Source organism: Labrus bergylta, chromosome 12 (assembly GCF_963930695.1).
Source record: "Labrus bergylta chromosome 12, fLabBer1.1, whole genome shotgun sequence".
In the NCBI taxonomy this organism is placed as follows: domain Eukaryota; kingdom Metazoa; phylum Chordata; class Actinopteri; order Labriformes; family Labridae; genus Labrus; species Labrus bergylta.
Genome location: NC_089206.1, coordinates 22430780 through 22491727, shown reverse-complemented (window position 1 = coordinate 22491727; position 60948 = coordinate 22430780). Strand labels below are relative to the sequence as shown.

The 60948-nt window shown below is 41.7% G+C and overlaps 2 protein-coding genes across 6 annotated transcripts; one reads left to right on the top strand and one right to left on the bottom strand.

Moving 5' to 3' along the window:
* The first annotated feature begins 548 nt into the window (after positions 1-548).
* Positions 549-18575, top strand: LOC109981503 (carbohydrate sulfotransferase 11). Of its 2 annotated transcripts, none has more exons than XM_020630318.3 (4): positions 549-1053; positions 12149-12225; positions 13469-13630; positions 14695-18575. In XM_020630318.3, exons 1-4 carry the CDS (start codon positions 960-962, stop codon positions 15376-15378), a joined length of 1017 nt encoding a protein of 338 aa, XP_020485974.1. In that variant the 5' UTR covers positions 549-959; the 3' UTR covers positions 15379-18575. The 2 variants fall into 2 exon arrangements, with proteins under 2 accessions (XP_020485974.1, XP_020485973.1); XM_020630317.3 differs by having other exon boundaries at positions 13466-13630.
* Positions 18576-23012: 4437 nt separating this feature from the next.
* Positions 23013-44715, bottom strand: LOC109981559 (solute carrier family 41 member 3). Of its 4 annotated transcripts, none has more exons than XM_065961098.1 (11): positions 44534-44715; positions 41991-42322; positions 32052-32159; positions 31465-31536; positions 31201-31345; positions 30525-30671; positions 29382-29526; positions 28856-28935; positions 26104-26238; positions 24500-24648; positions 23013-23316 (listed from the first exon to the last, which is right to left on the bottom strand). In XM_065961098.1, the coding sequence occupies exons 2-11, from the start codon at positions 42300-42302 to the stop codon at positions 23143-23145; spliced, it is 1467 nt and encodes a 488-aa protein (XP_065817170.1). In that variant the 5' UTR covers positions 42303-42322; positions 44534-44715; the 3' UTR covers positions 23013-23142. The 4 variants fall into 4 exon arrangements, with proteins under 4 accessions (XP_065817170.1, XP_020486051.1, XP_029132527.1 ...); XM_020630395.3 differs by lacking the exon at positions 44534-44715 and adding an exon at positions 43740-43870; XM_029276694.2 differs by lacking the exon at positions 44534-44715 and adding an exon at positions 43597-43620.
* Positions 44716-60948: the final 16233 nt, after the last annotated feature.

Sequence of the window (60948 nt, the reverse complement as noted above, 5' to 3'; positions counted from 1 at the left end):
AATTCTAAGGACTTAAAATAGGACGTGGGTTAAGACATTTGTACTCATCCTCCACAGCAGTTAAAAATACCAATAAGTGGATTGTTTTATGTATTATTATTTTTTCTACAAGTTTATTTTTCTGGTTCAAAATCTTCAAATATTTGTAATTAATGTATTTCATAAATCGTTTTACTGAAAGCACAATTATGCTGTCACTTGTTGCATGTGCAAGGACACGTTGTACCCCATTCTGTTGAAATCTGTGTCAATGACTATAATGCTGCGTTTAAATGTTCCTCGGAATTCCGATTAACACAGAAGGATAGTAATCGATAAGGCACATATTGTAGTGGGTGTGTGTTAGCGCTTAATCACTAGCCCGAATGTTGAAAAGAGACTCTTCATAGCAGCGAATCCATCACATGTAAGGTAAAAACGGATTTCCAGAGTGAACAGTTAATATGTCCGACTGTACATGAAGGCATCATACCAGCTTCAATGTGGGAGAGGGGTTTGCTGTGACGTCATGGCACGACGCCCCGCCCATATTTGGCGGAGAAGTTTGTGTAGTTTCAACAAACTCCGCAGCAGCAGTGCTTGAGGCAACAACCTGAGATAAGGAGAGGGGAAGAGGATAATAACTTGTCTCTTACGGCTTGCCATATCAGCGCTACGTCAATTAATTTAATTTAATTTATCATTAATGTTGATTTAACGTCTTAAAACGGTCAGAAACCGGGCGTTTCTCGATTAACGTCCCGCAGGCGTTTACGTTAACGGATAATTAAGGAGAAGTTTATTTACTTCATCCCCTGATGGGCTTTTTCTTTTTGTTTCCCCGTTAGTTTCTCGAAATTAATCAATAGCCCCCCCCCCTCCCCCGTATTCTTCCAAAAGTCTTGCATCGTCCGCCGGGTGGTCTCGTATATGAACCGTGTCGAGGCAGCGACGAGGGGTCGGGGGCTCCGGGCTTCAGGATGAGGATGCCCAGAGGAGGACGCCTGTTCCTGGCGACGTGCCTCGGCTCACTCTTCGTCCTGGTGCTTTACTTCCAGAGCATCACCAAGCCAGGTAAATAACACTGCTCCTACTTCACCTACACACCGAATCACACCTACCATGTTACTACCTAATTTAGATAAGACAATAAGGTAACCATGGAGACAGTAAAACGACGGAGCTTGAAGTTTACATACGGATATTTAACAACATTAAGTGTCCCCATGTTATGTTATGTTATGCTCCCTTGTCTTTAAAGACACTTTTGAGTTCTTTTTAAAAAAAATACATCTCACTGTTCTTGTACAGTGTATGATCACATGTCAGAAAACTTTTGATAACTGTAAAGTGAAAGTGGCACATTGCTATTGTGGTTATCAAAGTTAAGTTACTGTGGAAACAAGGCAATGTAACGCAGCTGCATATTTAACAGAAGTAAAAACATGTGGAAAGATAGTGTTGTGGAGCTTTCAGACATTTAGAATAGAAACAATACATCTTAATTGTCCTCTAAAGGTGGTAATTTGCATAAAGGCTCTTCAGATACTTATGGCAGTATAAAAACATTCAGTCAATAAGAGACAAACAGAGCAGCTGAACGTTTAATGTCATGGGTTAGATCTCGCTGTCATTTTGTCAGGTGAAGAATGCACATTGCATTTGGGATGAATGACTTCTTAAATACATTTTGAGGTGCCAGAGGGACTCGTGTACGCCTCCCTGAGCTCAGAGGCTAAAAGTGGCAGAAGAGAGGATGGGAATTGTCTGTTAGGATCCTCCTCGCGCTCTCCCTTGTCCCAGCAGTAAATACTTGAGGCGGAGGTTTTTGTGGTGTGCCCACTGTTTTGTCTGCTATTGAGACAACCTTAGAGAGTTTATTCTTAAATCTACAGTACAAGTGACCTCATTCCCGGCAGAAAGTTGAAAAGTCGTCATACTCCACAATAGATGTGTACACTAGTTTTAAAACTTGCTGTCTGACACCAAGGCCACTGAGTCCTCTAAGGAGATGAAGTCGCTGTGAGCATTTCTTTAAAACACTCTCTGTATTTACAGAGAAGCTAAGTTTGACATAAGGCTGTGTGGTATTGCCAGGGTTGTACATCGTTGATACAGAAACATTTTGATATAATTTCCAACATTGTCACACTGGTTTTTGGTCAGAACACACGTGTTAAATAGAGGGCACTAAAGCGACCTGAGGAAATGTGAATGAAACGAAGTATGAATAGGCTCACTGTGACCAGGGCAGTGTTTTGATAGCCCCCCTCTCTCAGAGACCCCCTGCATTCCTCTGCTCAAACCCTCCTCCGCTCCTCTTCTTACCTCTCCACTCCAGTCCATGCTCTTTGTTTCCTGGGCTGGGCTCATTCTGGACAGTCTGACACACAGATTTTCCCCCTGAGGGGATTGCTGACTCCCAGAGGAGCGAGAGCTCAGTGAGAAACACAGAGGTGGAAATGATTGATACGAGCTCACCATTATACATGCTGAAGCAAAATGGCACATGAGGGAAGAGGTGAGAGGAGAGAAGCGTTCAGTTAAAAAGAGGTGTTTCTGTGTTGAAAGTTGTGGAGGGGGAGAGAAGAGGAGCAATTGCCCAGTTTTTGATGAAGTTCTAGGGCATTGATCAATCAATCCATCAGTCTGTATTTTTGATAAAATGGAGAAGTAGTGCTATGAACTATAATGAGAGAAGCTCTTTCACCATGTGCAGCCCACGCTGGGTGAGGTTTAACTGCTTTGGTGAGACACATGTCAAGGCACATACTGGAGTACTCACATGCATCATAGTATCTCAAAGATAGTGATTTAGAAAAACTAAAACCTTAAAAAGCATAATTCCACCCATAATTCCACCTGAATTGTCTCCAGCACACACCCAGTTTAAAACCTCAGCAATAAATCAAATTTTATACACCACCGTAAACATAATATTTGCTCACTGTCGATTGAGGACACACAGACCACATCTTAGCCAAAACCTACAAGCCGCTTACTTCAGCACCCCCATTGACCCCCTCCACTAACTAGGTGTCTATACCCACACTTTCGACCTGTTCATGCTTGTCGACTTTACAGCCCCACGAGTAGACACGCAGGCCACATAAAAAGCCTCTTGGAACAACATTAGACAGGACTAATTCACAGGGTCTCTACAAAGCACAGGGTGCCCTTAATTACTGTGTATCTAGTCAGAGACAGTGTGGAAGCAAACACCACCTTTCTTGCTTAGTTTTGTATCAACCCAGGCAATTAAACTGCTTTTAAATTCTGTCTTATACTCCGGTGATCAGGAGGGAGGGAAGTCTGTCTGCCAGTCCCTAAAGAGCAATGGAGACAGTTTTGTATAATGAAAATTCTTTATTGATTGTTTTTACAGGTTAGAATCAAACTGTATGTTGGATTTGCATCGGAGGAGACCTCTGTGGGTAATTCAGCTCTCAATGAAAACCTCAGAAACCAGGTACACTGAAGGGTCATTTAGAGACTTGGTTTGTGATGCTCACAGTCTGAAACTTTAGCGTCCCTCCAATTACACTGACAGAGCTCAGGAACAGAAATGCAAAGATTCAATGGACTAAAAGCAACTCTGGCTCTTCTCATTTGATGATCTAGATTGAGACTCTTTAGGCAAATTGCAAGTCAAGCATAACACAAGCATATTTTATTAAGTCTGCTGTATCCTGGACTACGTTACTCCTCTTCTCCCAGTTTCTGATCGTTTTTTTTTGCTTTTCATTACCATGCCAAACCCCTCGCTCCTGAAGATCAGATCCGGCTGCACAGACAGATGGATGCTACAAAAATGAATTATGTCTGCGCTTCAATAATGAACATGTGATTTTTAAAATACCCTCATGTTTCCAGTGCACTTGTCTGACTGAACCACATCTCCCAATTAAGCCTTCTGTTGAATTACCGGACAGGAAGCACAGTGCATATTATGGTGCTGCCATTGTCTGCCTTCCTGTGCCAACACCCTGGGTCTGGCACTCTGGAAAGAAATATGAGTTTACTGTGTCCTGTTATAAACTCATTAATTAAGTCATGCCCTATTTGTTTTTCGTTCACTATTTAAATATTATTGAGGTATTTGATGTGGTTACATTTAGATGTGACACCAGATTTGGAGTTTTCTGTTTTTTGGCAACAAGATGCAGCACTTCCTCTAGTTGTGTTCAAATTAAATCAGTGTGTTCATGCTGCCCTCATGAGCCCATGAATAAATGTCAAAGCTTAAGGCTGAACCAAATAGGCGGAAGCTTTTTGTCTATTGTGAACATGTTCTCAGATGGCATTAATCGCATGTTCAAAACCTTACAGTTTTACTGAACCAATCAGCATCAGGTTTAACTGCCAAGCACATTTTGACATTTAAGGAATCTGCCTTTGTTTATTGTTGTGTTACAATAAACAAGGGAGTAGCAGTGTATGTAGAATTGGTCAAAGCGCAACGGGTCTGTCTGAGAAAATAGCTGGGTAAGTCCCATGTAACATTATGTAATATGATTATTATGCAATGTATTTGTATTAGATGAATATGTGTTTCCTTGTGAAGGCCCACAGTCTGCAGGGACTATCTCTCTCCTAAGCTGAATTATTCATCAAAACTTGACGGGTGATTCCAGACACAGCTGCCACTGCAGTTACAGTATCTGCAAAGGCAGGAGCACTTTGATTGTAGATCAGTAACAATCATTCAATTAGGTCATTAAGTCTTTCAAGAAAAGGCAAATGTAAGTGTTTAACTTTTTTAACTAATTTACTGTTCTATAAAAAAAAATAAAGATCATTGATGAGGTAAAAAATGCATTGATGTTTGCAGTTCTGTTGAATGGAAACATTAACAGGCAAGACAAAAACAACCTCTCTGACTGCCTGTCCCTGTATAAGATATTTAACTTTCCAGGTTTTTATTTAGCTCTTTACAAGAAACCTCTTTTGGTAATAAAACATCAACAGCACCTGGTTTCAGTCCCTACTTTCCATCTGATCAACCCCCTCAGTCTTTTCTTAAACAAGTGTCATTTTTGACATACTGAGCACATTTCATGACGTTATATTTCCAGTCAGCCTCTCTTATTAGATACATCATAATTTATACAGAAATAGTCATGAACACCCCGTTTCTCTTTCCTCTCAGACTCTCCTTCATGTGGTTGCATTGACTCAGCAGTGCTCTACCACAGTATCATTTAGAGCATTGTTTCACTGCTAGATCAGCATGGAAGGATGGAGGGCAGCTTACTTGACAAACGTGCAGCTAACTTGTCAGCATTATCAAAAGATAATGGAAAGCCACACTTGTGCTAATCTGAGAAGTTTTAACGTCGGCTGTTTGACACACAAAACCATTTCCTCTCATCACCCTGAAACATCATAAATGTGCCTTTCTCTTTGCATCACTTTATGATGATGAGATAAAATGTTTCTCCTCATGTTTTCATCATGGTGTGGATATCGGTTTGAGCTGACATATTAAATTGTCTGACCCAAATCAGGACTTGGACCTGGTCTAGTCCTGGTAGAATCACTAAACCATGAACATAGTGTATTTTTCGGTTCATGGTGCCGTCTGCTCTTCATTCGGCCTCTCCAACTTTCCCACCTAATTTGCTGGACGGTTATACATGGTTTCACATGTGAGAGGGTGGGAAAACTCTTCACTCTCTTTCCCAGCTATGAAAGACAAAAGTGAATTGTCTGAACAAGCTGAAATGCCCATTGGGCAACCTGAATAACACATTTTGAAGCTGAGCTTCTCCTTTTTGTCTGAGTCACTGTTTGTACTCTCAAGCATTTTATCTCAACTGCTGTCACGCAAACTGATCAGATCTCAGCTGAATGAAAAAAACAAAGGTGGATTCCATCACACAACTCCAAACAGAGCCAACATCAAGACTCCCCTGTGTCCTGCCCACACACAGAGTCAGTGCACAATCATCAGTGTCATATTTATAGCTCTGTGTCATTGAGAGCCATGGCCGGAGGTTTGTTCATGCATCCATCTGCATATCCACCCCTTTCCTGTTACTACCATATCTCATAAACACTGAAAGCAATTCCTCTTGTCTACCCGTTTGTTCTGTTTTTGTGAGAAGGTACTACTGAAAATCACAGGCTCTGCAGAAAAGAGAGAGAGATGAACTGTGGGGCTTTGTCCCACTTGTAAATGATTGTGGTGTATCCTCTTATTTTCACATATATTCAACATACAAATACTCCCTGTACTGACCTGTCATCCTGTGCCTATCACTGAGAATGTTACCTGAAACTGAGTAATTGGTAAGGCATACAGCGCCGAGGCAGTATTAATCAACTATTGGTGCAAACTCAGATGCACAGCACACATTCAAACCCACAAAGTGGAATCCAGTAATTGAACGTACCATACGACGGTCTTTATGCACATGCATGCAAGCTGCAGCTTTTTAATCTGACTTTGACATGAGTGCAGCTGCTGTGAGGCAAACAAACAACATTGTGCTGCTCACCACATGCTACACCTGCTGGCTATTTGTTCTGCTTTAAACTGCGGGGTGTATCAAAGTCGATTTGTTGGAATCCTAATGCTGCTCTGTCGTGTAAATCGTTAAGCTCTTCTAGCTTTCCTCTTTTTAAAACCACTAACAATAAGGACTGTTTTGTGAAGAGGAAGGATGTGGAATTAAATGGAAATTCAGGAGCTGGATGTTTGTATCAAAACCAGTAATGGAGGATTTTGTGGTTTCAGTGCTTCATGGTCAGGTCAGACCAAACCTCTGATCTTACTGGTTCTATTATAAACCAGTAGCCTCGGGTTACCTGTGATCTATCTTTATCTTCTTCTGTCTTTTATGGCTTCTCTGTTGTGTTGAAAATAAAGGAATGTGTTGGTTTGAAATCAGTAAACAACGATGAGAGCGACTCTGTACAGAGAAAGGAATTCAATTTTATGAATGCAAGAAACATGACATGCATTGGATGAAATGGAGCTTGATTGAACCATTTAGAGGGATGTAGAGATGGACTGAAGCAGCCTTCATGACGTGTCTGCATTACGTCTTCTCCAGTGCAGCAAAGAAAGTATTTTTGCACGTTTTAGGCTACGTACTGATTTTTGATGAGAGAGGATGTAGGTTGAAAATGAAGGATTTGTACTTACATAAATAACTCAGTCTGAACACCTTGAGGATTTGTGTCTATGCTTGTATTATTTCTTGCTTTGTACATTTCTTATTGCACCTTGTAAGCTGGTATTTACAGGTATTTTTCAAACTTTCTGGCCCTGAATCTAATGCTTGTGTTGTTCAAAGACTGAGGAAATCTTTGATATCATCACAAGTATTGACATAAGTTTGTTTTTATTTTCAGCTGATTGAAAGGAATTAATGTAACTAACCCAACCCTAACCCTGGTCCTGACAGTATTTATACAGTGTTGAAAAATAACTTGAAGTTGCTAGGGCCTCACTAATAGTTAGGCCCCCTCTCTCGACCCTCTAGTGTAACCCTTAGTGCACTCGTAGTTCATCAAACTGAAACCTTTAAGGCCAAACAGAGTTAAAGGTGGCTGCAGGTATATTTCAGGCCAACCTGGACTTTCTTAATTGAGAAATAAGTAGGCTGATGTGTGATGGGGGTGGGGGTGGGGGTCGGGGGGGGGGGGGTGTTAAAAGGAAATGCTTTCCTGTCTACAAAGGAGATCACTGATCGTAAAGTCACCTCATCTTGTTACTCTATTACCAACATCTGCTAACATTCAGACAGTCCCAGACTTTTGAATCAAGCTTTACTCCAAACAAACACTGAAAGTCTTTCACTCATGATAACTTCCTTATCTCTTCCTGCCTTCAGTTGTTTTCCTTTGTGACTTTCAATTTGCTATTTCAGTCACTTTCGGTTGTACTGTGAAACACACATTTTACATACCTCCATCAAAGAAAACTACGTCGTAGTTTTCTTTCAGCTCGTGGAAACTTCCATTACGTGGCTGCATGAAGGCAGGACGTTATTTCAAGTGCAATTATGTGTAATTTAACCTCTTTAAGTAAATATCTGCATCATTGATGCCATGCTGTTCTGCTTTTGATCATGTCACAGGGGGAGAGATATAGAGATATAAAAAAAGGGAAGCAGCAGAGGAGGGCACAGATTTAGTTAACCAAGAAGAGATCCAATATTAGGACAACAAGGATGGTTTGATGCAGGACGCCCACACACACTAAGAAGAAAAGCAATTAAGTTTACAGCTTGACTTACTTTGGCTCTAAACGTTTGTCAACTTAATGGTGAGATAGTGCTGTCTGTTTATAATAACCAGTCCAGTTTACAGTCCTAATGGGATCTTGTTTGACGGGGAAAACAGCATAAGTAAGCTGTCAATTTAAAAACAAGACGTGGGCCTGTTTTTAGTGTGTGTAGCCGTCTGCTCGTATTCAACTGTCAATATTGTGTCACTTCCTGGGTCTGAGAGGAAGTGGTGGTTTTTCTGGTACGTGTGACAGATAAAGTGACGCACAACACGATGTGGTTTATGAAGATCAGGATGTACACATGAACACAGAGAAAACATTGGCCATGTTAGTGCAGGGGGAATCTTTAATAAAAGATAGCACTGTGTGTGGATGAGGTGCCAGAGAGCGTTAAAGTAGACTGTTATTATGGAGCGACTGAACTTCATGTCTGATACACATACTAACTTAAAACTCAAAAAGAACACCATCCACCTCTTGACAAGCTTACTCTTTAACACCCCGATGTATCACTTTGAAAGATAGAGAGCTTTATAAGTAGAGATATTGATGTCATGTCTGGAAATACTCTTACTTCCTCAAAGAAAAACACCATCCACTTAACATCAAGCTAACATGTTCACACTCATGTGAATCACACTTTGAGAGGTCGTCTCTAAATGACACCCACTTTTTATCACACATGTTTTTGCAACTTTTACAGTCTAGTTTTTAACAGGCAATTTTGACTTGGGGTGTGTGTGACTTGTGTTTGTCCAGCACTGTGAATTACAAAATATTGTTAGAATTATTTTAATAGTTAAGTTAAAAGCTCACAATATACGACCCGCACGACCTGAGAGCTCCACACTGTACGAGTTAAAGCGGGTTAGAGCGGTCACAACCGTCAACAGATAGACATGTATTCCAGTCGTCTCATATTCACGGCTCAAATACACACACCTGCAAAATCGTCAGTCTCGGCCGCTCTCTTACAGACACACACACACTTGCCATCACCAGTAAACACAAGCTTACGAACAATGAAATCATAACAGATATTCCCTCGAGGTCTGCAGATTCTTCCTGTCGTTTCTTTCATGATCAGAAGGGGGAGACACCTTAAACAGGCATGCCTACTGTTGCCATGGTGATGTCAGATGCTCTCTGAAAGTTTGTGCAGGCACAATCAGAAAAGAAAGTCTCAATGTCAGGGAATCAGCTCGTGGCTCTGCTCTCACTGTACGACTGTATTCTGTCGTACCACCACAATTTCAAACATGCCAGACAATCTTCCGAGCAGTCGGGAGCAGCTGATTGGCTGTGACTGGCCCTCATGCCTCTGTGTACAATGCATGACTAATGACATGTGATACGGCTAGAATTCGACCCGACTTAAACAACCAAAGATTGTCTTGAAATCGTAGAGTCCACCCAGCTTTAAGTTTAGGAAACAGCTCTATATTTGACATTTCCTCTCATCCTTTCCCTTTGGTGAATCAGGAAGGGTAATACTCTTAATGGTTGTGTTTATTCTTTGAAAAACAAAAGATACATCCATTGATATAAGTACAGCATCCACAAATGTCTCTGACTGACTTTTTAGCTTCTTGGGGAAGAATCCTGAGTCTGTAGAAGACTTCTGCTTAAGAAGTGGACTGCAGTGATGTTGACTGAGAGATCAGACACCTGGTGGATTATTTTCACTTCTAAAAGAAGTGAAAGTGTCTCTGCTGTGTTTTGTGATCTCTGTAAAACCTCAAGCCATCCTCTCTCGTCAGCATTTCATCCTAGATGGAATTAAATTTATAAATGTTATCTTCTATAAACATGTCATTTATCTGTCCCTGCATGTTAGCCCTGTTTGATGTTGATTTGATATGGAATCCAGTAACGTTCTCCATGAAATCTCACATGTCTATCTGTGTGTTATCAGATGATGTGGCATGCATCCATCAGAGGAACTCAAGGATTTTGATGTTTCATGTGATTCAGACGGGAGAGGCTGCATCACATGCTCGGAGGCTCACTGTCTATCTCAGATCATCTTGTGTTCCATTTTTGGCACCGTCAACAACAGTTCTCTAATTGTTCTCCTTTTTGTTTTCTGCTTTCTCATAATGGGAGGAAGCCGTTTTGATTTACAGTTTGATTCAGATGAAGAGTTTGCAAACTGTAGTTCTACTTTTAATGACAGTGGACAAGCTGACACAGAGATTTACTGAATCTGGGTGCCATTTGAAAACAGTAAAAGTTTGGTTTATTTGCTGAATGTAAACTCAGCAGGAGGAAGAGAATCAGTGGAAGAGAAAAAGGGCTCCTGTCTCCTTCTGGATTTCATACTCGCACAGCATAACCCTTCCACTTTCTTGCTGCTGCTTAGTAATATACTTTCCATATGAAGGCATGTCATTTTCTCATCATTCCATAGGCCCCCTTTCAAGTAGATTCCCTTCTGCTGATATACATAAAGCACATTCCTCTAAGCCCTCCACCTTCATCTCATTCCAGCGTATGTCAAATGTAAAGCATACTGCAACATGTGATATCAAAGTTAGATGAAATGTCTTCAATCAGGATGAAATATACTTTTTGTCAGACGCTGGTTGCTCTAACCGTGCAGTTTTTATATTTGATCATTAGACTTGTTGCAATATTTCTATCTAAAATATCCTTAAAATACAAATAACCACAATTCAAAGCTTTTTGATCAACTCAGACACAGTTCTTTTATAGTCTCAATTTCTCTTCTTCCGTTACTTCACCTCATAATTTCTTCACAAACAGTATTTAGAACAGTTAATGACCAAATGGAAATCACAGATCTGTTGTTAATATGACCCCAGCATAGCTTTTTTTCTCCTGTACAGAACATAGAAGGAACACTTTTTACATTGCGGGAGACATTATGACTCATTTGAACCGTTGTGCAATTAACTTCACAACATCCACAAGACATTATTTAACCTACACACAAGTTTGACAAAGACATGTTTCCCTATGGTTCATTTCTTTCTTCAACTAAGCTGTAACCACGGTGACCTAGAAAGGAGCGAAGTACATTTTGGATGTTTGAAAGTTTTGCTCAACTTAAGTCATCTTTTTTTTTTTTTTGAAAGCTGACTTTTGCAGTGCAAAGGGTTGTTTATCCACATGTGCAAAACAAAACACTTTTCTTACTCAGTTCCATTAGCGGCAGACCTTAACACTTACTGCCATCAGGCCTGGAGGGGGGTCTGAGGGGGGGGGGGGTTGTGGGAGGGGGATGGAGGGAGAAGACAGATGTGTTTATAGAGGACGGAGGACAGATTCTATGCTGAAAGATATTTGAACTTGTTCAAACCAGCAGAGCCTCCAGCACGTCCATCATGACACATGCTCAGCATTGTTCTAACCAGCGATCAGTGCATATTTATCACCGTTTAGTTATGCAACGGTAGAAAACTTACACTGGCTGTGCTCCAGATCTGTTTTGTTTTACACTCTGTTTTCCTGTAAATTTGCGGTGTAAGATAAGATAAGAGAAGGAACAAGAAGATCCGCAGTAGAGGTGTTCTTATGTAAGAGTCACAGAGTTTGAAAGGAACACACTGTTCCTATGGAATCTGTACGCTTAATGAAAGAAAGGAGGATTTTTCCTAAGTGGGATCACGTCATGACAAAGGCTGAAGCTGAGGAGGCTTTGGAAAGTTGGCTCTGACTGACCCGTCCCCCCATAACTCTGCATAGACGTCTTTATAGTGTAATTTAAACCTCTCTGCAACTACAGGACACATTGTAAAAAGAAGGTCTCTGGTTAGTGACCTACATACTCGCTTCTGCAAAGATGAAACGCAAGTGGTCTGTCTTTAATCAGTGGTGACAAAGTCAGAGTCCGTTTGTTTTCATATAAGACACAACATGAAACAGATCTACTGACACTCATGAATTTGTAATTTGTCTTAACTGTAGAACCTGGTGTGAAGACCGGCAGCAGACCAGGGAAGATCAGGAGAAGTCCACTGCAGGCCCTCTACAATGGAGACCAGGTGAGAGCACATGCACACAAACACACCCACATGTTATCTTTATGTTGATCTCTTAAGAGGATTCTCAATTTTGTAATCAAGGAATGATTAATTAGAGAATATTTTCCCACAATCCCTGCATGCTAGATTTGAGCTCTGACGGTGAACCAACTCTAACGATGTCACTGTTGGTTAAAACATATTTCTGCAGATATTGATCTGTAGATGGATTGGATTGAAGAAAATGTGTACTAATATTTATGTCCATCCTGAAGACAGATTTGGATAACAAACCCAAAATGTAATTTGCCCAATACCATGAATTATTTCCAAATACCTCCCAATTGGTATCATTATGGTAGTAAGTGCTAATAAGGTGGTGTTAGCACACATGTACAATAAACAAAGTTTCCAAACATCATACCCATAATTCATTTGGGACATTGGGGTGTTGCCACTCTCATTGTAATCATGTTGACACTCACATTTAGTTTACTTCACAACATGATATTAGTTTGTGGTTTGTGTGGTCGGTCTGATGATGAGCTCTGATGAAGAGTTACTAACATGTGAAGGAGAGTGCCTGCTGTAGTACTCGTTCCAAATTCTGGTTAAACAGAATTGCATGACAGTCTGACCAGATGAGATTTGGAGAAGTGAGAATTTTGGATTTATGCAACACAGCCAGACATGAAGCAATGATCGACTTTAACTAGAAGCAGATTGATGAACCCAGAACAGATAACAAACATCAAACAAAGAAATGGCCGCATTCAAGAGGAGGCTAGATAATGGACTTCCATAAGACTTCATAAAACAGATTTTATGTCCTTTAGATTAAATCTGATGATGTTGTCAGGGTTAATTTATCCATCAGACTAAGACTCACTCTGACTGATATTTGTACTAAAACAATGTATAAGAACAAAATTTGAAAAGTCAGGTTAATTTAAGCAACAACGACAAGCAAAAAGTCAAAACTAACAGAAACCCTGAAAAGGACGAGGTAGTGTGAAGTGTTAATGTTATAAAACTAAAGAGAATGATCACCTATATCTGCAGATCATCGTTACTTTACTTTAAAAAAAAAAGTTTCAGTTCTTGTAATAAGCATGTTGATCACTTCTGTGCAGAGATCACATGATTTCACCTCTGCACACAACTCTGGACAACAACATTAAAAGGTTTTCCTGCTTCTCTCTCTCTCTCCCCTCTTATCAACCACCCCGACCCTGCATCGTCCTGGTCACATCTCTCCAAGCAGCTGGACCTGTTGGCAGCTCAGAGGTCCCTGCAGGGCCGCAGGGAGCTTCTGGAGCAGGCGTGTCTGAGCCACACCAGGAAGCGACAGGTGCTATCGTCTGAGGATCTCAAACACCTCATTGTGGATGATCAGCACAGTCTTATTTACTGCTACGTACCAAAGGTTGGTTTCTGTAATATCAAGTGATTAGTCAAATATCAGACCTGAGCTTTTTAAAGCTGCACCTTTAAAGGTGAAGAATGGAAAGAGGGAGGGCAGAGGGAAACCCTTAAGGCAAACACACCCTGAACAATAAAGTAGAAAGGTGCATTTGGACCTTTGTTTTTTTTTTTTTTTAAATTGACCTGAGGTTAATTATTGTTGTCTTGCTGCTGTGATGCTTCTAATCCGGCCTGCATTACGTCTGAACACACGGACATGATGCACATATTTTCAGCTTAAGTGTGACTAACACTTTTAGAGGATGTCATTTTCCCCTCGGACTTCAGAGTCATTTTAAACGTATGATCTGATCTTAAGGACTGTGTCATTTATGTGCATCGGCATCAGATCTAACATCGGTCATCTTGTGAAACATCTGGTTTCAGTTAAAACCCCTCATGGTAAAAAGTATCTTTGTGAAAGCTCATTGTGCTAATATGATTTCATTCACCTTTAAAAACCATCAAAGTGCATTAAATACAATTGAAGGTTACACTTCAGCCACTGAGGTATAATCCTAAAGAGAGCGAACCTAGATTTTTTGTGTGTGTGTAAATAAATATGAATAAACAGCCATCATTAGTCCTCATAGAAATGACCCTACGCAGACTGCCTAACTGCTTTCTTAATCAGTATCAAAGTCATGTAGCAACAGCTCTCTGTGGTACTCCTTTTAACTGGTTTTGGAGGATTGTTGTTGGTGCCAACTTTCTAAATTGTAAACAAACAATGATTTAAAGCAGGACTAATACGTCAGTGGAAACGTTAAACTTCCTGTGGACAACGAGGGGTGGTGGCTGTGGGGCCCGCAGGTTTTCATGTTTTGTTTGGGAGGGAGGAGTGTCAGAGTTTAAAAACTTGTGTTCAAGTCTGAAGAATCTCCTGCTATGACGGTTTTATCGAATGAATGAGTTTATAATTCAGCTTGTTGAGAGGCGAGTTAAAAGACATGACAGCTTTCTCCTGTTATCATACTGAAAATGTTCTTTGATTTTAAAGATCTTCCTCCCTTCTCTCACTTCCAGGTGGCGTGCACCAACTGGAAGCGTGTCCTTATGGTCCTGACCAGTGACGGCCGCTACACAGACCCTCTCTCCATCCCTGCGAATGAGGCTCACGTGCCAGGTAACCTCCGCACACTCTCTGAGTTCTCGGTCCCTGAGATTAACAAACGCCTTCGCAGCTACCTCAAGTTCATCTTTGTGCGGGAACCCTTCGAGCGCCTGGTGTCCGCCTACAGAAACAAGTTCACCCGCAGCTACAACACTGCTTTCCACAAACGCTACGGAACCAAGATCATTCGACGGCACCGGCCCGACCCGGAGCCCGAGGCGCTGGAGAAAGGGGACGACGTTTCTTTCCGAGAGTTCGTGCAGTACCTGGTTGATCCACGGACGCAACGAGAGGAACCTTTTAACGAGCACTGGGAGCGGGTGCACTCCCTCTGCCACCCGTGTCTGATCCACTACGATGTGGTGGGGAAGTATGAGACCCTGGAGCCGGATTCTCAGGCTGTGCTCAGGTTGGCTGGAGTGGAGGGGATTCTTCAGTTTCCAACATCTGGTAAGAGCACCAGGACTGATGGAAACATGGCAGCACGCTTCTTTAAGCACATCAGTCCTTTCTACCAGAGGAAACTGTTCAACACGTATAAAATGGACTTCCTGCTCTTTAACTACTCCACACCGGAGTACCTCAGGACTCGATGAGGGGCAGGGGAAAGAAATCAGACTTCAGTGCCATAGATGGACTGGTTGTGACAGTTTCACAACCCCGTCAGACTCTTGTTGTATTTTGCACTTTTTGGTTGCCATGGACAACTATCACCCCTGCCGAGAACGATCCCGTCACCAGCACCTTTCAATCACTCTCCAACTTAACTGACTGTTGAGGATGACTTGATTTCGGTGAATGGAAGAAAACCAGATCTGGGTGGAACAGTCAGTTTGTGCTGTATCCCACCATGAGTCTGTCTTATGTGTCCGTTTTCCAGGAGGGAAATGGTTTTGACGTTTAGAGTGAAATGCTGCAGGTTGTCCCTTTTTTAAATGTGTTTTTCCTTTCTCTCGAGTTTTAGCTGCAGTTAGAATTTTTATTCACCTTAATACCAGTAAGTTTCTTTGTCCAATCAAGGAAGCTTTTTTTGACTTTTTCTTGTTGGTTCCACGTGGCTGTTCAGTCGCTGTAATATGCCCTGCCAGCATCCTGCAGTGCCCATTACAGTCAACGTATCGCCTTGCTTTGCTTTTTCTGAGAACTAATGAGCCATAAACCAAAGGCACACTTCAGAGGAGCAGGTACTCCTCATGCCTTCGTATGCAGGTGAATGTGCTGACACAGCAGACTCATTTTAAAGTGCCTAGAGAACAAAGACTCTGGATTGAATTTATTTATGTACGTCAGTTTAAGTATTTATTGTTTTGGAAGAGTGTGATTGTAAAGATAAGGGCTTACAATTTAGTGAGAATGATTTTTTTATGGAAAGAAAAGGGGTGAGTGTCCTCATCGTCTCATAGGACGTTACTTTCTGTTTTTACTTTGGCACACACACTCATACACCCACGCGCTCACACACACACACACACACACACACACACACACACACCAAATAGAAATCTTAAAAAAACATGTTTTATGTCCACAAGTTGGATCCTGTCATATCTTTCTTTTTCGACAACTACCACGTAACTTCCAGGGAAACTTTCAGTCACTTCTTCATTCCAGTAAAGCGTGTTGCCACCCCTCCTCTATCGCTGTCTGTATTTAGCTGTGGGCAGGTAGGCTGAACAAACAACCACATAGCTGTGGTCAGGGCTGGGTCCGGCCCAGAACTACCCCGGCTCAGAGCTCCCCTTGTTGGAATGAATGAAGGATACATGAGGGGTTAATCCACCTACACTCATCTCCACTGCGGGGCCTTGTTCTGCGAATTTTGTGAGACTTTATGGTAAATAATTCGGAGGTTAGCGTAGGAAAATTCTTATTAATGTCCCAAAACTGCCAAAAGATCAGATTTAACAAGCGTTTGCATACAGTTCAGAGGCTGATTAAAGGGGACCACCACCATTTTATCCAGATCTAAATGTGTTTTCAGATGATTGGATGTCTTACTTCAGACACCAAAAAGGTTCTGCTAAGTTTTTGGAAAGTCTTTATGGTATTTTTAAAACCAAAATATGTTGATCAATCATCCTAAATTTCATTTTGCAGCCAATGAAACACATTTTTTATTTCCCTCCTCAGAGATGCAGAGGAACTACGAGCCTACTCTTTCATTTTAAACTTTCTATCGTTGAGTTTAGTGTTATAAAAGTTATATGCTAAATTAGTGGAGTACTACTTTCTAAAAACAAAGGGGAGAAAAATCTTTAAAATACTTATTTACTCTTTAAGGGCTTTTTCACACTCGGCGATCCGTACGGTTCCCAAGCACGTTTGACCCCCAAAGTCCAGTTTATGTGACCGGTTTGAGTGCTCTGTACAGTTCACTTCCATGACCCTGACACGGTTGTAAGATGTGAGGTTCAGCACGGTACAGTTGCTCGAGCACGGGTACGCAGCACGGACATGATGTAACGTTACATACTGTAAGTGAAAATAGCTGCCTTGCCTAATTCAGAAGTCCAGGAGTGGTAGAGACCAAAACAACTGAAAATAAGCCACAGCGTCAGTGACGTTAGCGTCATGTTCTCTGTGTTGTTCTCCAAAGTGCAGACTCTGAGACTGGGCTTCTTGTAAACAAAGTGTCCTATTACGTCTTGATGACGTATAGAGGTAACCGTGCTCCTGGCCTGGAGCAATGTGATCGCAGGCCAGGGGGGGAAATGAGGAAGGGGGGGGACAATAATTATTTGGCTCGGTACAGGGCTAATAGGCCTATGTTGAGTGTGCCATAAGTGATAACCTACACTCCCTATTAAAACAGTTTACTTTTTTCCCCACATTTGACAGTCTCCTCCCTCGTGCAAAACATCTTTGTGTTAAACAGTCAAACTGATCTGGAAAATCTAGTTGCCGCTATCTTTGAGAATATCAAAAGTCAACATTGTCTTTATTAGAGACATGTCAGGATATTAGTTTCTGTTCTCAGTTCTTGCAGAGTGCATGTTAAGACACGTTGGCTCTGAACTTGCAGGAAAACTGTGTTTAATTTCATGTCTTTAACTTCCAGATGTCTTTTGTGAATTATTTCATCTTGCTGAAAAATATTGTCTGACATGTCGAGACGAGCCAACTCTGGAAAACTCTGCTTTGAAAAAGTGCAATATGAATGTGTGAGGATCTGTAATGTGTTAAAAGCTGTATCTTTATAAGTGACTTCCTCTGCTACACAAGCCTGATATATGTGTGCCATCTTGCTTATGCCACATTTTCATTTCTGTTCGGCTCTGATTGCAGCCACGGATTACAGGGTTTCAGTTTAATGCTCCCCTGTGTAGCAGTCTGTGATCTAAACCATTATTAGCAAGGAGACGGGAGTTGCTAAACCCAATCACACCCTTCATGTTATTTATCCTTACTGGCTCGATGACATGCTGCACAAAGTACACGTTTATACCTTTTCATTTCCTTTTTTTCCCCCCTGAAAAATACAGGATACAAACGACAAGTAGCTTGTTCTTTCAAAGGGATGACACATGCTGTACATCCATCTCACACACCCCGACGCTGCTGTGCACGACCTCAGCTAGTCAGACGTTTCTGTAGAAATGTTACCCTGTTACCCGGTGAGTCATTGTGAAAAAGTGAACACAGCACAATCTGACACAATCTCTCATGCTCCAGTTTATCTGTGCCACGAAGAAGCTGTGAATGTGATAACTGAAAACTGAAGTGCACTTGCTGATGTGATGATTGATGTGTTGGTAATCTTGAAGTTTCACCAAATACATTTCCTTTAAAAGCAGCACTGAATGTTTGAGTGTGGTATGTTTTCTTTGTTGTTCTTCTCACATAGGCACTTTGTTTTTCTTGATATTGTGTGGGGGACCAGATGTTTACGTGACAAAGATGGCCGTGTTCTCCTCAAGTTATATTGAAAGATTCATGTAGCTGAAACATATTTAAAAACCTGCTTTTAACTATGCAAACGCAGGTCATCAGCTTTGCGTATCCTGCGCTGGATTTGGTGTAGAGTTGTATGGGGATGAGACAGGATGTGACATCATTGGAGATAGCAGAGTGAAGTGTTGAAGAAAGTCGATCAAGTCCTCCATCAAACCTCCATCAAACCTCGAGTGTCGCCAGAATCTCTACTTTGGTGTTTTACCAAATGTGGTAAACAAAATCCATAGTGCTCCCTCTAGAGGAATCCTCACAGTAACACGCGTTGTACATGGGCAAGTGTGTGAACATTTACTTTCCAGATGCAGCCGGTTGATTGTCTACTCGTACGCATGGTTCAAAAGTAAATTTGAGATTTTCACTGAAGAGTCCTCCACATGAAAAAGTGGTCTTAACATTTAAAAAAAATCCCTGATGCTGATGCAGAGATGAAACAAGATGGCACCAAAGAAAGAAATCATAATAATTATAAACACATATATTTTCTTTATGCCGATTTAGATGAAGGACACCAACTTCTTAACACTGTTGATTTTTATTAAAATATAACTTCATTGCCACAAAATCACAAACACCAAATATTTGTCACATCTTTGATTCCCCACTTGATCGTAACACACACACACGAGACACAGTGTGTGTGAAAGCATGGTGACAGTGAGCACAGCATGACTCGAGACTAAAGGCTTTTGAAGTCTTCATGTGGCAGTGTCGACATTGAAGTACAGAGCGCTTTGCTTACAGAACAGAAGAAGAGAGAAAAGGGATGCAACGTGTAAATGAAGCTAACCTTTTGTAAATGAGGTTTAAGATAAGACACGATTGACATTGACTTTCGTTCAAGGCATCCTTAAACTACTATTAAAACAACAGTGCAAGTTTGCAAACAGGTCTTCAGCTCCTGTACATACTAAGTTTTTCTAAAGGGCTGGACGATTTGTTTTACAGAGATGGTTCTGCAGAAATAACAAAATGTACATGATAAGTGTTACAGGAGAAAACTGACACCGCTTACAGATGTGTTGTTAATGTGTAGTAGAGCCTTCTACTACTTCGCTCGGAGCGGCCACACAAACCTTTGAAAGAGGTCAACAAGTCCGCCTTCAGTCTTGCGTAATAAGTCTCAGCAATGCAGTGAAAAAAAGTATTTTACTGAACATCAAACATTTCTGAAGTGAAATGTTTGATGATCATTATTCAAACTTTAAAATAGAAGACTTCACTTTCATATATCTACCTCCAGAACAGAACTTTCAGCAGATCATTTAGAACCCAAGTAACATCACACAAGAACCGTCAGAGATGCAATGACTCGTTAAAAAGGTTATTGTTACAATCATTACCTTTGTAAATGTGCCAGATTTGTAATATGCAACATGATGGATCGTCCAGCCCCGCTGATTAAGACACACTGATGTGCTGGTACAACCTTAGCTGTGGTCTACGTCTCACAGTGTCACAGTTTACACATAGATCACATACAGACAGTGACAGAAACTGTGATTCAAAGAGTTCAACATTTCATCTGCTTCTAGTGTAAAAAGTACTGTGTAACAGTGTCACAATAAAAGCTTTTAGCAAAGCACTTTTAACACTGAAATACTTTAAAATGAAAAATCGCTGACTGACGAGACAGGCTGGTTTTAAAACCCTCAGACATCAGTGTTTATGAGGTTCTTCTTTAAAAATAGATCATACTACAGTAGTGATAGCAAAGAGCCAAAATGTACCTTTTGACTTCATGAGTGCATTAACACATTTCTACACTCTTATTTTGAAACATTTCTCTTTAACACATTCAGGACTTTAACTTTAAAACCAAAAATAGAGAAATAGACTCTGTGCTCTCTCCCTACCTGCCATTTTTACCCCCAATCCCCACATACTGTGCACACTGCGGTCGGTCTGCATCACGAGCTACAGCTGCTCATGGCTGCACTCACAGGGCGCGCACCGTCCGACGGAGGAAAACCGCGGTGCTGATGGACCGCTGCACCCACTGAATATGTGGACATTGGGGGGGTGAGAAATGCAGTTGTTTTTTTTATCCATAAATGTGTCATTCTTTTGTGTCTCTGTGTAAACTGAAGATTTATTAGGATATCACAATAATATTTCTGTGTGTATGTTTTGTCTCTGTCGTGGTGTACTGTAAGTGCATATACAGCCAATAGAGAAACGCAATCAGGCGCAAATTAACCCAAGCTAAGCTAACCTCAGCTAACGTTGAGTTCTAAACTGTTGATATCAGTGTGAATGTCACGGCTGTAATGATGAGGTTTTATGGTTCTGACACTAAATCATTAAGGCTTTGACAAACCCTTCATTAAAGGGACTATTAGTATCAAGTAGTGAGGGAAAACCCCAAATCATCTGCAGCTACAGAGTCCATGTCAGAACATAAACCTGAGATGATGGGTGAGAGAGACCAACATAGATGTTCTGCATCAGTTCACTGATGGTTTTTTTTAATTCTTGTGACGGCTGTTAGAGGAGGTGACACATTGCCTGGGCGCCAGTGCTTCGGGACACAATTAGACCTTTACAAAGTCTCTGTTATGTTGGAGAACCTAAAAAACAATCAATTATAATAATGCGCTGTTTTTTTTACTCCTTATCTTCTTTCTGTATCTGCAACATAAAGCAGCACATCATCTGCATATTAGAAATTGTGGAGAATTCTGTTTTTGTGATGGATCTCAGGGATCAAGTCAGAGTTTTGGCAATGTGGCAGGACACAGAGACGCCCCAACCTGCATGATATCTTTATGACTTGCTATGTAATCGACTTGTCCAGAATGGCGTACGTTTGGTAGAGGAAACAGCTGTTGGACGGATTAACATGTGTTCAGTAGCTTTACCAACTGATTTGAAAATGAGCAGAACCTGGTGAATTTGATACTTTGGAAACTATGTATATATTTACTTCTTGTCAAGATTAATACAAATGTGTATGTTTGTAACAGTGGCTAAAGTTAGCATAAAGACTAACAGGGAGAAAGCTGGTACCCTGACATTGTCCGATTTCACGCGCTTCGACACAAAAGCACAGCCCACATATGAACATATCGTTTGTTCAATAGATACAAAAAAAAGCTCCTTGCCAAGAAAAAGTTCTGAATATAACCATGAAAATGTTGCATGTTTCTTCAATCATGTTTTTGTCGTAATTACATTTCGTAATTACGTGTTATTTATTAATAATCTTTGTGCTAAGCTACGTCGCAGGGATGTGTCAATTCTTTCAACCAATCAACAGACTGCAGTGTGTCTAGCTCCAACCTTTAGGGTCTCGTCAGTACGCTTAGCACCCCAACAGAAGGGTACGTATAGTTTTTTTGGCTATCATTACCAACTTTTGACTGTGGAAAACGCCAATAAATGCATATCTTGACATACCTTGCCTTACTTGGTGGAAACGGGGCTTTAGTCACCTGCTTCTTAAAATGTCACACAGTTCTTTTCTAGCTTTCACAGAAATTTGTGTCAGAGCAAAACCATCACCCTATGTTTACCAGAAGGGGCCATCACACTTCTGATGGCCCCTTCTTTGGTCTTTGACTAACCCCAGCGGTCAGTCAAAAAGTCTTTGTTGTTAGTTCTTATTAGAAGTCCCCTCACATCATAAACATTAAAAAGGTCTTCCTCCTCTGAATTGTACAGCCAGCTGCTCACCTGTTACAGCCCCTCCAACATGATTTAAGAAAATAAACATGATGAACATTATGTGTAGAAACGTTAGGATTCAAGTTTTTTTCATGAGATGATGAAACATTCCTCCGTGTGTTACAGTTAAGTACCATGCCTCTTAATTTAAATAAATTATGATCATCCTAAACTCAAGTACTGGACAGCGACTCTCCTCCATATAACGAACTCCTGTATTACTGCATAGTTCAGCCCGCCCACACATGGACGGCCTGGAAGTCTTTGTTTTATCAACATGTTTAAACAAAAGTCCCAAACTCTGAGCAATGATTCTGTCTTGCTGCAATAATGTAAGTTTGCTACATATTCCTCTGATGAAAGCAAAGAGACGAGCTGAGAGACGAGATGAGCTCAGAGCCAGCAAACAAAGATGACTGTATTGGAGAAGATGCTCTAAAGGGCTGAAGACGGACACTTGTGAATACTTTAAAGTCTTTAGGCCTGAAATAAAATACTAAGATTAGCCGGATCAGGTAGAAACCCTTCACACAGATGGATGTGTAAACGGTCAGGTGTCTATCCATCGTAGTTAAAGTTTGAATTTATTCCTCTGTATGAACCGGTCCAGTGATAACCATCAGATAAAATGCTTTATTGTCCGATAAAGCTTCTCTGGGCATTATGTAAAACAAACCGATGCAGTAAGTAGATGGCTGGCAAAGAGTTCAGTGATGAAGGGGGGAGGGGGAAGTGGGGGGCGTTCAGAGACCCAGACTCTGAACCCATGAGACGCAGCGGAAACAGAGAGCGAGGAAGCCTGTGCCCAGCAGATCGCCCAGGGCGGTCAGGTAGGGGATGGAGAAGTTATCCGGGTCAAGACTCCTTCTCCACATCGAGCGGATGATGAGGTCAGCAACATAAAGTAAGATGGACACCTAGAGGGAGAAGTGTGTTATTCATGTGCCAAAAGAAAAACAACTTTACATTTTAATAAACATTTGTGTTGAACTCTGTGTTCCACCAGTCACGTATTTAAATCACCCCGTACTTAGGTTCACAACAGTTTGCACAGAAGCGCTTTACGACAAGATGTCAAAGATGGATTTGGAGAAAATGGAGAAACGTTATCAGCAAATTTGGATTCTGCTTGAGCCCTCTGACTGTTTAAAGCTTGTTTTTTTTTGCCCCTGTTACTCTGCCAAATGTTTTTGCTCAAGGTGGATTTATGTTGGGTCTTTGTCAGTAATATGAACAAGTACAGTCAGGACCTGCTTTTTGTGAAGTTTCTTAAGATAACATTCATTATAAATTGGTGCTTAAAAAAAAAGTGCTAAAATATTGGTGCTAAAAATAAAGAGCGATTGATTTTTGAAACCAGTGGAGTCGCCTCAGTGGCCATGTCAAAGTCATATCTATGGTCTATTTGGAACATGCTGGTTGGTGCTGACCGAGGGGTCCTTCAGTTCATTTGATAACATAATGGTGGTACGATCCACTTATACTTCAGCTCGGCTCAGCTGCTCAACGTAGCTCTCTGGAGTTATTATGTGTTTGATATCTGATGAACCAGGCTTGTGATCTCAACATCAGCTTCCCATGAGTCTTTAGAGCAGAAAACTATTTAACAACCATGTCATCTTTTCTGGACTCAGGCTGATATTTAATCGGATGTTGATCCCCAAAAGAATATAAAGTTTACCATTGACTTGGTGCCCAAGGACACATAATTAAATTTTGCGAATCCGCCTCACAGCGCTGTCTAACATTGCATGTTGAACAAGATTCAGATCTTCTCAAACTGTTCACAGCTGGCCTGTTGACGAGTTCAGAGAGGTTAGCGTGGTAGGGCTTTGGTGTACTTTTTGGTTCTGTCCTGGAACAAATCTGTATCTCACTGAGCTGCTGAAATACCAACACCTGGCACATGATCATTTCACAGTTAGGTAACAGGTGAAAGCAGCCATTTTTACCACCAGACTGAACACTCATGACCTGCTGGTGACTGCTTTCATGTCCTGTGAAACTCCAGGACCAGCTAAGTGAGGGCCAATGAGTTCATGAGAAACTAAACTGTGTTTGTGATCCATCTCAAACAAACTCTTTGTCGGGTCAGTTTACCTGTAACACAGCAGCACACAGGTAGCAGACGGTGAAGGCTACAGAGATTGGCGCCTCGTCTCCCTGCAGCAGAGAGATGGCGTAGAGGAAGACCAGGTGACCGGGGACGACCAGCATCAGGAGCACCCGAGCTGATTTGGAGTTCACCCCTGGGAGACAGAGACAAGTATGTCATTCAGTTTGGTACGTATAGATTCCCTTTCTTCTACTCACTGAGTTGTGAAAAGTGAACTTAAGTTAAAGCATTCTGCAGCTTTTATGTCAGCTGAACATGCACAAAGATCAATCTTTAAAGCACCTTTAAGGCTTCATATGTGATTTTTTGATCGTTGTGTTAGCATGCTAATGCTAGCGATCTTTATTATGCTCGTATCTTCACACTGCATGTAAATTTACCTGAAATGAGCGTGATCTAGAAACACAGTTAAGCAGTGAGTACAGTATGTTATTCTTCTTTTCTCTAGTCCCTTAATTAAACAACTTTTATACACGAGGGGAGAAGTCAGCTGGCCGTCCTGGCGATGTAAACAAACTGAAGATAGGACTCTGAAAACTCTGAAAGCATCACAGACAGTGGGACTCGGGTGTTACACCCATTGTAGACAGTCATAACTCACAGAGTTATTTTCAGAGGATATACTTGATTTATATTACATTTAAGTGGGAAAAATCACATATAAAGCCTTTAATATAGCGATGCGTAGCTTAAAGCTTCTCCAGTAGTAGCTCATATCTTAATCAGAAAATGTGCATAAATACAGTTTGTGGAAAATTGGTCCCTTTCCAGGTAAATGAGCCTCATTGAAATAGACTCCAGTTCACAAAGAAACAGCCCCGATAGCCAAACATAGAGCGGGGAAAATTAGCCTAATACTGTATAAGTGGGTAGTAACTGAAACCCAAAAATAAAGGCCATTACAATTTGGCTTTTCCAGTTATTGCAGCAGTAATTGCAGGTAAAGGAAACTACTGCCATGGAAAGTGTGCTTGAGTGCGTGTTCTAAAGGGGATTGTTGGAGCCAATTTTTTTTTTATCTTTGCAAGACACCCAACACAACACTGACTTTGTATTTCAGTGTAATACCGACACTGAACACTGGGTGGAGTTTGGGGTAGGCTGTGCATGTTTAATTATGTATTGGATGTAATGAGACAGTTATGCACATCATTGATCCTGATCATGAACTAAATAAACAGACTCTGGTGGAAAAGAGTATCAGACATTTATTTGATGCAACGCCGTCCAGAAATAGTTCCATAACTCACACCTCAGCGGTGACTGCTTTGGACAATGTTGAGTTTGCTTTAAAATAGTCACCACAAAGGATTATGGCTTTTGGATTTTAAGACCACGTCCTGCCCACTGGATTATAGGCGCTAATCACTGATTCATACAAATGGCAACATGTATGTCTTATCTATATCTTCTGTCCTTGAGACAGGGCGGGTAGATGCTATCACATCATGGTGCTATTTGAAACTTCTTTTCAAAGTGGGAGTGCTGGTAAAATCCTTCTGTTTAAATCTGAGTCCTGTCGGAGGAGCGCTTTGGTTGAGAGATGATGTGTATTATTGCTGTTTGCCTTCAGAAAGGCCTTTGCTACCTGAGGAGAAGAAGGTGATGCAGGGATTGGGCCAGTTCTGCCTCATCTTGTAGGGCAGCACCCCGGGGATGCTCCAGAAGTGCAGGTACGTGGAGATCCTGCTGGCCTGAATAGCCACCAAGTTCCCACCGACTCCTGCACAGAGGGACAGAGAAGATGGGCCACATTAACTTTATATCGCTCAAAACAAACAGAAGAGTTTATCATGTTTGTACAAAGGCCTCACGATAATTAACAGGCAAGCCTTGACGATGGATGTTGGTTTGATAACCTCTTCTGTTCTTTCTGCTCAGGGAGAGTTAACGAGTTCAGTATCAGTTACCCTCCACCTTTTCATCGCCTGCACACAAATTAAGCCAAGTAATGACACAAGCTTGGCTCCGTCCTTCACTCAGCCAGAGAGCGGAGTCCATACTAAGAAGCCAAGGAGGTCCGGAGAACATCTGAAATCTGGCCTGTGGAGTCAGAACCAAAACCCAAACTAGAGCTGCACCCCATTTATCATCGAAAGAGAGAAGGGACACGTGCATATGGAAAGAAAATAAACCATATGCAGCCATACGGCTCTAAAAGTGAAATGTGACTCTGCTTGTGTAAAAACCATTAGGTGCCTGCTCTGATATTTTGGATCAGCTTGAGAAGTCATTTACATGTTTTTTTTAAACTGGGCCCAGATGTGTCCTGCTCCGGAGTTCACCAGGGTAAACCGTGGAAGAGATGTCAGATAAGTCTTTATTCTCTCCTTCTTAGGTTAAGCCTTTTTGTTTGATTCACGTCTTCAAAAAGCCGCAGTTCGCCTGAATGCAGAACGAGTTCTTTCCAGATCCCCACAGTCCATTTTAATTTAGGTGTTGACAAGGAAATGAGCCCAATTCAGTTACATCAAACACCTCTCCAAGAGTATACCCCCAAACAACAGCACAGATTGTTTCCTTTTTCCAAGATGGAAAACACTTGGGGGAACATTTAGTCAAATATAATATGGGTTTATAAGCGATCCAGGGAGGGAGAATGGGAAATTCAAACCAGATATGTGAATTTGGAATTAATCAGAATGTTGCAAAGAAAGAGAGAAAAAGAAAAGGAGGAATAGAGACACAGCAGGGAGATGGGCAGAGACTAAATGAGAACCAGTGACAGCGAGACGGGATGGTTATTAGTGGCTGCTGTCGGCTGTGCCAGGACGCTGGGTGTGCACCATTAGTGGTTTATATCGACTTCTCTCCTATGCTCAGAGGATGCCTGCATGCATCGCCTCCCAGCCAAGACCGCTTCACATCTGAAGCTGCTTCTCTTTGGCCGCCACTCCTCTGCTGTGTCTCCGGGCAGTTTTCATCATTCAGCAGCTTTATGGGGAGAAAATCCACTTTTTATGTTAGTAAAGTAACAACAGACTCATAGTTTCATTCTCTGATTCATATGTGTGATTAGAGCTTTGTCTTGAGAAAAATAAGAGCTGCATGTAAATCTAAAAGGTCAACTTAAGCTTTAATGGATCAGAAATGGGTTAGATCACAAAACAAATACACTCTTAATCATGTTGTTTTCTTTTCTTCTCCTTCTATCTTTACATTTTAATCTTGGACTCATGATCTTCCTTCTCTTAAAGAAACATAATGTCCTTTATGCTTTTATTAAATATCAGACCATACCATGGCCTCTTGGTTTATTTGTGTGGAAATCCTTTACCGTGCATTCTTTCTAACGGCCAGCAGGGAGCGCCTTCACTTCTTACTTGATTTAATATCATGATAAACATTTACCTTTTGAGATGCTCTACATGATGTCCTTTGTACATCAGAAACTTCTGCTGCTTTCAAACATACTGCGATACATTTCTACGTCTTTATTTCCACAATTCAAAAATGGTGAAAGTGAGTTTAATAAATCTGCTTTAGAATAACTTCACCTTCAGAGTCAATTGCTAGAAACCGAGGACACATTTTAATACAAGATAAAAAAGCAAACTCATCTTCTTTAGGTTTGTGACGTCTCAGCAGTATTTACTGTAACTGTCTGACATCACACACTTCTTACCCTCAGCTGAATGAGTCACTACAGAAAACTGCACGACCCCTCCTGACACAACGTGTGAGTAAGAAAAAGAGTTTCAGGGAGGAAGAAGAAACTGGCAGTTGTTCAGTCAGTTACTGGAAAGAGGAAACTCAATAAAAAGTCATTAAAAGAAGCACAGTTGTGTTATTGGGGATCAGAGATGCACTCAACATCGCTTCTTGCTGCAGAACTTAAAGTTATTATTATTCTGTTCTGACTGTGGAGTCTGGCTTATAGTCAGTGTGCTGCTCAGATACATGGAAGATGCACCCAACCAGCACATCCTGTACTTCCAATGAAACTTTAATTTTTGTACAAGAGCAAGTTTTCAATGTTTGACCGAGTCTATCGGCTTTCATTTAATTCATTCTGAGCTCTGCTGTGTGTTCGAGGTCGAGTCAGGAGAAATGTTCTTCACAGCTTGTAAACACAACATTCAAACTCCGCCCCTCCTCCTCGGCTCAACTGCAGGGTTAGCACGTACGTTTACTGCTTGTATAGCTACACTGCAAGCTACCTGAGAATATTACATTTGTTGTAATGGAAGTCTTTAACTTCAATAAATAATTACAAGACTGAGAATAAACATCTGCTGATAATTAGATTTTTTCTTTACTTTAACTCTGGACAACAACACTTGAAAAACTGCTGAATTGCAGATTTCCCTCTCTCTCCCATCATTTTATGATCTGCTTACCATTGATGACGGGTGTGAAGGCAGCCATTCCCTTAAAGTTGGGATCGCTCACTGTCTTGTCCAGTATGAGGCCTCCGAAACTGGAAATCACAAACACAGAGGAAATGAAAAGGAGCCACATGCCAGGAGAAATATTTGAGCTCCAGGCTGATATTCTGTTTTCACGGATTTAATGACAAATTCAGAGTGCTGACTTGTTGATCTTATTAAACACTTTACGACCTGGACGGATCACACGGCTCTCTCTCCTCTGCACTGATCATTTAGTTTAATCTCTATTTGATTACAAACTGCTGTTGTGTCCATCAGTGTTAACTAATCCCATTCAGACACATTCACACTCTGCCAACGAAGCAGAGGGAGAAACTTTCCCAAGTGTCTTGCCCGAGGACACATTCACATGTGGCTGAAATAGCCAGGGATTGTCCACCAGGGGGCGCTAAAATCACCACACACAAAAAGGTCCTCACAGGCGCTTTAATCACAGCTAGTGTTAAACACAATCAAGTGGATTTTGAGTGCATACCTGCTAATGGACATGGCGACTATAACGGGCTGCCACCCGGAGCGCAGAACCTCCCTGATCTGAGGGTGCCGTCGAGCCACCAGAACCCACAGCGGGATCAGAGCCAGGAAGACCAGACACACCAGTGGGGACAGGTACCAGACATCTAAAAAGGGACAGGTGGAGAGAAACACAGGCAGTCTTGTTAATCCTCTTCATAATGACGGTGAAGAAAGACGTTTGTAAAAAAAAGTTAAGAGCTGTGAAATGTTTTATTTTCTTTGATTCAGGATTCATCTCTCTTAATCTCTGAAATCACAGGTCTGTAGTTTTATTCATTTGCATTTCAAAACAGTTTTTGTTGCTCATGAAAAATGTTTTGGAAACTTCTCCTACTCATTGTATATTTGTTTCCTGTGACATGTTGCAGAAAAGTTGGGACGTCTTATTCAGTTTTTATGAGCAGCTCACACAGTGTTTGTTTGTTTGTTTAAAATCAGCGTTGATTCTCTTCGGGGTTCTGAGCGCATGTGAAGCACGCTGCAGCTCACAGGCTGTGCAGAGAAAATTCTTCATGTTTAATAATACAGATGATAGCTAGCCTTACTGACACACAGTAGTCTGCATGTCTGGTTGACAGCCAGCGCTTATAAAACACTGCGCTTTTTTTTCTTCTGTGCATGTGTTTGTGATGTTTTAAACGGGTGATAATCTCTGGCTTTAGGTCAGCTTTAATCCTGCACTCCACCTCATCATACATGCATGTATACTTTTATATTACACACACTTACACATGGAGAAACACTTTTTTTTTGTTTTTACACTGACGTTAGAGTACAGGGGATAAAACTCACTTTCTTTAGAGCAGTACAAATACAGGCCACGCCACTGAGATAAAGTCAACAAGAAATCAACAAAGACCGGTGAGCTAACACATGAGGTGCAGGACAAATACACACATACACTCATGGATACACACACCATGAATAGATGTCCAAGGGAATAACTGTGACATTTGCTGCCATCTTGTGTTCTGATTCTCAGCATGGGAAATTCAAATACTTATTAAAAATGTTACAACTCATCTTGTATGACTACAAACCAGGATATCAACACTTTGCTTGTTTTTTGGAAGAATAAATCTCGATGTGAACATTTGCTCACCGATGTACTCGTAGAGCGTGCTGCTGACCCCGGCCAGCAGGGACAGCGTGATCAGATCCCCCAGACTGGCAGCGATGGGGGTGGCCACGTTGTCAGGGTTGATCCCCACCTTCCTGGAGCCGATGATGACGCCGATCATCACCAGGCCTGCAGGGAGGGGACCGGAGAAATACATTTATTTATTTTATTTGTCAGTTATTTAGAGATACAACAACAGACAGAGTCAGAAATCTGGGGGAGAGAAAGCGGGGAATGACATGAAAGGAGCCGCAGGTCAGATTCAAACCCGGGCTGCCTGTTTAGAGGACTGTAGCCTCTGTACATGGGGCATGTGCACTAACCACTAGGCTGCCAGTGCCCCCCGATCGGGATGACCTGTACAGCTTTGTCTCAGAGGTGGAAAGTGACACATAATTCTGATTAACTTTACAAACTCTGCTTAGACAAGAAAAGTTACTACCTGAGAGAATAACAACCTTTTATTATTAAATTACAAAATCTCAGCGAGGAACCTATGGCTTTTTAGTGGTTTAATAGAAATGTTATGACCTCATTTTGAGTTATTGTTTGTAACATTTTGAGTATTTAGGAGCAGAGCGTTTGTGCTGAGAGTTGTACAAACTGATATTCAGTTTAATTTAAGAGATGTGTTACAGAGTTCATTGAAGTAGCTTACCTAAGGACAGAGCAGCTACAAAGGCAGTGGTGATGCTGCTGGCGCAGAGAACCGCTGCCTGGTCCAGTTCAACGCCCCCTCGAGAAATCGCCCCTAAACACACGGCGGCCACAGCTGCCAGGAAGCCCACCACCGTCGCCTGAACCTGCAGGGAGCGAAAAGAAAAGATTAACAATCATTAGTTAATAAAACCATAAAGTAGATGTTCTTTAATATTTACTCCACACAGATACTATGGTAAGCTGTGTGAGGTTTTTATCTTACCTGTATGAGGGCCAGGTTGCTGCACACCATGGTCCACTGTTTATCAGGTTCGTCCATTTGGCCTGTGTTGGCCTGAACACATCACGCATCATGCACACACTTACATGAGCACTTTCAAACATTCAAATATAGATTTATTTTATAGGAAGAGTTGACAAAAAGTTCATGTTATAACTACTCAAACGTCATGAATGTTAGAGAATAACTAAACAAAAAGGTATCGCAGTACTGCAGTCCAAATCCAAAACATTGTAGAGAGCCGTCTGTGTGGACGCCTGTCCCAAACAAAGACAGGGTCATTTCATAGACTGCATAGAAGTATCTAAAGCCCAGGCTGTTTTAAGGTATATGTTTAAAAAATGTTAAAGCCATAACATTCAAATCCTCCAGGGGGCAGCTTCTGCAAAATCCCTTTCTGTGATAACCCAAACAACACTTTACCATGAGTGGAACAAATGAAATTAATCATGTTAGCCTGATTGACTCTATCTATGTAGGCAATTTTAGGTAAAATATTGTAAAATATGATGCATTAATATAACTGGCAATCGTGTAATTCAACAAACAAAGCTTTAAAACCTTCTTACAGCAGTGGAGAGGCGAGCAGCCAGGGTCATCTCCAGGTTTCCTTTGAGTCCAACCAGAGCAGGCACCAGGATGAACACCTCAGTTATCACCTTAAACACCTCCCAGTGCTGAGAAACACAGAAACACAAACACATATAAAACACATCATTACAGGTCGTTCAGTTCTTTTATCTTTATGCTAAAACATTTAAAATCTCAGCACAACATCAGCAGTGTCATCTGCACCTGCAAGGATGAACCCTCTGCACCTTGTCCCCGACTGATGCTCTTAAATAAGCACATCACATATTCTAGACTAACCCAGTAGCCTACTTTTTCCTGCTTCCACATCTCTGAGCATCGTCTGCAGCCATGCCACAGCGCGCAGGTTCAGCAGGTTTACACAAGACGTCCGGTTCACAGAGTCTGCATCACATTTTCTGACAACAACCCCAGTTGGCGGGTTCAAGACGCTTTAGATCTTTAAATAGATGCACGTATAAATAAAAAAAAAACATTGAAGCAGCTGCCAAGAGCAGAGTGATGTGGAGCAGAGGAAGGGAGAAAGGGAATTAGAGATGAGAGGAGGGAGTGAAGGAGCAGGACGGAGAGGCAGGAATAGGGAGGAGAAAAGAAGAGGAGACGATAGATGATATAATGACCATGAACTGTAGATTTTGTGGCATGCTGTGTTTTGTACTAGTTAGGCCATCAAGCTGTGCACCGAGTAGAAGCCAAATCTACAACACCTTGTTTTTCAGTTCGGTATGACAAGATTTAAAGATCAAATATTGTACAGGATCCCCTTCATCCTGTTCCTCTAACTCTAATATGTGTCTCTTGTCAGTCTACAAACCCCACAATGATGAGAAAAGTCCATCCTCTCCGTCTTTTGCCTGCTCCACTTTTCAGAAAATGTGTGCTCAAACAGGCCGTTTGGAGATTTTCCCTTCATGACATCACAAAGGGCAGTAACCCCTCCCCCAGGTGGGTGACACTCCCACAGCTAGGTGTTTGTTCTGCCCTCTGAGTCTGCCTTCTCACCGTAAACAATAGGACATGGAGAGAGAAAGCCAGAGACACTCAAGCCCTTCCAGAGAGGGGGCGTGGTAAGACACCGCTCATTTACATATTTAAAGGTACAGACACAGAAACAGCCTGTTCTGAGCAGGGCTGAAATAGAGGGGTTTATAGACATGATCAAAAACAGACTGACACTTATTAAAACTTGATGGAGAGGAGAAGAATATGTGACCTTTAATCCTGCAGATGCCTTGACAGTGAAGGCAGTAAGAAAGGATAGAAGAGCTAAATCGATTTACCACTATACTAGTCTGCTCAGCCGCAAGACTTTTAACACCACGTTCAGGAATACATGAAAGATTCATTTTTCATTTCGTGCCACTTTAAAAAGAGCACCTTAGAGAAATGTAAATGTCCAGGTCCTGTTCTGTTAGCCTCGAAGGTTATGTGGCTTATTCCAAATGTCTTTATGTTCTTATTGAGTTTCTCTAATGCTGCTGAGCGTCTGAGATTTGTTACTTTGCTTTTCAGCAGCAATTAAGGCTTAAAGTGAGAGAAATTACATTAAGAGGGTGTGTTGTAAAATACAACTGTGTTATGAACCCGTTCACACTGACACTGCAGCGCTTGAGAATAACACTGTCTTTTTATGAAGTTACTTCAGAGTGAAGCACATGAAAAAAGACAAGACAGCTTATTGCTCTACTCAACCCAAGACATGAATGTCACAGTAAAGATCCCATATTGTCCTCATGTTCACCTTTCATGTTGTCAGTCTGTGAAACCTTTAGAGTAGCTTTGCATGATCTGCAGCTCATGAAACTCTTTATTTATCTGTCAGTAAAAACCCTGATTTCAGCCTCTGCCTGAAATGATTTGTTTCAGCTGCTGTCTCTTTAAGGCCCCCCTCCCCAGATGCCCACTTTCTTCTGATTGGCCAGCTCTGTGGAAGTCTTCCAGGGGGCAGAAAGCTGCAGTGTTGCCAGGGGAGGCCTGCTCTCCAGTGCTGGGAGAAGAGAGCCTATGTCAATGTCTTGGTTTCAAATCGGGGAAACTATCATGTGACTTACAGAACAAGCCATTTAGCGCCCTCTGCAGACTCATCCTGGGATTACTCCAACATACATTTACCTCATAATCTGAGATTTTGCCCACGTTTAGTCTGGCCGTCCAACATTGGAACACTATACATGACGTATACATTTTAAAAAAGGGGTCAGCAGCTTTAACAGAAAGGTGAATTAATGAAAACAGTGATAAAGGGTTGGTTTAGTTTTGGACGCCAGCAACCACTTCTTAAAATAAACAGCAGTATCTTTATTTAGGTGGGACCAGGTGTTGAGTCTACGGTTAACCACTGTTGAAAATTGAAAATGAAATTAGCTTCATGCCCTTTAGACTGTTTGGGTTTCTTTGCCAGCTATGTAACCGATAGCAACAGTCATTGTTAGCTTTAAATGACTGGTAATTCGATCCATCGTTTATTTACTGGCAACTCAAATGGGAAGGTGGTAACAAGGTTGAGGGGGCTAAAGAAGACCACATGGGCAGAGAGGGAGTGAGTACAGTGTCTGGTAGAGGCGTGCTTTTTGTGGCTCGGTTTGAGCGTGCGTCTATTAATAACCGACGCTCTCGAGATCTGGACTGGTCGGTCTAGCTGACGGCTGTCATGTAGGGAGGTTATCTTGGGACATGGCCCACTTCTGCTGTAATGCTGCTGCTTCAGAGTGATGGATGAGAAGACAGTTTTACACTGTGCTAACACTTTACAATAGTTATTGATTTCACAATTATTGATATTAACACGTATCGCTGCAGGTAAAGGGTGCAGACATTATGTGACTGCAGTATCTCTTCTGTGTGATACCCAGATATCCAAGTCTCCTCTACCTACTCCCTCCCCGGCCTCCTTCCTTTCATCCTCCAACCACTTATTGAATTAACTGTTCACTTTTATCCCAAAGCTCTCCTCTCCCCTCCCTCCCTCCCACATCTAAATCTAATTCACAATGCCTAGAAAGGTGGATGTTACACAAGGTTTCATCTTTTGAAAATAAAACAGGATATTCAACCTGGGGGGAACAGGATTTCTTTGAGTGCAGGAGTTGCTTTTGTGTTTCTATACTCTGTTATCCAACACTGCCCTTCATCTTTGATCCGTGCGAATCTTCAAAAAGTCTACCGCTGTCCAATTATATATTCAACAAATAGAAAAGGGAGTTAGAGAACTGGTTGAATCATAAAGACTGACTTGCAAATATAAGATATTCAATGCAAGGCCAATGTTGGTACAAATCAAAGTTATAAAAGTGAAGCTGGCTGATATGAATCTAACCCAAGCAGCAATCTCTGACCCACCACTGTTTATTGAATCTTTCTATCCATCCTTCATTAAACTGTCTACTGTACAGCCGTTTATTCACAGTTTGTGCACAGCCACCAACCTCTCCACTTCATTCATTGATCCATACCGACATGATAAACTGTCTAAGTCTATCCACAGAGTTGGGAGAGTCGATATCTAACCAGACACTACAGCTTTAAGTTGTCGTAAATCAACACTGGAGCATTGGTTTTTATGTGGGTGGGGGTTTAAATATTAAAGACACCTTTAAATAAATAAAAAATGACCTTGTAACCGAGAGCTTGAAGGACCTGTTGCATTCCTGTAATTCAAGCAAGCCAAACTATCCTTAGTGGACAGACATGATTTCAAAATATCCAAGAAGGACAGGAGTGTGTTGAAGTGTTGGGTTCCAGACTGTAAATGGCAAATACACTAACAAAGCAAGGCTGACTGTCATTTAAAACAGATAAGATTTGATGCTCGATAAAGATGGGATGGTAAAGAAGAAAGGTACTGAAAAGCGGTTCTAATAAGTTGACCTATGATGCTGAACCCCATTTTAAAGGTTAACATAGTTTTACAATGCTGGATGCCTAGACTAAACGCTGGCAAAGTTTGAGATCATGATGTAAATGTATGTTGGAGTAATCCCAGGATAAGTCATCAGAGGGCGCTAAACCGCTTGATCTGCAAATCAAACGATAGTTCGAAACCAAGACTTTTACAAGACGACTTCAAGCCTCTACATTAGCGGTTTAAACCACTTACACAGACTCTCTTCTCCTAGCACTGGAGAGTAGCCCTCTCTTGGCAGCCCTGCAGCGTTCTGCAGTTGTAGTTAGCAGTTAGCAAGCTAATGCTAGCGATCTTTATTATGCTCGTATCTTCACACTGCGTGTAAATTTACCTGAAATGAGCGTGATCTAGAAACACAGTTAAGCAGTGAGTACAGTATATTATTCTTCTTTTCTCTAGTCCCTCAATTAAACAACTTTTATACGCGAGGGGAGGAGTCAGCCGGCCGTCCAGGCGATGTAAACAAACTGAAGATAGGACTCGGAAAACTCTGAAACCATCACAGACAGTGGGACTCGGGTGTTACACCCACTGTAGACAGTCATGACTCACAGAGTTATTTTCAGAGGATATACTTGATTTCTATTACAATTAAGTGGGAAAAATATAAATATAATATAAAAGACTTTAAGGCTAGGTACCACACCTTGGTAGAGGAGAGCCTCATTCATAATGGTGATGGTTACAGTGTTGATATCCCTACGACATGTTTAAGGACAAATCTGTAATTCAAACGCAGGCAACCAAGACAAGCAGCAGCAAAATTCTGTGCAATGTCAATACACCAACTCAACCACTGTCATCGGTCAAGACAATAACTTGTTGCGCTCACAAATCGACTACATTGGACACAAAATTGCATGAGTGCATGAGGCCTGGTAGGTAAATGTCAGGATGTTCTTATTTGGTCACTTGTGTAAACATGCAGTTCCTCTTGATGTCGTTTGCAGATAATGTGTGGAAGACACCTATGTCATCTTAGATGTAAGATCGGGGGATATGTGGGGAAGTGTTTAATGTTTGATTTCTGGCTTCCATTGTTAGATGAAGACATCTTGTCAACAATTATTTTGTAGTTCTTTCAATAGTAAAGTATCTAAAAACTGACCAAATCTTGTCAACGGTAGTGTAGTCCAAGTATCGAGATATTTCAGACAATACTCAACACTATTCATCCACCAATCAACCAAACTTTCCAATTCCATGAATGGCTTTTTTCCTGAGATTTTCCTACTTGTATAAGATCCATAACAATCCCAGCGGAGACCATCCCGAGCCCTGACACCAGGTACGGCACGATGATCTGTGCAGCGATGAGCCAGGAGCTCTCAGGCAGGAAACCATGTTCTGATCGAGTCAACTTCCACGTCACACCTCGTAACTTCTTCCCCTGGTAGCATAGCTCCACCTCCAGACGAGTCACCACCATGTTGAAAGAGGGCTCCAACGTTCAGTTAGCCCATCTTAAAAGTTACTTCAGTCCAATTTAAAACACGTCTTGATTTGTCCAAGTTATCTTGGTTTGAGTGTCACTTTTCTGATGAAGTTGTCATTTGGTCTAAACCAGCTAATGTTTGTGTCCTTGGTTTAAAAAGGAAAGGACAAACTTTTCAAGCAGCTGACCTGTTTTGAAAAACTTAGATCTTGTATTATCTGTGCTCTTAAAGGTTTAAAAGATCGTTGGTCTTTGATCAATCATGACATCGGACAAGTTAGTTGGAACGAGCTACTCCCTCGTCTTCAGAGGTTTAAGACAATCAGGGAAGATATTGTCCAGTTAATCCAATTTCTATCTTTTCTCCAAGGCAAAATCAAAATTAGAGGCTTTAAATCTAAGTTGAGAGGGAAGGAGTGTGGCATCTTTGGCCCAGTGATGACTCAGCAGCAAAGAGGTTTCCATTTGTCAGCATCACCGGGGAACAAGAATCATTAACACCACGTCTTACTCATAGGGCACAGTGTTGGTCTATCAGCACTGACGCTCCACGTCTGCAGTTCAAGTTTAAGAGTGCCTGTCTTCATCCGACCTCGGATCTTAAGTAAAGGTGGTTGACATTCACAAATGGGGGAAAGAGAATGAACCTGACAACGATAAGTCAAGATTGCAGGAAGTTCTGGTCCTTGTCCAAGATGCTGTCATCTGCTCCAGAGTCCATTTGATGATGTATTCAGTCTTTTAATTAGAGTTTGTTTGATTTGGTCCTCAATCCATTTAATCCAGTCTGAAATCCATGTGACCTCCAAAGTAAAGGAGCAGCTGTATCCTCTAAATGAAAGTAATGATTGATGTGACTGATTGACAGCAGCCAGAAGACACAGAATAGTCCAAAAAGGTCCCTGAAGTTAGAAGCAAAATTCCTCCATGACTCCGTCACTAAAGCTCCTCTTTTTGGACAGGACCTCAATGACATTGAAGACAAAAAAACAGACAAACTGAATCTCTGTAATGTCAATAAGTGATGTGAAAAGGTCCTCTGACAGGATGCAGCAGCCGGCTCCTTGAGTGCTTCTCTCTTCCTGTCAGCATCAGGGTAGTCCTGCTCCCTCCGCTCCGCTCTGCTGTGCTCTGCCGTGCTGTGACGTAGCAAAAGGAAGAGGCAGGGCTGTCTGCACTGCCCGACATGCAAACTCATGAGAGGGGGAAAACAACCGGCTTACCGCTTCACACTCGCTCTCCCTTTTTCTGCTTTTCTGTGCTGCGTGTCTTCCTCTCATCCTACCCCCGCTCACCCTTCTCCATGTGACATCCTTTCTGCTACGTCGGCCGGTCTTGCATCCCTCTTTTTTCTCTAATCTCTCTCTCTCTCTCTGGAAATCGTGACTCATTCTTTCTCTCGGTCCTTTGCATCCCTCTCTACCTCCAGTTCACCTGCTATATTTGCTATATTTGTGCTGTGATCGTGTCGGAGGCCCTGCCGCTTTATGCTTCCTGTCCATAAAGATTAAACACACTCACACTCTAGTGGGTTACTGAAATATTGCCCTGCTTTCAAAAAACAAAACTCCCCTGAGATTAAATATGATTTCACAGCACTTTTAAGGTCAGGAGAAACAAAACATCACTTTACCTCCACCGTGTTCTCGTGCTTTATCAGCGCGGTTACTTCACCCTTCTAAAGGGAGTTGATGCTTTTTTATTTCCTCATCAATATCAAATCAATAACTTGATTCCTGCCTCCCTCATAAAGGTCTTTTGCTCTCTGAATGATTCATGTTTGAGTGTTCCTTTTGTTTATGCATCTCAGAGGCTAAACAAGAGATGAGAGAGGTTGGCCATTTTCCACAAAACAACTCAACATCTGTCCTTTTGTTTCCCAATCTTAACTTCGATTCATCATGATAAAGGTCTCCTAAAGATTTACACAGGATCATGTTTCAGGACAGACATAAACAAGCTGCCATTATGAAGACTGTTTCATTATGGCCATGCCTTTATAACAGTGACAGGACAGGGGGAGGATTCATGCTTAAGTGTTCCTTTCATTTATGCATCTCAGAGGCTAAACAGGAGATGAGAGGTCGGCCATTTTTTCACAATGCAACTCCACTGCGCTCTCTCTCTCTAAATAAATAAATAAAGGCATCAAAAGCCCAAAAATAAACACCAATAAGGTGAATGAATACAAATAGAGATAAATGGTAGATTTAGTTTTGGACGCCGGCTACCCCTTCTTAAAATAAACAGCAAAAACTTAATTTAGGTCGAGTTTAATCTCAACAAACTCACTTAAGAACGTAAAAGTCCAATGTCTAACATTTTAAACAACTTGATGTAAGTCCAGTCAGACAGCTCATGTTTGTACCGTTTAAAATATTTACTGCAGCAGATCACAGTTTGTGTTTGGCGTCCAGGATCCGACCTCATCACTCATCACAGTTTTAACTAACATGCAGAGATATGAGGAGTGATGGGATGTTGTCTTAAACCCCCGAGCCGGAGCCTACAGGTGGATGCTGGGGTGGTGGTGCATGGTGGGGCTGAGCTGGCAATGAAAGAGCGGAAAATCTTGCAGCTTAAATAAACCGTTAATGGGAAGGAGGAGTTGTCGGGTGATCGTTGAGAATGAAGCGTGTCAAGTGTGAAATCAGTGCTGATCGAGTTGATTGTGTGAACTAGCTCACAAGCATCGCCTCATTTATTAGCAAACAATATCACCGACATTACTGGACTGTGTTTTTGTATCAAGCATCAGTCGATCTTAGAGGCTGGACAAATGTGGAAACTTTTCCCCACATCTCCCACATTCATGAGACGTAATGAATGCATTCATATGATGTAAGGACGATCGATGTCCTTTTTAATCCAATGAGAAATTATTCTGGAGGAGTCAAAAATGTAAAAGCACAATTGTGTAATAAGCAGCTCAAGCTTGGGGAGCTCAGTGAGAAAAGAAACAGCAATCCACGTCACAAAGGGGGGTGGAAAAATCATGCTGGCAGGTATAGGATGTAGGATGTATGATGTGGGATACAAGTTATGGGTTTGAGAAGAGGAAGTGGAGGTTTAGATCCACAGACTGTAAGAAGTATATTCAGATAAACTGCTCTGAATGTCCTTCTACGTCCCCTCTGCTTTGGGACACAGCACTCAGCCAAACCCATCATGACTAATTGTCGTCCATCAGACGCAGGGAGGGAAACAGATAGTGCAGAGGAAAGGGTGTTAGAAATGCTGATGAGCAACAGATGGAGGGGAGGGGGGGGGGGGGGGGGTCAAGCTGAATGAGGAGAGAGACTGGTGTTTATCAGTGGATGACAAGAGAGGAAGAAGAAGTTGTGAAGCAGACGGCAGAGTGTCTGATTTCCCTCAAACACAGCTGGCTGCAGACGGGCGGCCAGAGACGCCTGGCAGAGGATGAAGACACAACCGGAGGCCCACACACACACGCACGCACGCACGCACGCACGCACGCACGCACGCACGCACGCACGACTGGGAAACACGATACCAGTCACAAGATGAAGAGAGGTCTCCAATAGCATGCTGAGAAGTTTGTCATGTCATATGAACTAAGTCATGTCATATGAAGTCAAGTCAAATACCTGGGGGAACATTATCAAGAATGGTCTGCAGTGTGCTGTTTCCTCAGATCTAGACGGTTCCTGGTTTGAATCCCTGTTGGACAGGTGACTCTCTGTGTGGAGTTTGCATGTTCTCCCCGTGCATGCTTCCTCCCACAGTCCAAAGACATGCTGGTTAGGTTAACTGGTGACTCTGAATTGCCCGTAGGTGTGAATGTGAGTCAACATTAAGGACTACATTACATGTCAGCCCTGTGATTGACTGGCCACTAGTCCAGGGTGTAACCCCGCCTTTAGTCCAGTGACACCCCCCCCCCCCCCCCCCCCGCGACCCCGAACAGGAAGATGCATAAATAATGGATGAATTATGATAAAGGTGATTCAGGACTGACTTGAGTGATGATGTGCATCACGTTTAGTTTGGGCGTCCACTCCATCATTATAACAAAGATCTGCATAATAAGTCAACTTTAAGGACTGACAGTAAACGGAGTGAATTATTTATTGCACTTTACTTTTATATTATGATGATGATGAAGATTACAATCTCCTAAATTAAACGGGAGTCTCTAAAATTCTGTTTATCTATCAGGGACAGTGCATATTTTAAACATTAGCATAAATATGTCAGAAGGTCAGTTTACAGTGAACTACAGATTTTTAAATTAAGGCTTTAAGGTCGATCCACCGCACCGTTTCCCAGCAACAAGGGATTTATTTTTCTCCTCTTGAAGGGCACGTGTGTAAACTAAAATATCACCAAAAGCACAAACACGAGGACGTCGTAGAACATGTTTATCCAATCTACAGAGAGTGACGGCTGAAGTTTTTTTCACTCCATCAGAAACTTGTCTTGAAACTAAAGTTCTCAAACACGATGACCACTCGGAATGATTTTTGTGTTGCCGATGTATGATATGATATAAAACCAGAACAACACACTTACAAATAAGCATCAGTATCATGACCGGCCTCGTGGCTGCACACTCACCATTACATTGTCCAGCACCATGCCGGCCATCACCATGCCCATCCCGGCCAGCAGGTAGGGAAAAACCACCTGAAGACAGATAGCAATCGACGACTCCTCCTCCACTTTGGCCACGGACACTTTGGGCTTCTCCTCCGCCGGCTTTTTAGCAGGAGGCTGGAGTAAGGGTGCTGACAGGAGGTCATCCTGGCCGTCTAGGCTCCCCCCGAGGGGTCCACTGGGACTCCCACCCGGGTTCTTCCCCTTGGAGCGGGACTTTTTGTGTTTTTTCCTCTGGCGGGTCTGTTGTGGTGGTTTCTCCTCACCGGGCATGATGGGGGTGGTGCCTCAATCTGAGGAAACAGAATAGATTTGGATACTTGGTGAGTCAGGTGTTGTTTGACCTTCTATCTGAAAGTTCATTCACAATATTATGGAGACGCTAAATGTTACGAAACTAGATATGAATCAAGAATAAATTAATAAAGTTAGTGCAAGTAAAAATCAAGATTCAAAGCTTGAGTCGACCTTTCACTAAGTTGGTAAAATAAATGAAAGTGGAGTGTCTTTTTATTGATTTTTCTATTTTTTTATTGAAGCATAAACACACAGTTGTGTTTTAACGTACAGGAGCCGTTACCAAGCAAGAAGAAAACAATTAAAGGTGTGAGATTAAAGGAAAATCTGCGTAATGTGCCCGTAGACCCCGAGTGACAGCGAAGCAGAAGGGTCAAAAACATGAGAATAAACTAAAGAATAAGATCAATCCATTTACTGACTGAAGGTTAAATATACAGCTTTTGCCCTTTTAAATACTGAACCTGACAAGTTGATTTAGTTGTGGGTGCTCTCTGAATAAACATCTCAAACATCTTATTATCCCACTGTCCTGATTACGGCTACATTTACCTAAACCGTTTTATTTGTTCACCCAGCTATGTTTCTCTTCAATGACAGGAATATCATGTATTCACGTAAAATGTAAATTGCCATGGCAACAGCCACATTACAGCCCGCATTAGTCTATGCATTGTATGTGTTTTATCTGTCCATTTAATATGTTTTCAACTACACACTTAGTATGTCTTTACCTGTGCAATAAATACTTTTCTGTCTGTATACTTTAAATGTTTTTATTTGTATATATTTTTTTTTTTACTGTGCCATACAGCCTCATCAGCCACATCTCATAGTCTATTTATCATTTATATAAAATATAATTTGTCTCTCTTCTCTTGTTTGAATGTAACTTGTGTGAAGCTGTGGAAATCTGTACTTCTAATGCCGTTGTAAGATTGTGTAAGCTTTTTATTCTATTTCTATAATTTAATTTGTGGTCAAATGTCAATGATTAAGCTACATCAATAGCATTAGCACTTAATTGCTAATCAGTTTTCCATGACATGGCAAGTTATCTGAAGCATTAGGAAACCTGTTTTGTTTTCTCAAATCGTAAAGACTATTTTCAGTTTAACCTTAAAAAGATAAGAAGTAAGGGCTAAATATACTCAACAGAGAGCGTGTGGACACGTTTCCTCTTTTCTTTACAGGCTACTTTGTGTCTAATTCATCGTAAGAAAGGACGTAGACATGACGTCGCTAACAGTAAACACCTGAAGTCTTTCACCTGTAAAAAAAGACAGGATGCAAAACTGACAGCAACCACTTCACCACTTCATGTAAATCATATCTGTAGTAAAACACCCCGAGAAGCTTCTGCTGCTTTAAAAATGAAAGCTATAAATATCATAGACTGTGATAAATACACACTTTATCGACGAGAGTCCTGCAAATCTCGCGAGTTGTCCCGGCGTCTCTGTAGGTCCATTAAATGAGCAACAAAAAGTAGGCTACCCAAATATCCCCATGACAGGCACTCCTCCACTGAGAGCTGCCATGTGTACAGGGTACAGACCATAATACTACCGAAAGCCCCGGTTACTACGGTTACACAACTAGGCGCTTTCTGATTGGATAAACACAGTGGCACCGTGTAGCCCCGCCCCCCACATGTGGAGAAAGTGAGCATGAGGACACAGTAGAGAGGAAGCTTTGAATCCTTCCTGTGCTCAGTTAGCTGATTTCGTCTTTATCATGATAAAGTCATTAAATATAGATAAATATAAAGTTTTATTTAACATGTCAGGACTAATTTTAGATTAAAAAAATACAAATACAATCTCCAGAAAAAAAGGTTCAAATGGACCCTGAAACAGAACAAATATAATTTTTAACAGTTTTTGTATTTTATATTGTGTGACAGTTACACTGAAACCATCAGGACAAGAACATAAAGCACAACCATGATTATTTATTTTGTTTGGACTGAATTTCCAGTGAATCTAAAGCGTCTAAACCTAGCAGCTGAATAGCATTGGTTGCTGCTATTAAGAGCAAATCTGTGGGAGGACATTGCTGATAATAGACACACATGCTCAACCAACATACACCCACTTGTTAAGGGTTAAAAAGTCAGAACAGCTGTATTTCCTATAAGCTTCAGATGGCTGGATATAGTCACAAGATTCGTTATCAGAAGCTGAGATTTGATTTATCGTCCTTACCTTTGTCTCCAGAGCTTGTATGGATAAGTCTGTGCACTGCTGCAACCTCCTGGAATAACCCCCCCGTATGTTTCTGCGTGTATGCGAGTGAAATGTGTGTCTATATTTGGGCTATGTGTATGTTCTGCTTTCTGTTTGCTGTTGCATTTTTGGACATGCTGTATGTTTGTGTGTTAAGCTCACCATATGTGTTAGTGAGCGAGGGTGCGAGCTAGTGCGCATGCATCGTGGGGGCACCGTGTTGAATTTCATGGCGCTGGCAGATAATGATACCCCCCTCCTGTCTCCTTCCATCTCTGGTGGGCCGATGACAGCGGCAGGAAGACACACTTCTTCATTCATAGAAATATCAACAAGATGGTGTTTAAAATTTGTGCAACACCGGCTTCATCGTCATCAGCCGGATTTTGGCTTTTTATCCTTAAAGTTCGTGGCCATCTTTGAAGTGATTAAAATAATAAAAGTAGTAAAGTAAACAAATAACAAAAGAGTACATCTTTTGGGTTCATGGCATTTCTCTTTTGTCCTCCGCTGTAACATCAAACAGCACGGTGATGTTTTATATGCAGCCCACTGTTGCTTGTAATGTGAAGCCGCTTTGCTGTGACATTTCTGTCACGTTGATGTTGTAAATACTTCAGAGGTCTGTGTCTAAATACAATCCCTACTTGTGTATTTCATTCACGTAGAGGTCAGAGTGGCTCATCTAAAGCTGTAGCTCAAGATATAGAGAAGGGATCCCAGTTTAACTCCTGGCTCCTCAAACCCACAACGTGCATGTTAAAGTGTCCTGCAAAATCCACTTCACCATTTTCCTCTAACACTAATATATGTCTCCAGTCTGTCTACAAACCCCCCAATGATGAGAAAAGTCCATCTTCTCCGTCTTTTACCTGCTCCACTTTTCAGAAAATGTGTGCTCAAACAGGCTGTTTGGAGATTTTCCCTTCATGACATCACAAAGGGCAGTAACCCCTCCCCCAGGTGTGTGACACTCCCACAGCTAGGTGTTTGTTCTGCCCTCTGAGTCTGCCTTCTCACTGTAAACAATAGGACATGGAGCGAGAAAGCACCGAGTACACCCAAAGCCCTTCCAGAGAGGGGGCGTGGTCAGACACAGCTCATTTACATATTTAAAGGTACAGACACAGAAACAGCCTGTTCTGAGCAAGGCTGAAATAGAGGGGTTTATAGACATGATCAAATACAGGATCAGAGTGGATTTAGAACAAGAAACTTCACACACATGTTTTGAGGAGATCTGAGACTTATTTATATTTGTTATAAAGGAGGATATTATGCGACCTTGAAGTTCAGTTCACCATATTCCCCTGAGGTCACACTCAGGGTGGGAAACTCAAATGCTATCATAACGTTGTACTGCTGTTTTCTGCTTTTTGACATTTGCAGCCTAACCGTTTTGATTTCATCCCAGCGTTTATAATGAGCAACTTTAGAGAAAATATGAGTGAAAGTACAGTAAACCTTGCACTATGGAAGCCCTAAAAGGACATGCATCCATACATTTTATTTTTCTCCATTGTCCCATGATAACAAGTATCCTGCATTTCAGTTATTGTCAGATCTTAACTCATTCATCTCTTGTTAGCTCGGGATAATGTCATGCTGCTGTCAGAGTGTCTGCAGATAGCTCCTATGAACCTGAGGGAGTTTGAAGTAATAGGAGGAAGTAAAAGCCCCCTTCCTGCTCTTAGTGCCAACACAACAAACATTACATCCTTAATTACTGAAGATAACACAAACCAAGGCACTCAAGGGCGGCCGTGGCCCTGAGCACGCTTGAGTATTTCAGCAAGAGTATGATCCTGTGTTTCTGAGAGCCAGGGGTGAAGATGGCCTAGTGGTTTGGTTGCACCCAATGTACAGAGGCTATTGTTCTCCAAACAGGCGGCATCCCTAACCACATTCCCTAAGCGCTTCTTCCTCTTCGTTAACAAAAGGCAACCTGACTTCCATCTTTTCTCTGGCAATACACACTATAACCACTAGAGGTCGCCACCCACATACAACCTTTTATATGGGTCTAATCAGCAGTAAATGTTTGGTGGGGGACAGCCTCTTTCTCCCCCTCCACATGTTCACTTTGTAAAGCAGGCTGTCTGTGACACATCTGGATCCTCTGAGCACAAGCCGAGATAACCCTGATGACATCATCATGACATCATCGGTGTAATTTAATCAAACTTGGTAAAGCTCTCTTCAGAGCAACGGGAGCCTTAAAACAGCTGTTTCCACAGGAGTCACTCTCATGGTCGATATATGTTAATGTAGTGCCTAAAAGACAACAGAGAAATATTACCTCATCCAGCTTATTGTTGACCTGCTGCTGCCATGGAAACAATCTTGAAGGTGTCAAATTGTCTGAATAAAAGGTCTGAGCCTTGAGTAAGGATGGTCTGCACCTAACCCTCATATCTAACTTTGTGAGTTGGCAGCATGGTGTGATGACATTTCATAATGTGTCCACTAGATGGCAGCATAGATTAAAGAGAAAGAACCAAGCAGGCCTTGGTTCATACCTTTTCATTTTTAGGACTTCTACAAAAGACGCAATCACCTGACAAAAGTCTCACCTCTTTGTCACTGTAGCTAAAATTAGGGGCTAACAGAGAGGCCTTTTTTTTATTTTCATAAGAACACTTGCACAGTTTAAATTTGCACCTTCCTGCTGCAAGCTCAGAGGCTCGTAAAAAATGTTGAAGATATTAGAGTTGACAAGTGTGAAGGGCGATTTTCCAAGATCTTAAAGTGGGAAAGGCTCAGTGAGTCTCAGTGGCATTGTCGGCATGGTGGTCTGTTTGGATGATGAGTCTGAAACCGGCTTTAAATCCTGCTCTTATTTAAGTTTACAGTAACAGGATCTATGTTATAGTTTTGGATTCCTTTATGCCTCCACTCAGAGGTGGAAAGCCCCTGGAGGTTGTGGAAATCTGGCTTACAGGCTCTCACTGTTTATTTTCAGCTCATATTAACTTTAACCAATACCAGACTGAGATTGCATTTTTTTTATGTTTTACTGTACCTTTTCTGTCATGTGTTTTTTATGTGCATGTGATTTTTTTTGTGGTGTTCTCTTTCTCTTTCTCAGTCTCTCTCTCTTCAGGTCACTTTTGCTGTGTGAGCCCCTACATTTTTAGAAACCTATTTAATGCCTTTCTGCACACGTATGCACAGTCAGATATATCATACATGCACACACACACAAAACAAAAGGCATTCTTTGCACAGAGGAGCTGCATTCAACTGTGAAGCAACCTGATGTGTAAAAGTAGGGACATGTGAGAACAATGAACGGTCCAGCTATTCTCATACTATCACCTGTCAGACTATTAGGTTGGTTTAGTAGGTGAAGCCGTAAGCCGTCACACTTATTTTAAATCAATTCAACCTCGATAAGTTCCTTTACAGAATCAGTTAAAGATAGATGAAACAGGTATTCTGCTTATATGGCATGAGGCAGTGAACATGGTAATTTGTTAACAGACATTTTGACACCTTCAAGATTGTTTCCATGGCAGCAGCAGGTCAACAATAAGCTGGATGAGGTAATGTTTCTCTGTTTTCTTTTAGGCACTACATTAACACATATCGACCATGAGAATGACTCCTGTGCAAACAGTTGTTTTAAGGCTCCCACTGGTCCGAAGAGAGCTTTACCAAGTTTGATTAAAAAATACTGATGATGTCATGATGATGTCATCAGGGTTATCTTGGCTTGTGCTCAGAGGATCCAGATGTGTCACAGACAGCCTGCCTTTCAAAGTGAATGTGTGGAGGAGGAGAAAGAGGCTGTCCCCACCAAACATTTACTGCTGATTAGACCCATATAAAAGGTTGTATGTGGGTGGCGACCTCTAGTGGTCATAGTGTGTATTGCCAGAGAAAAGACAGAAGTCAGGTTGCCTTTTGTTAACAAAGAGGGAGCCTTTAGGGGATGGTGGCCAGCTCAAGAAAATGTAGTCGCCCAGAAAACAAAAATCAATCAGGAGCAAATGTTGATAATTCACTTAACGATTCCTAATCATGCTTTTTCTCTCCAAAAGTTTGCATTCAGACGACAAATAAAAGAATCACCCTGTACACAAACATGAGCCCACACCGCTGCTGCTGCTGTGGTACAAAGAGAAGAAAGAGGTGCGATACAGGACAGTGACGTCTTGGCCTGCGCAAAGTCGTATAAGCTGCTGTGTAGAGAGAGAGAGAGAGAGAGAGAGAGAGAGAGAGAGAGAGAGAGAGAGAAAGAGAGTATAGCGTTGGTACTTGTGCGTTGATAAGTGCAGAGGTTGATAGATAGCTATGTGTTTTCAGGTCTCTGGCTGGCCTGGTGGAAAACTATCATGGAAACTTGTAATGCTGCTATAAATAAACGCCCCTACCCTCTGTTGCCAGCCGCTCTGTCATGGAAGTGCTTTGGTCAGTCACTCAGCGCTTCTGTCCATCTGTCAATCTGACCGCCTGCTTGTCTGTTTAAACTGTAAAACATCTGCGCTCTCCTTTAGTTTAATGATTTGCTTCTTTCACTTGTCTGTCTGTGTGCTTAAGCTGTCAGTCAGCCTGAGGTCGGGTTAAATGTGTGCTGAAAGTGTGATGATATTTGAATTCAACAAACCCTCCGTTCAGTGCTCGCTCAGAAGCTCGGCCTTCTAAATTCAAGTATGTGCAATGCAAAGAGAAATCTATAAACAGGCAACCGCTCACCAAGGGAAGGTAAGCCTCAATAGATGACGTAATTTCTATTGCGGATGTTGTGATCGAGATATCACCTACAGGTTAGTGGGCTTTGCGTCTGAAGCCTTAAGATTGGCATGCTGGAGTCAGAAGGGACCATATTTAGACGAGAGAGTGGATACTCATGGCCACGCCCCCTTTCCTGGCTCACAGGTCGCCCTTGGTAGGAATTTGTTCATCACATATAACCAAGCCCTGAAGCACACGCCGCTCTACAGTCTGTCAAATTGTAAATGGGACCGTAGTTTACAAAATGAACATCATGTTAGAAACTAGAGACTAGAAATTGAGACCATTAACTCCTGAGGGAAATGTTCACTGATGTGACAAACTGTCAGAAGATCATATTCCCACGCTGGCCATGTTGCAGAGAAGCCACGCTCAGATCATTATATGTGTCGTTGTGTCTCCAGATTTTCAGGATCCTTTCTTATCTTTATCATCAATCGGGAAGCTTTAAAATGAAAACAGTTTCTCGGGTGTATGACGTTGATATGTCTTAAACCTGGAGTAGTGACAGTAAGACACGACAACAACATTTGGGTTTCCCACCCAGAATGTGATGTCATGGCAACATGGCCGCTGTGGGTATAAAAGTGCTCAAGTCGCCAGTCGGACACTTCTTTAGGAACGCACCCTGACGCACCAATTCAGAAACTCAGAGCAATTTCTGTAGCCTGAAAATCCAACATGGCCGCACCATTCATCGACAGTAAAGTTTAAGCTGCACATTAGTGTTTTTGTAATAAAATCAATCACACTGATGGTATCCTGCAAGTTCTATGTGTGGACATGCTGTCAAGTTATTTACGGACACAAACTAATCACATGGTGTGTCGTTAGTGCCTAGAAGCTAACATAAAAAAAGGTACTCTTTGAGGCGTCCATGTTGCTTGTTCGACTTGTTTCCAACTCGTTACTGGAAGTCCTTCAATCCAGTGTGACGTCATTCCCAGCTCGGACATCTGACTTCCGAGATAAATGGAAGGTACCATCCGTATATGAATCTGTTTTGATACTTGTGGAGTCGAGGCTAAGAGGCTAAGTCGGCTTCTTCTATAGAGTCTGTGGTTCAGATTCTGTTTGCAGCACACACAAAATAAACATTTAGTAGACGGTGAGTCATGTGTCTAATTGAGAGGCTATTTCGATGGCGTTCATTACCCATATTTACATGTTTTGAAGTTTTTTTAGTTCTGCTACATGTTGTTGTGAGCAGACCTACGCTCTCTCTGACTCGACTGACTGTCTCTCTCGTTGGTGTGTGTCTTTCTGGTGAACCTCAGAGCATCTTGGAGCAACTGTTGCCGGTCACACCAGCAGCTGTCGGCCCACCCGGTGATACTCTTGCCTGACACACTCGATTGCCCTTTCTCTGCCTGACTACACACACACACACACACACACACACACACACACACACACACACACACACACACACACACACACACACACACACACACACACACACACACACACACACACTACAACTACTATTTCACCCACTCCTGTAACACCTCCTGTAGTGTCATCACAGCTACTATAAGGATCATCTCCCATTACCACCACCACTGGGTGTGTGCGCTGTTAAAAACTGAAAAGTTGAGACAACTGTAAAATGTATGGCTTGAAACCAAAACCATTCATAACTCAGGCTGTTAAAGTGAAGTTTGCATTTCAGTGTTTCCACTTTCATATTTGACGACTTAACTTCAGTTGTCACCACTGTTGTTTCCTTTCTTTAAATCACGACAGGAGCAAAGAAATCTACTCGGCTTTGGCAGATGGACCTCTGGAACCAATCATGCAGTATGGCATTGTCATGTGTAAGTCAACAATACAGCAACATTGCAATGGGACTGCAGGAGTCAAACCTTTAAATATCAATAATTCAGGATTTAGAAAATACTAAAACATAAAAATTCTAAAAGATTAGATCAATTAAGCCACAGAATAAATGTGAATCTTGGTCTTGATTCCCAAATTGAGTGGTTTGGTTGGGAAGCTTGGCACAATCTAATTCAGAAACTAAACATACTGTAGCTATGGCTACTTACATTAACCTTAAAGGCAGGGTTGGTAATTTTCAAAAACTAGCATGATTTTGAAAGTAGCATTCCCTCAGTGCTCCGTCTGCACCCCCTCCCCTCCCCTCTGTGCTCCCTCTAAAGCCACGCCCCCTCACTTACATGCACGAGCACCATAGCTCCAGAAGTGGTCCTCAGCTCATCTCTTGCATTGTGCCCCTACGTGTGTCTCATTCAGCGGTAAGTAAACTCACAGTATAAACTCCTAAAGTCATCAGTGGCGCTCTTTGAGTGTGGGCTAGAGCACGCAAGAGGTAGAGAGCGAGCAGGGAGACAGGGAGCCTGTGATTGGTTCATCAGATTGGTACCTCGTGGCAGACATTGGTTGAAGTTTTTACAGACTTACAAACTGATACAGATTACGGATTTTCTTCGTTCCTTTTTCAGAGCACATGGATTATTAATGTCTGTCAGGACCTAAAGACCCCCCCCCCCTCTATAATTAGAAGTATAATGCATAAAGTAAAATTAGAAGTATAATGATTCATTTTAAGGAAGGGCTTAAGGTTGATGGTTTAGAGTACAGTTGTGAGGCAAGTTTAAATCAAAGTTGAACTCTATGTAATAACAGCTGTCATGCTGCGCTCAGTGACAGGTTATTACAGAGAAACCAGCCAACAGTATGTGATGGCCTGCGGGGTGAATGCAGCGTGTGTGTGCATGTGCAGCGATCATGTGTGTCAGCTTTCACTGAATGAGTTCAGATGAGACATCTGCAGATCCTCTTGTCGAGTGTCTGAGCTGTTAAATGCACATGTTGCATAATCACGCTGAGGCTTTACAGTATGATGGATTATGGGAGCCCCCTTACAGAGGAGCTCTGTGTGTGTGTGTGTGTGTGTGTGTGTGTGTGTGTGTGTGTGTGTGTGTGACGACACCTTTTTGCTGCGGGATATTCTTTCATCTCACGCACCTTATTCTCACACAGTATGCAAGGAGGGGGTTAAGAAGTTTTGACACTTTAAATTCAAGAGGAAAAAAATAAGTGTGGCTTCTAAATAAATACTTTTCAAGCAGATTACATTTTATTCACTAACTAAATACAAGTTGATCTTGACATTTTAATATGCTCTTATTTATTATGTTTTTTAATGTGCTTTATGTTCATCCTCATTCATTGTGTTTCAACCTTTACAGCACTCTGGTCTAATGAGGCTTTTTTAAATGAGCTTCATAAATAAAATTGGACTTAGAGGAGGAATGGGCGACATGTTACACATAAATACAGCAGAAATCAAGTATATCTTCTGTAAATGTCTCTCTGAGTCATGACTGTCTACAATGAGTAAGAAGCTCGTGTCCCGCTGGCTGTGTTGTTGTTAGAGCCGTGTTTACATGGACGGGATGGCCGTCTCCTCCCCTTGTGTATAAAAGCTGTTTTGGTCAAGAACTAGAGAGAAGAAGAACATACTCACTGATTATTTGAATGTCATATAAGAGCTTTTAGATCACGTTCATGCTGTGTCAATTTATGTGCAGTGTAGAGGGGTTGGAGGTGTGTCTCTGGAGGAGAGCTGAGGCTTCAGTATGGAGGAGGTGTGGCCAAACAGCAGTTTGTTTTGGTTTCATGCTGGTGCTCAAGGGGGACCTCTACTGGATCAAAAAGTCACACATTCTTCCTTTAAAGAACTGATATTTGAATTTCTGCAGGTGCACCATTTAATCTACTCAGACGAGGCGGCAATCACCACGCATGCTAACCTTGATTCTCTCATGTATGTTGCAGAAAACTGAATGCAATTCCTGCTGTGGTTCAGTGGTAGAGTCGGTCATCTCTCGACTGGAAGTTTGGGGGTTCAATCCCCAGCTCCTGCAGCCACATGTACTAGAGCACTTTAAAAGCGCTACACAAGCTCAAGTCCATTAACCATTTGCCACAAAAAAGAATTTTATATCACCAAGAATTGGTTGTAAAAAAGTAAATCTTTGGCAGAATAGATATAAAACGATAAGAAATAAAAATAAGCGTTGCAAGGAGGTGCAATCATCCATCATAATCAACCAAAACACCTTTATTAACATACATTTTTTTTAATAGTAAATTAATTTGAAGGTTCACTTTGAAATGATTTAAGATCTCACGGGTTGATTCATGGCCAGTTAAGTTTGAAAGATCTCATGGAAACTCTTAAAATAACTCTCAGTTTCTAATTTCAATCCTGCAAGGTTAAAGTGGCGTGAATCTACAGCGAAAAGTCATTGGGTTCAAATGTTCGGGTCAAAGTATCTGGTGCATTTTAGTAGCTTGAGTAATGGGACGGGGGGTTTCAGGGAGCCTTGCAAAGTGTCGGGTCAGAGGAGTTGAGTTAGGAGGGTCGAGTGACGTGTCTGACCTGTAGACAGTGAAGAGTGGATAATCAGGATTTCTCTGCACATGCAGGAAGGTGGACACATACAAGAGGAACCTTTTGCTTTCATCGTTAAATGTAGTTGGATTTTTATCCAGGTTACATCGTCATCACACAACATGTTACACAGGAGCCTTGTGCATGAACTAACCTTGTATTGCATAGAGACTGTGCTATGCAGCCAATGTGTGTGCGCGACTTATTTCCACACACACTGTCACTGTAAATCTCAAACAGTTGTTAACTCTGCCGGGAGCACAGAGGTGCGAGGACACCAGCTCATGTTTCTCACATGTCACCCTGAGGATCCGTCCAGTTTGCTTTCATTATTAACGCTAACACTGACCTGGCACTCATTTTGCTGCCTTGCTTTGATTAAAGTGTTTTAATTCAAATTACAAATACATTGTCAACAAAACAAAATATCCTTATAGTCTAGTTTCAAACAGTGAAATGTAGGTAACATTTTATTCTTGCTTTAAATGCATTTTGATGTCTGACTTGAACTTTGATGTTTAGTTTAGTTTATTTGAATCAGGGACAGTGTACAAAAAAAAACACACGTCTCAGAAGAGTAGAGATGATTTGTACCAGATTTAGCCAACTAGCTCATTTCCATCTGTTGTCCCTGGGCAGATGGTGGCAACAGTAAAATACAAATCAATCAGTCACATACACACACACACACACACACACACACACACACACACACACACACACACACACACACACACACACACGTGCAGACATTTCATAAGAGAGAAGACAGACACAAAATAATTTACAGATATTGAACATTATGTACTTGTTTCCCTGAGTTGTAAAAAGTTATTGAGATGACACATTCATGCTGACAAGACGAGTTTCTTAAAATCCATTTTTTACATTTTGAGAGAAAGTTCTGAAGTTTGTGCAAAGCATCAGACTATAGTTGGACGATTTTTCAATTATTTTATGGCTTTAAAAGAAAATACAGATTGTGCAAAAGCGGAGCCACGTTTAGGAATTCTGCAATCTCTGCTTGAGGCAGACCTTGAAGCTCTTCTGCGCAAAGTTTCCCAAAGCTCGGAATACAAAATTACATTTTCAAAGTTTAGAATTTTATATTTATCGAGTATATCACAATGATGATACTGTTGTGGTTGTGCTCTGTAGCAGCCTGTTCTCATTCACTGACACATGAAGCACTATACTTTGCATAAACTACTGGACAGTACACTGTATGTGTAGCTGTAGCAGCTGAGCAGCTGAGAGGGGACCTGGTTCATGAAGCGGCAGGAAGGGCATCAGGGAAGAAGTCCTTATTATCAAAGCATCCGAAGCAAAGACAGGTGGGAACCAGGCGGAGGGTCGGAAAGACAGCCAGTGGGCGGACATGCTTCTGTGTTGCGCTCATCAAGATCGGAACAGATTTCTATCATTCAAACAATGGGTTTAAGTCTGGCTTGGCACATACAGTTAATGAGATGGGGCGGGTGCAGGACCAGAGAGTTGCCATGGGCTTTGGTCGGTTCAGGCTGGATTTTGTTGTGGGCCCGATCTATGCTCTACTTCTGCTATCAGTGACATACTACTACTACTACTGCTGAAGAATAATAAAGGTCAATTGGTATTGCCCTGGATGATATCTGTCAGCTGAAAGTTAAAAGGCTGAGTCGGTTCAGAAATGTTGATAACCAGCAGCAGCGCTCTTACATAATGAAGTGAGCCGAGGCTTTGAATCCTCCCACAGACGGAGCGACCTGCTGAGAGTAAAGAGAAGCAGGCCAGAGAGCCTGAGAGGTTGTAAAACAAAGCAGAGGAGGGAAAAAAAACACACATCCACATCCACAACCACCAAACCTCTGTACCTCTGCAGTCAGAGGGGCCAAACTAAACAACCAAGAGCAACAGCTGTGCATCAGTGAGTGTTTTTATGTGGTCAGAATGTAATTGTTAACATGTTTAAGAAACTGTGATTTCTTTCACTCCCAAGTTGGATGCAGTTTTAAAGGTTCAGTTCGCTCTTTAGATGGTCGTGAACTGAGGTCGTGAACTGAGGTCGTCCTCATCACTTCATCTCAAAGTCCATTGTGTTCTGACCCAGTCCATTTCTGCTTTTTTTATCCAAAAACATGCTCACAAATTACAAATGAATTAAGTGCTTTTCCTTCCTCATTGCTGACTTTGCACAACTGGTATCTAAAGGGGGAAGTTTTAGCTACTGATTTGGTCTGAGTTGAAGTGATGTGTCAGCGTCTTTAAGACACAAACACGTTTTCACTCCCTTCACTGCAGAACAAACAGGTACACACATATGTTAACATCGAGGACCAGAGGCGATGTTCGGAGAAAAAGTAAGATTCTCAGGACCTGTGACTGACTACGGTGTCTTTAAGTATTGTACAGATAATGAGGTAGTTTACTTACATTTCATCATGCACTCAAGGTGTAATATGTAGAATTTTTCTGGCTGAGGCTGTAACGTTGTCTGATGGTAATGACAGGAAGAACTTGGTGTCGTCAGCATGGCAGTGGTATGAGAAGCATAGGATTGGATTATTGCACCAAGTGAGGTGGTGTAAATGGAAAAGAGAAGGGGGTCGAGCACTGACCCTTGAGGCACCCCTGTGTATAAACTGTGCGCTTTGGACACTTCTCCCTTCCTGAAGTCTGCAGATTCTTGTATTTATCTAAATGACAGTTAATAATGTAGAGTAAGTATTGGAGGACAAAAGCTTGCAAAAATCTCAAGTTTACCATTGGGTAAATTGGGTTCTTGAGGTGTGGTGACAGCTAATGGTCACATTGTTGTCTTGTGACAGGAAAGAGCAATATTATATCTTTTCACAGTGGACAAAAATTACTTGCAGCGCCTCTTTGGAGGACATCAGATGGATTAGATGGGGCACTGGTTTGGCATTTCTTTCTTTTCAAAATAAAACCAAGTCTTACCAGCTGAGAGAAATAAGTGATGTACGTACATTTATATTTTCTGTTGTTTGCTTTGCTGTGTGTGAAAAGTACAACCTTGACTGAGGCCTGCTGACCACATCTTCTGTTTTTAAATCTGCACAAAATAAAGCAGAAGAACGTCACTGAAACGCCTTTTTATTCTTCAGGTCTCTGCTGTGACTCATACGCTGGAAAAACATGAAAGAAGTGAAAGCATCTGATGAGAAAAGAGAGAGAGAGAGAGAGAGAGAGAGAGAGAGAGAGAGAAAACTCCTTTTCTTCTGGCCAAGTGACATTCAGAGTGCCAGCAGGACCTTGGGCTGTTACTCAATATAATCAATCAAAGCAAAGCTGCTTACACACTCTGTTACTCACAGATGGTGAAACTGGATCCAGCAGATTAAAACCTTCATTCAGTCCACACAAACACATGGATTTTCATATTGTCATACTTTAAAAGCATACACAGTTTAACAGCTGGCTACACGAGGAAATTAACAACATATACATGTCATATTGGTTCGATATAACTCTAACACCACTTGGATAACGTTTACCACTTCAACTGAAATATAACGGGGGTCGTTTAACTTGTGTGATGGTGTCAAGATTTAAACAAACATTTCTGACTTTCCTCTTTAGTGGAACTTCAAACTTTTGTTTTGGTTGATCAGGAGAAAAGTTTAAATATTTCTGTTCCAATTCAGGTTAACTGTCCCTTGACATTTTCTCTGCACGATATTTATATGACTTATATTTTGCTGATATGCTTATATTTCAAAACTCTATGACTAGTTGTTATGCCCCAGCTAGTGGCCAAGACAACATTAAAAAAGACCCAAATCCCTCAAGAACCCTAGCAGCCACGGAGACAATTTTTCACATTTCAACATAAAGATGATCTATTACAACAAAAGAACTAGTTTGCATTAACATATGAATGAATCAGGAATTCACTTCAGAGAGCCAACAACACAAAATATGTTGTCTAACTGAGAAGTAACCGAAACTAGTGCTGGGAGAAGAGAGCCTAAAAGGTGATGCCTGATGAAGGTCTAGTACTGAAACGTTGGCAATAAATGTTTGTTTGTTAGACAGTGTGCAGGAGTTTATCTTTTGGGAGAAGAAAGTCTAAAAGGTTTCAATGAACTAGAGACTTGAAGGTGCCTCGTGAAATTCTTTTGTTTCATATCGGGGAACTATCGTGTGGTTTTCAGAAGAAGCCGCTTTGCGCCCTCTGCAGACTTTTGTTGGGATTACTCCAACATACGTTTTCCCTTTCAATCTGAAAATGTACACATCTTTAGTATGGGCATTCAGCATTGTACGACTATGAGCACTATGTGGTGCCAGGCACAATGCTTAAGAAGTTAATTGAGTCGGCCGGAGTTTGGTCTATTTTTGTATACAAACTCAAATCATGTAAATAGCAACGCACCCCTCTGCAGACATATCTGGGGCCCGTTTCTGAAAGAAGGGTTTGTGCAAACTCTGAGTCAGTTAACACTGAATTGAGGGAAACTCTGGATATTCCATTTCAGAGGGGGAGGTCACTCAAACCCGAGAAAGAGGGGTATCCGTATCACGTTATAGTGAAGATTCACCATTTTTACTCAGAGTTGATTTAACAAATTCAAATCTGCTGATCTGGAACCAAAAACTCAGAGTTTCCCATCTGAGAGTAAATCAACTCAGAGCTCAGGGTTAGACTGAGAGTGTGTTGAACCTTCTTTCAGAAACGGGCCCCTGGCTCTCAAAGGGAATTGATTCTGACTCTGATGGGTTTGATCATGTATCACCCAAAACACACCTCTATATAATCAAACCACATTATCCATCATCTTTGCGCTCTGTGGCTCAGATTTTGCACCCGTTAAACACCAAAATGGCTGTGCGCCACACGCTTTAAACAAAGCCTAACGCCTTCTCTCACAAACAGAAATACAAAAACAAACGTATAAATAAACACTTTCCTCTGAATGCTTCATATTTTCTGCTGTATTCACACAAAGGACTCTGCTCTGAATCCTTTGGACCAAATCCACCGCTGAGATTTGCTCGGTTTGAGTTTCTCTTCTCATTGTGGGTTTGGAACGTGATGAGGGATCCTTTTACTGAATGAATGGTTTCTTTTGGAAATGTCCAGAGCTGGTTTGACAAGTCATATAAAAAGTGGGGAAAAATTAACCGGAGAACAAACACACACATATCTACACACACACACGGCCAGAAAATACTCCAACCAAAGAAGAAACTGTAACACTAACCAGGAAACGTTTCGATGATGATGATGACAGTTTCTGGAAAACACATTTCAGACTGCATCGCTTACATAATGCTCCCGCAGAACTATTGTGCTTTGTAATGAGCATCAACATGAGTGAGTGAGTGACCGAGTTTAAAACACTTTAAATCTTTGGCTTGTGGTCTTGTTGACTTTAAGTAGAGCCTCCTAGTTTTTTTTGCCAAGTACAACCTAATCAAATTCATAATTGGTCTGAGCTGTTAACAGTGGTAATAAAACTGCATACATCTCTAAACCCACTCTCTTGTTCTCTTGTCTCTCCAACACGCTCGGATAAGACCGCCTAAACACACAAACACACACTTTGCACATGCAGAAAACGCAGCCATGTGTGCACACAGAGTCTCTCTCGTGCTGCCGGGTTCTTAGCATGTGGTAATGTTTAAAGCTACGTCTTTAAGACAAAAATCAGACACACTTTTTTTCCCCTCTGAATGTGTGTGTGTGTTTCTACCTCTCTGCTCTCTCTGGGATGCCTCAATCTATAGAGTCTTCACAAGGTCTCAATTTCTGTACATTCCTGTGCAATAGAGAAAGCAGATATCCCGGGAGAGGTAGTGCTTCAGTAAAAAAAACACAATCCCAGGACTCGATATTAAAGACACAAAAACCTCACATGTCTGCAAGGAAGGAAAATAAGTAACAAAGAGGTAGAAAGTGTTGAAACTCAAAGTGTTCAAAGCGCCCTCTCCTGCTGCTTTGTATCAGATCTGTACTCTGTATGGTACACAGAGGGTTTGTTCAATAGGTTCTGAAATGCTGAGGACAGTAAGTTCACCAAGTTTATGCAAGAGACGTATCTGAACCATCGACTCCTGTTTGCAATCTGAGCCTCTTTTGTGGAGCAGTTTACAGTCTGGCAGAGAGAGCAACAGAGCTAATGAGTTACAATCGCCTCCTCTGTTTTCAGTCCGTCAGACTCCCTGCTCTCTTAAAGGGCATCGTTGTCAAAATGGTGGAATCTGAACTGAAGGCAAGTGCTTTTTTTGGTAAAGTGATAAAAAGTCCAACAAGCCTGATGTTCCTGGTGATGTTGTAGTCAAAACCACACTAGCCGAGACCAAAACGAGACCGAGACAAGACCAAGACCAAGACCATAAATATCACAGGAAAATCCTCATCTTTTGTGCAGCAGGTGTGTCACTCACTTAGACCGTTACACCGGGAAAGTTGTGGATGTGACCTGGGGGTAAAAATGAAACTACAAACGAGTTGAAGTTATTATTTTTTTTAGAAAGAGGTGTGTTCCTTCTAATCACGGAAGGAAAAATAACCTTTCAGTGGTGGTCTTGATTTCAAATCTGGAGTTTGCCCAGTCTGAGCTCGAGACAAGACCTTCAAAAAGAGATCGCTCTCGAGACCAAGACTGTTTTAGAGTACTACAACAGTAGTTCCTGGTGTTCCTCATGAGAGGGAACAGACTCTTTGGTCAATATCTAACAAGTAGTTATTCACAATTCTTGATATACAAGCCTGCAAATGTCAAATATCCAATGCATCCTTACTCCTCACTGTCCAATACCGAGGCTTTGTCATATCCCCCATTCAGTGTTTTCAAAAAGACTCAAAAGAAAGCCTTGGTTTGGCATCTGGTTTAAGGTACCCTTTATTGTCCTCGTCAGTGTGTCCTTTGGCTTCTGTTTACAGATTCATTTGAACTACCATTTATTTTTTAAGGTAGCCATAAGCATCATATTAGGTATACCTCTTACAGTCTGTTTTAATCTTTACGGTCTTTTTCAGAGTATGTCCTTTAGCATCTGTTTAAGATATCCTTCAGCTCCATTTTAAAGCACCATTAAGTGGGTTTTTGAAGATGCCCTTAACCATCTGTTTCAGGGTATTCTGTAGTATCCGGTTCATGGTTTGCCTTTAGTGTTTTAACCTCTTCTTGAGTTACTCTTTGGGCTCCATCTTTTTTAGAAGAACCAATCCCCAGCTCCTGCAGCCACATGTCCGATGTGTCCTTGGGCAAGACACTTAACCCCCAAG

Coding starts and splice junctions, on each gene's coding strand:
- LOC109981559 (XM_065961098.1), bottom strand. CDS start 42,302: ATGCCCGGTGAGGAGAAACCACCACAACAGACCCGCCAGAGGAAAAAA. Junction 30,672..31,200: donor TGTAGCTGCTCTGTCCTTAG/GTAAGCTACTTC, acceptor CCCTCCCTGCAG/GCCTGGTGATGATCGGCGTC. Junction 26,239..28,855: donor CTTCACACCCGTCATCAATG/GTAAGCAGATCA, acceptor CCCTCTGTGCAG/GAGTCGGTGGGAACTTGGTG.
- LOC109981503 (XM_020630317.3), top strand. CDS start 960: ATGAGGATGCCCAGAGGAGGACGCCTGTTCCTGGCGACGTGCCTCGGC. Junction 1,054..12,148: donor CCAGAGCATCACCAAGCCAG/GTAAATAACACT, acceptor TCTTAACTGTAG/AACCTGGTGTGAAGACCGGC. Junction 13,631..14,694: donor TTTACTGCTACGTACCAAAG/GTTGGTTTCTGT, acceptor TCTCACTTCCAG/GTGGCGTGCACCAACTGGAA.